This window comes from Helianthus annuus, chromosome 13 (genome assembly GCF_002127325.2).
Source record: "Helianthus annuus cultivar XRQ/B chromosome 13, HanXRQr2.0-SUNRISE, whole genome shotgun sequence".
NCBI classification, from domain to species: Eukaryota; Viridiplantae; Streptophyta; class Magnoliopsida; order Asterales; family Asteraceae; genus Helianthus; species Helianthus annuus.
In genome coordinates, this window is record NC_035445.2 from 125,394,285 (window position 1) to 125,466,373 (window position 72,089).

At 36.4% G+C, this 72,089-nt stretch overlaps 3 protein-coding genes across 18 annotated transcripts; 1 reads left to right on the forward strand and 2 right to left on the reverse strand.

The window, feature by feature from the left end:
- Positions 1-7,087: 7,087 nt before the first annotated feature.
- LOC110899294 lies at positions 7,088-17,898 on the reverse strand. The gene is made up of 10 exons (XM_022146176.1): positions 17,758-17,898; positions 17,586-17,673; positions 11,315-11,786; positions 11,057-11,246; positions 9,448-9,571; positions 9,146-9,370; positions 8,912-9,028; positions 8,679-8,831; positions 8,404-8,595; positions 7,088-7,395 (listed from the first exon to the last, which is right to left on the reverse strand). Exons 3-10 carry the CDS (start codon positions 11,772-11,774, stop codon positions 7,180-7,182), a joined length of 1,677 nt encoding a protein of 558 aa, XP_022001868.1. The 5' UTR covers positions 11,775-11,786; positions 17,586-17,673; positions 17,758-17,898; the 3' UTR covers positions 7,088-7,179.
- A 7,744-nt stretch (positions 17,899-25,642) lies between these two features.
- LOC110899295 (protein BREVIS RADIX) lies at positions 25,643-35,533 on the forward strand. 2 transcript variants are annotated; one of them, XM_035981460.1, is made up of 7 exons: positions 25,643-25,806; positions 26,572-26,692; positions 29,193-29,306; positions 34,007-34,353; positions 34,476-34,605; positions 34,684-35,000; positions 35,126-35,533. In XM_035981460.1, exons 3-7 carry the CDS (start codon positions 29,196-29,198, stop codon positions 35,202-35,204), a joined length of 984 nt encoding a protein of 327 aa, XP_035837353.1. In that variant the 5' UTR covers positions 25,643-25,806; positions 26,572-26,692; positions 29,193-29,195; the 3' UTR covers positions 35,205-35,533. The 2 variants fall into 2 exon arrangements, with proteins under 2 accessions (XP_035837353.1, XP_022001869.1); XM_022146177.2 differs by having other exon boundaries at positions 25,643-25,802.
- Positions 35,534-36,466: 933 nt separating this feature from the next.
- Positions 36,467-45,020, reverse strand: LOC110899296 (cyclin-dependent kinase F-4). 15 transcript variants are annotated; one of them, XM_035981461.1, is made up of 19 exons: positions 44,858-45,020; positions 44,674-44,763; positions 41,764-42,006; positions 41,627-41,678; positions 40,624-41,063; positions 40,467-40,545; positions 39,691-39,759; positions 39,379-39,607; positions 38,723-38,825; positions 38,606-38,658; positions 38,455-38,521; positions 38,106-38,214; positions 37,952-38,017; positions 37,801-37,869; positions 37,623-37,689; positions 37,419-37,544; positions 37,268-37,305; positions 37,096-37,171; positions 36,467-37,002 (listed from the first exon to the last, which is right to left on the reverse strand). In XM_035981461.1, exons 5-19 carry the CDS (start codon positions 40,629-40,631, stop codon positions 36,785-36,787), a joined length of 1,377 nt encoding a protein of 458 aa, XP_035837354.1. In that variant the 5' UTR covers positions 40,632-41,063; positions 41,627-41,678; positions 41,764-42,006; positions 44,674-44,763; positions 44,858-45,020; the 3' UTR covers positions 36,467-36,784. The 15 variants fall into 15 exon arrangements, with proteins under 15 accessions (XP_035837354.1, XP_035837356.1, XP_022001872.1 ...); XM_035981463.1 differs by having other exon boundaries at positions 37,419-37,541; positions 37,952-38,020; positions 44,858-45,017; XM_022146180.2 differs by having other exon boundaries at positions 37,952-38,020; positions 44,858-45,016.
- Positions 45,021-72,089: the final 27,069 nt, after the last annotated feature.

Sequence of the window (72,089 nt, forward strand, 5' to 3'; positions counted from 1 at the left end):
TAAACCCTGGATGACTTCTTTACTCAAACGCAGCTTGAAAATATGTGCATATCGTGCCAGATCCATTAGTTCCCTGAAATACATGTAGTTTGAAAAGTCAACATAAAGTTGAGCGAGTTCATGTGTAAGTGAGTAGGTATAAACCTTTGTAAAAACATCTGTATGTATGAAAATCCCTGGTATGTAGCAATTAAGGAAAAAGAGATCATCATTGGGTTGCAAAGCCAATGATATGTGTGAAGTGCTGTAGGAAGACTCAAACCTAGCAGATTTTTGCGTCGGGCTCAAAGTCACAACATGGTTCATTCAGCGGACTCAGTGGTTGGGCTCGCTACACCCAGATAGATCTACCGTTAATGACCCTCGGTCCTACAATGAGGATTAATGGCCTCTAGTTTCAGCCTATATATCCAGTCACATGATCTAAGTAGTAACCCTCCTTATGCTAACCATACCATGTATAAAAGTATCCGTAAACATTGTAACATGTATTTCACCCCCGGAGTATAAAAACTGAAAACAGTTAAGGGAAAGGGAGGACATGAACTCACTGTATTGCGTCTTCGTACTCGTAACCCAAATCACCACGGCAATCACGACTACCTACAATGGTCTATTGTCTATTAGACGAACAGGTAGTGCCTTGTCTTAGTATTTGTGTTTTTGGGTTACGTTTCTGGTATTATTCCAAGTTATAACTGTTTTTAAGGTTTTGAAATAATAGTTAGACAACTATTTTAGAGTTATACTTCTCAAGTATTGTATATGCGCATTTCCTTCCCAAGGATGGGGGTAATTTATACTTATATACTCGTATTCTTAAAATAATATATGTACCTGTATATCCTGCCAAGTAATGGCGTCGTATTTCGATGTTATTGTTCCAAATAAAAATATGTTAATATATTCCCAAAAATAACATATTTCTGTTTCTATAGTTTCCAAAATAATATTTTACCAAAATATACGTATACGTTATAATTCCGAAAAATATATTTTTAAGTCTCGCTTGAAAATATATTTTAAATCACTTGTCTAAAATGTTCTGATTCCGAAATATACATATTTTTCCCAAAAATATTATATTTTACTTCATACAATTTCCCAAAATAATACTTTGTCAAAATACACCATTAAAAGTATTTTCCGAAAATACGCGCGTTACCTTTTAGAGTTCGCGTTGTAAAAAAAAATAATACCGATGTAACTTAAATATTTATTTGTGAGGGCGTTGGTATTATTTTGGAGTCGTATTTTCATGATACATCAAGTAATATTATTTTTACCCTAAAAATAATATATCTTTAGTTCACAAAATAATCACGTAAGCACACAAGCGTTTTATTAAGAAATATATATTCTCAATATATATTTAACAAGTTTCCTTCACAAAAATCCACCTCCGACATTTGGTTATTTTGTAATAAAAACCATGGCGAAATTTATATTTTGAAAACAAGTTGAAAATATACTTATAAACACTTGTCACCAAAAGTATTTCTAAGTGTTATATTTTTAGAAAAATTTCGCCAGAGTTTCCTCTGTAACTGGAGGTGGCCACGCTTTCAAGCGTATCATTTTCTTTTCAAAATTCAATCAACAATTTATCAACCATCAATATACAATATTTAAACATCAAACATGACAAAATAAGTCTAAATCGCAAACTCATGAACTTGTAAGTTGTGTAAAAATATGTATTAACTTCCTAACATATTTAGCGTATCTTGTCATCTTTAAAAATAAAATTAGTTTCTTGAAAACTTTATTTTTAAAGAATATGTAGTCTTACAACTTCTAGTCAAAATTTACGGAAATATTTCTTTGTTAAATCTTCTTGCTACACAAGTGTTTTACACTCTTGCTTTTTCACTAAAATGCTTGTAGTTTGTGTAAGATCCGGGTTTAAAACAAGACTTGCCTCTTACACTTGGTTCTTCGAAAATACCACTTGTAGATCTTTAGATCTACTAGTTTAAAACCTTATTTTACAAGAAAAATCACTTTTACACAAGTTCATGTTTTGTTAGTGGAAGAGTTCATCATCTTGTAACCTTCACACTTAACAAACTACTAGTTCATGTTTCATGAACATGATCTAGCATGGTTAGATGATGATCTATCCTACTACTAGCATCAAACAACATAAAATAATCACAACTAAACAAGTTTCATAAGATTTACACCACTAGTTACTCTTTAACCAACTTAGTTGTCATTCTTTCAAGACTTTATGTTTTGATCTTGTGTGTTCTTGGATTTAACCGTTAAATCTCTTATTAACCACTTTAAACAAGAACAAGAAGATGTTGGGAAGCACTTACAACTAGCTCGAGGCTAGGGAAGAATCAAGGCGTAAACAAGGTGGATAAAAGCAATGTAGAGAGGTTCTTGAGTTTCCGAAAGCACTGAGCCTCCTTGTATGCCACCTTGCACCTTTGAGTGTATGTGGAATGATTGAGCAAGAAGCAAAAATGGTGGTGGTGGTGTTCCTTGGTTTCGGCCGAACATAGGCAAGAGAGAAAGAGAGGTTGTTTGGTGATTGTGAAATGAAGTGAGAGATTAGTAGTCGTAGGGATATATTTATAATCCAAACTTGTGTTTTGTCCAACGTATAACATGCTTTCTAGATATGGAACATGTGTGATTAAAATAATCAAGAAATTATGGGGAGTATCCCCACTTCACAACCGGTTTTGGGAGGGGGTTTGGGTTTAGTTGGGTTGCAATGTGATAGTTAGTGTATAGTTAAGTTCTAATGACATTAGTTAGAGTATTATGTGTGTGGTATAATACAAAGGGTGTTAGGGTGTTCGGGGTCCCTAACTAGCTCAGAAAAGTATAAACAATGTCTTTGACAATATTTTTATGTTCCGGGTAAAGTCCGGTTGTCCGGTTGGATATTGATCCGTTAAAGTGTTAAATAAGTATTTAAAGTGTCTTTTATAGTGTTTTTAGTGACACAATAAATTCCCGGCACTTTGGAAAGTGTCTAGTATTATTTTCCCATGTTTTTACACCTTACTAGTATTGTTTAATGTTGAATTTTGTTTATTAAGTGCAGAATTCTGCATTTAAGGTGTGTTTTAGGCACTTCCCGGCACTATAACTATCCCCTAGTGACGCAGTTTAATGATTCTCACTTCCCTACACTCCCTACCAGTGTAGTAATCTATTCCCGGCTCATACTGGCCTCAGAGACAATGTCTGTCTAGTGCTGGTAATGTCAGCATGTTTGCTAGGTTATCCGCTCAGTGTGCTAACTGTGCTTTGTGCATCGAGTTTGTCACTAATGTTTGTATATAATAAATGGAGTGACAGTATGAAGGTGATGCATGTGTATGTATGTAACAGAGACCAGTAAGCAGTTAAATCAACAGTTGTAATCAGCACAGTCATTAAGCACAAATTAAATATAAATTAATTGTACGGATACCCGTAATTTTTAGGGTTGTCACATTTTTTAGGGTTGTCACATATCATCCATCTAGGGTGCTTACTCTTGTCTACCAACGGTTCGCCTTTGGAACATTAGCGTTACTTGTGTATAACGAATCAAAGGTCGATACTAGAAAGCATAACATTTTAGAGGGGTCATTTTGCAAACTGCCCAAAATTTTAAGACACAGTAGGGCCAGTCTAGAGACTTCAGTAAACATCCAATCAGTAAATATTCCCACAAGTTTTTATCTGTTCTAATATTCCTATAGTGTTTGGGTAAACTTGTTGGTTGGTACTTTGTATATATAATGTATTTGACAAGAAATTTCCATGCTCATTGATTCTCTAATTGTTTTACAGTGCATGTTCTTTGTGTCTCCATATCCACCTTCTGATAAAATTGTATATACATCCGTACAAATGGCGTCTGAAGAAATTATTGACATGAAGCGGATGAAAATGGATTGGGTTCCATACATTCCATTAGGAAACCGGTAATCATTTTCTTACATGTTGAAAACCATATTTGATAAATTTTAATTAGTGATCATAATTTTATAGTTGGCTAAACTGATATAAATCTAATTTTTGCAGGGATTCTTCAGTTGAAAGTAGGGGTGCAAACGAGCCGAGCCCGAGCTCGACCAGGCTCGAGCTCGAGCTCGTTTAACATATGAAAGCTCGAGGTCGAGCTCCGCTCGATTCGAGCTTTATTTCTAAAGCTAGAGCCCGGATCGAATGTAATTTTTCAAGCTCAAGCTCGGCTCGGGCTCGACTTGTTTAGTATTTATTAATTAATTTTTATTAATTATAATTATTATTATACATATAATTTAGTTTTTTTTATATTTATATAAATTGTAATTATTGTTATATAAATATATGTTTAATATATTAATAAAAATATATAAACAGAAAGCTCGTTTAGGCTCGCGATCCGGCTCGAGCTCGATAAGCGAAGCTCGGGCTCGGGCTCGTTTACTTAACGAGCTTGTTTTTAGGCTCGGGTTCGAGCTCGAGCTCGTTTAAGCTTGGCTCGTTCGAGCTTGTTTCCGAGTCGAGCTCGAGTAGCTCGCGAGTAGCTCTGCTCGTTTGCACCCCTGGTTGAAAGACTTAAAAACCCAAATATTTGTACTTGGTTGTGTCCAAAGAAGGCATCCACCATTCCTATAAAGCTCCATGTTCATGCTTATTTGCATGTTTTCTGAGTGTTGTTTTATTTTCTTTGATTTTTAGTTTATATCGTCACGCGTGGAAAAGCCAGCAGCGTTCAAAAAAAAGAAAGACAACGCATTCTCCATTGCACCAGCAGAAAAAAGGGTAGTTGATCATAAAGATAAAGATCGAAAAAAAGACGTCCCTCATCCACGAATGCAGTTTGATGATGCAACTCATGTAGAGAGCTAAAAAAGGTGCAGTTGTAAAACAAACTGAGGTCAGAAACCGCGTCGAGCTTTTTAGGCATCTCCCTCAATATGAACATAAAACAAAGCTTCCTTATCTTGAAATGAACTTTTACGGCCTCAATTCTGTTCACCCTGCTGTTTACAAGGTACTTTGCTATTTACATTTGCAGTTTTATTTAGGGGTGTGAACAAGCCGAGCCGTCCTACTACCCTAATATCGACACTAGACCTATACGCTACTTATAGCTATATTTAATTCCTATTTATGTTGAAAAAAAATAAAAAAAAATTAAGTGTTGCTATTCTCGCTATCCATCGCTACTACCCTAATAGCGGCACTAGACCTATACGCTACGTAGCGCGCTATAGCGATCGCTACTATCGCTATTGACAACTTTGACTGGAACAAAGAATGTTGTGGCGATTTGATCGATTAGTGAACTAAAAAAAATCAATAAACACATCTAGCTAGCATATGCAGGAAATAATATTCATGATTTTAAGAAATAGAATCATCAAGTCGTTGCTTCTTTGGTTCAGGTTCAAGATTTTTAGTCTTTCACTAAACATATTTTTCTTATTTTCGTTCTGTTTTATCCATTTGGCCGATATTGGATCAAGAAATTGATGGTTATAGCATTTAATTAAATTGACCCGATTTGGTCAACATTATTTGTTCAAGATTTTTAGCCTTTCACTAACATATTTTTCTTATTTTTGTTTTGATGATATATAAGTTACTCCACAATTGCTTGGGCGGTAATGAGAGCACATTACAAAAGTTGTGATATGGTAAAGATGCCAAAGTTATTTGTTTGCATAGGCAGATAATGAGAACCACACCTAATATATTATAATTTTATATTGTTTTAAGGTTTGAATTATATTCCCATCTCGTATTATCACCTCCGCAGCAACGCGCGGGTTTCCCACTATATAGAATAATATATGTGATTTGTGAAGGATGATAAATAATGATTTTAATTTTTTTTAAGTATTTGTTTTATTTTTCAATAATATTTTATTCATCATTTAATTTGATTTTGTCTATATAATTTACCTATGTTAACTTTTTTAAATATACTAACTCTGCAACTATGTTTATTTTTATTTTAACATTCAGATATAAATTTTATTGATATGGACACCACGTCGTTGTCGCACTAAACCAAACCAAAACCAACGATGAAGAGTTTTTATTAACTATAAGTAATTATTTACTTTTTAATAAACTTTTATTCATTCGTTTCATTTGCTTTTTTTCTAATAACTTGTCTTCTATGTTTATTTTTTTTCAACATTGCGATATAATTTTTTTTAAACACGGATAGTGTTACGCTACCGTGCTAAACCGAACCAATACGGACTAAAGAACATATCTATCAGTACCGGTATTAATTTTATTGTTTTTGCTTTTGATAAGTTGACACTGTATTGCTACCATACTACACGAACTACGAAACAACATCGGTGTCGTTATCTGTATTAATTTTTATGGTTTCTGGTTTCGCTAAATTTTCATTTATGTAACTCTGTCTGTGACAAAAAATGAATACCGGTACCGATTACTGTGACGAACTGAACCGATCGATATTGTTTGAACTTCGGTGTCGGTACCAGTGTTTGTTTTTATTGTTTTTGTATAGGTACTTTAACGAACCGAATTAATATCCTTCGAACACTACTAGAAAATCAAGTCTTTTCTCACGGCGTATTTTGTGGTAAATTTGTGGGAAACAAGTAGTAGCAACAAATTTCCCACGAATTCTTTTGGTGTGAAAAAACTTCGTCGGAAATGGCATGAGCGACAATTTTCCTACAAAATTTCTGGCAATGTTCCCACAAACCGAACTTGTCGGAAGATTTGCGTCAACATTCCCACAAAGTTTGTTATAAACTTTTTCTTTCTATTTAACAACAAATTTGTCACAAAACATATATTTTTAATATATTTTAAATATTTTAATTTGGTGACAAAATTCCTACGGTTTTGAGATAAATGTTGTGACAAAGTTCCCACGCTTCTAACAATCATTATTTAAAGTTTGTGACAAAATTCTCACGGTTTTTAAATTTACTCGGTGACAAAATTCCCACGGTTTTAAAAAAATAAAATAAATTCCTTTAAACTTACCGACAAAATTCCCATTATTTTATAAATCAAATTAATATTATTAAAACAAAAAAATTGAAAACCAAATTCTTTTAAATAAATTGCAGAAAATCCTAAAGATTCCAACAAAAAAAAAACATGTTTACAGTCTTAGAATAAAAAACAAAATGCACGTTTTTGTAACAAAACTAACATGATCTTTAACATACATAAAAAAAATTACTTTTTTCCGAATTTATTAAACTTTGCTTCCATGTATTTCTGCCATCGAGCATGTTCGGTCCGCTCTCGTTCACGTTCAACACGTTCTTGTTCCCGCTCTCGTTCACGTTCAACCCTTTCTTGTTCCCGCTCTTGTTCAAATTGTTCAAAACGGGCTTCAATGTTTTGTCGAGCCTCTCGTTCCTTTCCTAGTTCAGCTTGAACTTTTTGGAGCTAAAGTTTATTAAAACGAATATAATTAGCACACATTAACAAGTAACGGGTCAATCTAGGGGTGAGCAAAATCAACTACCCGACCCGACCCGAAGAAGAACCGACCCGATACCCGATAAGCCATTAAATCAATACCCGATATGATACCCTATAATATAAAATCGGTTCCGGTTCTATTGTGAGTCGGGTATATCGGTATTCGGGTAAAGAACCGACCCGACCATTATGTTATGTAATTATATATTTTAGCGGCTAAAATATGAAGTCTGACAACATGTGAACATGATTATTGAAGCAGTTGCAGCAATTCTGATAACATGTTATTGAATGTCACTTCAGTCTTACCCAAGCATATGAAGCGATCAAAGGTAATCAAAATATTCATCAATAGTTTGCTAAACTTTGGTAGGTGTGCATCACAACTTATGATATCATTACTCAGTAAATAATAAAAAAAATGGAAAACAAATTTACTTAGCTGATGTTCACATAATCACATTTATATGAGTTTCTAAGGTAATAGCACTAGTCATACCACAACCTCGTGAAGCAGCTGCAGCAATTATAGCAATTATGAACAATATTGAAGATTTATTGAAGTATGGATTTAGTTCTGATATATCTTATACTGTTTGATATATCACGAATTATGTTAACTCATTTTGATGGGCTTTGGCCCAGATTAGTTGTTTTGTACAGAATCCATATATTTATCTCGGTTCCACAGGTTTGGCTTCGGTTCTTTGTTGTTCCCTACCCGACCCGACCCGATACCCGACATACTTGATTTACAGGAACCAAACAAATACCCTATATCCTATATTAAGGTCGGTTTCGGGTATTTTTCAGTTCGGTTCTCGGTTCTAATCGGGTCGGACCTATTTATGCTCACCCCTAGGTCAATCCAAAAAAATGACCCAAACAAACATACATGTATATATTAGATAGCACACACTAGTCTGATACATTCATACATATATATACACACAATAATAGCAGTAACTTTACCTCATGCGATTGTCGAGTATCTGACACACTAGCTGTGGAAGATGTTGTTCCAGTCAACACAAAATGTGGATCAGAAGATCCTACCCCAAACAACTGACGACCCTGACACTCGGGATGCAGACTCTCCCACAGTTCCATATCATCGCAATCCGTGTTCCCATATTTATTTTCAAGTTTTTTCATGTAGGAGACCTACAGTTTATCAAAACAAATGGCTTGATATTGTACTAAAAGATGATACAATAATTATAAATAAATGATAAAAGATAATTTACATATGAACGTTTTGAACGATCGGTAACAAACTTTAACTTATCATAGTCATTTGCACTGATCTCCCCATCATTTAATCTCTTTTTACACTCTTTGGTGGCGTGGGTATGAAGTAATACTTCCGCGAATCCAACCTTTTTACCCTTTATTTTTTCCTACATAAAAAGATGCAATGTAATTTATAAGTTCTAAGTGTTCATGTAGGTTTCTAAAAGTAATAATATGATTAGCTTACCAAGTTGCGACGGTGTTCGTCAAACCCTTTGGACCCGCCTGTATGACGACATAAGTCATTCTTCCGGTTTTCTCTCCCTGCTTTGGACTTCTTTTCCCAATCTTTAGTGTTCCAAGACTATAATGGTAAAATATATATATATATATATATATATATATATATATATATATATATATATATAATTAATACATAAAAATAATTAAGACAAAAAATGTAAATTATTAAAACCCTTACCATACACATACGTTCCCATTTCCTACGAGGCACTCCATTGGGCGGATATTTGCATTGTATCTTAAAATTGTATCCGACATCGGGGATATCTTCCCTCGCCTTTAAAGCTTTCTTTTTAGAACTTTTCCTCATATCGCTCATTATGCCTCTAAATCGATCCTTGAGCACACAAATAAACGAATGACGTATGCTCTGGTGTGCTTTTGGATCCCACCTATACATAGTCTACAAAAACAAAAATAAAAATGCAATAAATAATACATATAATCATAACATATACAAATAAATAATTGATAAATTACCCGGAAGCGGTCAAACATGCGCTTCTTTACGTTTTGGGGGATCGTTTTAAACGTGACCCAATCTCCATCAAGACATTGTTCAAGTATTTCCTTTACACGTCTATGTACCTTTGAGTCTACAAACCTAAAATATTGAAAAGAAATTTGAGAATCAGTATAGTATACATGCTAAAACATGCAAAACATATCATAGTTTACCCGCATGAATCTAAGTAAATATAGTATACAATATGAGGCTCCCTAGTAGACCTTAAAATTAATGCACAATTTGTCCAAAGCTGGCTGTTTTGTTGCAAAATCTGTCCAAAGCTGACAACTTTGACATTCAGTTTTGCGAACAGTTTTTCGGGGCTCAAATGGTATTGAAAAGTTACGAAACTTTTTGGGTGAATAATCCGCTCAAAGTACTACATTTTAGGCTAAAACCCGCTCAAAAAGGTTTCGAAATGACCAAGATATGGCCTCTTAAAGTCGGTTTTAAATTCTGATCCACATTTGGTTCAAACACCAAAAATCAATCACATATTTAATATCCCATAAGCATCAATAGTCAAATAAAAACACATAGTGATGGCTGCAGAAACATAATATTTCTGTAAAGCACAACCAGCAACACATCTATCATCATTACTATGAAGGGTCACAAGTTCACAACTTTAGACTGATTATATGAAAGTCAGACCAAATTGGATCCCATAGAAAATCTTCCAAAAAACAACTTTTATGATGAAAGGAACGATCTTGGAAACAAAATCAAAAGGCATAATTGAAGTTTCTATGATTTATTCAAACCTTGTATAAATCACTTTGATATTTATAAAGTCAAAACCAAACTTTGCTGCTTATTTACTCTTTGGTGAAGTATTTAAATTAGGGTTCATTGAACAGCTACTTCCAAATCAAAAGAGCAAACACTTTCTAGAAATCTGTTGTATTTCAATTTAAGCAACAATATGGGCAAACAGATTCCAAAGTTTATCGATTTTTTCCATAAAATCAATCAAATAATAAAGTATGAATGATAAATATAATAAATGACAAATTCGGGTTTTAGTATAGATGAAATTACCTTGTGAATCAATAAGGATTCAACGAATTCGAGTCTATCCTCATACTGATTGTGAAGGAAATCTTTAATTGTTGATACAGAGAACAATACTATGACTGTATTGAACAGTGGGCGATGAGGGAAGCGGGAAAACTCATTCTTTTTCTAGACCCGCTTGTTATTCTATCATACCCATCCCGACCCATTAGTTTTTTATTATTTACCCATCCTGACCCACTTACTTTTTCTCTAACTTCTAAATTTACCCATCCTAACCCCCTTGTAAATTATATTAAGCCCAAAACAACCCATGAGTTCCTTTTTTAAACCCAAAATAGCCCAGACTTAACTCAATGGGCCAAGATTGCCAGGTCTAAATTACACCCGAACCGTTTAACCCGGTTCCGAACCGAACCGGTTTTTAAATGATCTGGTTCTTATATTTAGAGTGTAACGGTTCCCGGTTCGGTCCGGTTCGGAACCGTTGCACAACCCTACTACCAATACTAGTTTATAACATCAATAAACAATATAAATTAAAATATTAAACTAGAAACATACTTTTTCCCATTGCTTTGTATGAATTGCCTCCCATCACCGTCACCACCACCCTCGAAGTCGTCACCACCACCCTCAAAGTCGTCACCGTCACCCTCAAAGTTGTCATCGTCCTCACTGACACCATCACCATCGTCACCATTGTAACCATCATCACCAACGTCATCACCGTCGTCACCAGCATCATCATCATCTAAAAAGTTAAAAATAGTAATTAATAAAATGATAACTAATAAAAAATTAGTAATTTATATTGATTACCATTGTCGCCATCATCAAGGAGATCACGTGACAAATCTTGTAACGTTGTACCATCCCTATCATCAAGAATATCTGCTGACAAACTATCTAACGTCCCACCTAAATCAGCCATTGGATCACCCTCACCCATACGATGATAACTGCCCCTTACACCTCTGCGGTATGAAATTGAAGGACCTTTTGGAGGTCGTACCATCAAATATGGCCCTTTAGTCCATATAGTAGGTTTCTCAACAGTTGCCTTCCCATTGGGATGTTTTGGATCCAATTTTTGGGATCTTTGTCTCCCAGAAACAGCATCACCATCACCTCTACTAAGATCAGGCTCCCGAATAACAATGCCACAATCAATGCGTTTCCTTGAAACTTGTTTTGTCTTTCCTCCACGCAGACCACTACCAACACCACTACCACTACTACGACCACCACCACGACTTGTATTATCTTTACCAGCATTCATATTGTATATACCCTACATTTAATTGAACAGATTTGGTTAGATAATATATATAAGATTCACAAACTCTATGACAGGAAAAAAATATACAATGTACATACCATATGATAAATCTCAAATAATAAGTATACAACAACAAACAATTTATGTTCCTAACAATCATGTTCATCTTCATCTAAAGAGTGGTCAGAATAAACGTTTGCATCAACATCGTCACAACCATCATCATCATCATCATGAAATGTAACCCGGTCTAAGGGATCACTCTGAGTTACCGCATTCGGTAACTCGAACCGTTCATCAGTTTGAAGAAAATCGTGTGATGTCGTGTTACCATCATTGGTGACATCAGTTTCAGGTGTAGTGAGATCATAAATGTGACGGGATTTTGTCTTCACAACCGGCCATAGATCTTTTGTATCACGTGTCACGGCAGGGTATGAAGTGTAAAAAACTTGTTCTGCCTGTGATGCCAAGATAAACTTGTCATCACCTGGAAGATGAAACTTGTGTTTAACATCAACAAGCTTATTTTTGTTAACTATTACACCCAGGTTGTTATCAAACCATGTACATTTAAACACTACCACAATTTGAGGTTCCTTGCCATTATACTTAAGTTCTAATATCTCGTCCACTAAGCCGTAGTAGTCAGACTCTTCGGCGTTATACGTTTCCCCTCTCACACATACACCACAGTTTGAGGTCACAAGTCCCTTACCATGCTTCTGGGTGTGAAACTTATAACCATTTACAAAGTACCCATTGTGTGATTGAGCGTACATTGATGGTTGTCTTGCTAAAATTTCCAAATGTCGAGTGCTTCCATCAATTAAGCCATTCATTACCTACAATGAAAAACACACATGGAACATGTTGCTAAACGATGCACTAACATCAATCATAAAGAGTTAATTGGATTTACTTACGTGATTTTCAAACCATTCAGCAAAATGGTTATCTCTAAGAAGGAATTCTGGTTCGTTCGGATACAGTTGTGGTGCCACTTCATCAAATTTGTCGATATAAGGGTAAACTTCTACACAATTTAGAAGAACATATGTGTGCACCTTTTTAAGTTCTTCATTACTCATATGCCTCCGTGTTCCACCCTTTTGATGTAATCGTCTCGATGGAACGACAAATACGCTTAGTTTAGAGCCTCCACTCGAAGAGCTGAGATGTTGCGGTGCGAAATTTCGTGGCTCTCGATTATGGCGTGTCTCAATCGTTGAGTCAAAGTATAGAGAACAATAGGTGGCGATTTCATTCACTAGATGTTCCTTCACCATTGAACCCTCAACCTTTGATTTGTTTCTGATTCTTCTTTTCATTAAGCCAAGCTTCCTACATTTAGAAATTATTGAGAAATGTGTTAAGAATTATGAACAAAATTAAAAAAAAATATATTTAATTCATAAGATGAAAAAATGTTATTACCTTTCGTATTGGTACATCCACCTGTATTGTACCGGACCACCAAGAAGAGCTTCATCAGCTAGATGTATGACTAGGTGCTCCATAGAATCAAAGAAACTGGGAGGGAAAATTTTCTCCAACTTGCATACTGTTATAACAATAGTGCGCTTCATGTTAATCAAGTCATCTACATGCAACGATTTTGAGCATAAGACTCGAAAGAACATGCACAACTCTGTTACAGCCTCATATGTCTCTTTTGAGACAAAACCTCTAATAGCGAGTGGAAGCAACCGTTGCATAAACACATGACAGTCATGGCTTTTAAAACCATGAAAAGTGTTGTCTTTCATGTTTACACAACTCCCTATATTTGATGCATACCCGTCTGGAAATTTTACCTTCTTCAACCAAGCACAAACTTTTTTAACGTCATCTTTTCGCAGAGTGTAATTTCCCCTATTTTTAGTCATCTTTCCGTTGTTATCACATGTGGGGTTTAAATGAAATCGGTCACAAATACGCTCCATGTCTTGCCTTGCCTTCATATTGTCTTTGTCTTTGGATGTGTTGGTGCCCATGATTGTGTGAAACAGATTGTCAAATACATTCTTTTCGATATGCATCACGTCGAGATTATGTCGGATTAACAACTTACTCCAATACGGAAGTTCCCAAAAGATGCTTCTTTTTACCCAATTATGTGTAATCCCAAAACCTGGCGGTTTTTCATATCTTTCAGTACCATAGGGTTTGCCATCATAAACAATGGGAAACTCTTTTATAACCTGCCATATTTCTTCTCCGGTTGGCTGTGGAATATCTCTTACACGCGAAACCATTTTGTTTTTTCGAAAGTTAGTCTTATCTTTTCGAAAACAATGTTTTGCGGGAAGATGTTGTCTATGGCAGTCAAACCAACATGGTTTCCCTCCAAACGGAAGTTGGAATGATCCCGATTCATTCGAGCAATATGGGCAGGCTAACTTACCATGTGTGCTCCATCCGGACAACATCGCATAAGCCGGAAAGTCACTAACGGTCCATAAAAGTACGGCCTTCATTTTGAAATTCTCACATCGATGGGCATCATAAGTTTCAATGCCATGTGTGAACAACTGTTTTAGCTCGTCTACCAAAGGTTGTAGAAAAACGTCAATATTTTGTCGGGGATTATTTGGACCGGGAATGATTAAAGGAATTTGTACATATTGCTCTTTCAAGGCCAACCAAGGAGGTAGGTTGTACACCGTGATAAACACTGGCCAACATGAATACTTTGCCCCGCTTGAATTATTTGGACTAAATCCATCTGTACACAATCCAAGACGAATATTGCGTGTCTCTTTTGCAAAATCAGAAAAAACCGAGTTAAAATGGTGCCAGGCTCGACCTTCACTAGGATGACTCATCTTTTCGGATGGACTACGATCTGCGTGCCAAGTCATATGTTGGGCTGTCTTTTTTGAATAAAACAATCTTTGAAGTCTTGGTCCGATAGGCATGTAAGTCATCACCAACTTAGGCACTTTTTTCCCTCTTTCCTTGTATCTATATTCATTACATACTATACAACGATCCAGATCAGAATGCGGGCCATTGAATAGCATGCAATGGTTTTGACACACATGAATCACTTGTGATGGCAACTCTAGTGGCTTCAACATCTTCTTGGTCTCATAAAAGTTTCTAGGTAGCTTGTTATCATCAGGTAGATTGTCTTTGATTATCGGAAGTAGTTTATCAAATGCCGAGTCCGAAATATTACAGTCTGATTTCCAATTCAATAACCTGGTGGTAATAGAGAGTGTGCTAGCATCTTTGCACCCCTCCCATAAAGGCTCATTAGCTTGCTCTAACATACGGTAGAATGCATGTGCTTCTTGATTTGGATCTTGGTGCATGCATTCCATGACCATTTGATCATATTCGGTATATTCACCAATATCTTCAACAACATCCTGACCCACATGCTGAGACGGTATGGGGTTTGAACATTGGTCCACGCCCATCGGCTCTTCAGATTCACCATGTGCGTACCATAGCTGATAATCTTTCATAAATCCTAGTGAAGTTAGATGACAATCAACAACGTTTCTCGTCTTGTAGTAACGGTTTTTGCATTTACTACATGGGCATCTAATTAGTAACTTCTGGACCCCGCCTATAGTTTCATCTTCAATGTTCGTTGCGTGTTCGTATGCAAAATCCAGAAAATAATCAACACGTTGTTGAAATTGCATATTTAAAGTACCATCTTTATTGAATCTCATCCCGTACATCCATTCTCTATCCGACGACATTTTTATAGATCTATAACTCAAACCCAACAAGTATTAGAGCTTAACACACAAAGAACACATAGACATGCACATATAAATGGGTTCGGGTCAGTTTCAGGTTGAACCCGCGAACCAGTTTAGGTTAACGGGTCGTATTGGCGGGTTAACCCGTTTAACACATTTATCTTATATTATATTTTTTTACAGTTTATTTTATGTTAGAGATTAAACGGGGTGTGTATTTTATGCCATAATTATAACTTAGAAAGAGAAATTAACATAAAATTTTATAATTTAAATATAATTGTGTTATATACATTTGTGTTTTTTAAGTAAATTTTAATTTTAGTATATTAATTTCAAAAAAAATTAAAAAATTCGGGTTGAACGGGTCATGTTTGGGTCAACCCACAAAACTTCTGGTTGTGTTCGGGTTCATATGTATGATATGATTTTCGGGTTCGGGTTGGGTTTAGGTTCGTGTGAAATTTTCGGGTTCTGGGTCGGGTTGGGCCCGCCACCCCATGAACATGACCCGTTTAGCACCCCTAGATTGAACCAAGGGTTTAGACGTTTAGTACGGACTTTGTCGGATCAGAAGAATGGTGGAAAGGAAACACAAGGGCTGTGGGTTCAGTCATGAATCCATGTAACTCAGCAAGTTAAAGCAAGTTGGTAAGAAAGTAGCACTGGATCCCAAAGTAAGACAGCCTCAAAGAAGACACCAAGGAGAAATAGACGAGGCAGAGCAAAAGCCCACAGGAGAAGAGGGAATTGTGTGTCATCCCACAACAGAGGATAAGTATGGCGAAAGAACTACCCTCAATGCTGGTTCTGGTGGTAGAGGAGATAAGGAACCTGAAGTAAAAGGTCATCGTCTCATTTGTTGTGGGCAATGGAAGACGAAAAGATGATCGCCGCAAGCTGTGACAGGAACCAAGAGTCATCAGGTACCTTTGTTTCATACGGCTGCTCAAGGTTCAAGGACCCTATCACATAATTTTGAGTACCTCTTCAGCAAATACGGCATTTACAGGACGTTCTATTGATTATTCGGATCCTCATATATCAAGGCAAGATATATTGCTTGAGTGGTAAAGATATAACCTTCAGTCGTTTTCTTGTGAAATTTTTGAAGGGTACTTCACTTGGACATGGTGGTTATCGAGAATATGTATAAAGAGCATCAAAAGTTGTTCCAGCTTTTAATTTTAATGTGATAAAGAAGATGACGTACATTTATGTTTAAAATAGATCAGGTCGAAGAAGAAAGATTAGATAGGGTTGCTAGAATCATCTCTGGTGCTACATTGTCAATCACCAGTTGTTGCGCATCAGAATCTGTGGAATTATGTATTAATTCAGGGTGAGCGTCAATCACCAAAGATGACAGGTCCATCAACAGATGCAAAAACCGTACGACAAGAGTTGGTGGACGAAAAAGGACCAGAGACACGTTGTTGAAATTGCATATTTAAAGTACTATCTTTATTGAATCTCATCTCGTACATCCATTCTCTATCCGACGACACTTTTATACCTCTATAACTCAAATCCAACAAGTATTAGAGCTTAACACACAAAGAACACATAGACATGCACATATACATACTAACCTTATACATACAAATAAATATGATTTGGAGGCCAAACATGATTACATCAAATAATGTTGATAACTTTTAGATGTGCTTGCACGTTGTACAGATGTTTATGATAATTGCAGGTAAATGTAGATATGAAGATGTGTAAACAATGCTTGGTAATAGTTCGACCGTGTTGTTGTGGGTCTTTAATGAAAGAAGGCAAAGAAAAAGATCATGCTGGTACAACTATTAAAGCTCTGTTGGGGCTATTTATGGGTCACGATAACTGTAATGGTAACAATAAGAATAAATTGTACAACATGTTTCCAAAGATAGACGATTCTAATCAAGTAGCAGTCAGATTATCATCAATAATAACATATACAGATAGCAAAAATATAGTTCTTTGCGTGTTTCGTAATTCATAACAACAAAATCCACAAAAATAAAGACAGATGTCACATTGAAATTAAGCCAATATGATCCTCAAAAGTGAAGATTTAATCAGAGATGGGTTCAATTCGTACCTGTTGTAAAGGAGCACCACCAAAAACCACCAACTCAGAGCCTACCGATGGTGGAAAACCACTAGTAGCAGTCGCACAGTCCTCAGCCCTAGTTAGTGAAGTCGAATCTTAGAGATGATTAATTAAAGTATGGAGATTTATATCTTGGCGAAGGGAATAAATGAGAACTTACCAGTTTTGATCGAACTTTGAATTGTAGCAGCAAATTGTCGCTCTGAAACAAAGAGGGAAACCACCTAAAACCACCACTCCGTCCACCAAGTATAGAACAGCGAAAGAGATGGGAGGGTATAGCGCCAAAACACAATCAGCGGGAAAAAAATATTTAGGGCTTATATAGTTTGGGGATTTTAATTTCCATTTATAAACATAACATTAACTTATATTTATTAAATTGTATTTATATTTCATTATTAATTGTTATATCATATTAATACATATACATATATATGATATAAAGAAGTTATCGTCAATATATATCAAATTGTTATTTAAATAGTATAGTATAACACCAAATAAGCTTATATTTGTTTTATTTTGGGTAAATTACACTTTTCGTCCTTTATGTTTGTAGCGGGTTGCAATAGATGACCTTTAACTTCAATAATTACAGGCACAGTCCTTTTTTATAATGGTAGAGACGATAAGTGGTGGAGAGGAGTTGTCAATAAGAGATCAGGCACAAACAACTTTTTCTGTCTTTTATGAACTTTAATATGCGACGGTGGTGGTTCCGATAACATGTCATGGCGGTCGAGGTCGAATAGGCCTATGGATCCAAATTGAATGCTCAATTCAATTTCGCCTCTATTACCGATTGAAATTCATCCTCTCAATCCCCCATCGGTGGTCAGAGAAAGAAACGGATAACCGTATTCACCCAAAAAAAACTTACCTCCGACGCCACGGTGGTCAAAGAAAGAAACGGAGACGAGGAAACGACATGGTCGCTGCTAGACTTCATCAGAAACAAATAGGATCGAATTGGGGTGGTTTGCTTCGGTCACCGTGAACCACCTCAAATTCAAGATGGAGGAATTCTTTGGTGGTTGTGTGGAAGAAATGTGGAAATTATAACTTTTCGAAAGCTTTTCAAAGCTTAGTGAAGAAGAATGTGCCAAGGAAATTGTGAAATTGCAGGTGTATTTTACATTTCAAAGCTTAGGGTTGACTGCAGAATAGTGAGGTTGGTTGGAGAGAGATGAAATGAGAGATTTTAGTGTTAGTGTTAGTGTTAGGGAAGATGGTGTTTATTAATTTATTAATAAATATTTTAAATAAAAACATGAAATGACCATAATACCTAATACCCTTAAGTGGATAGACATAACTGAAAATTCTAACATGGTTAGTGATAAAGGACGTAACGTGTAATGAGTTTTACAAAAAAAAAGGACTGTGTCTGGAATTATTGAAGTTAAAGGTCATCTAGCGACCCGCTACAAACATAAAGGACGAAAAGTGTAATTTACCCTTTTATTTTATAGTTTCCTTACACGGTGAACATGTGTCAAGGACATATCACAACTTTATTTTTAAGGTTTTCTCCATCAGTTGTTTTAAGAAGTACCAATATCATAACGAATCGAATCGACACTAAACAAGCTCCCGCCGCCTAGCGCAGATTGAACAGATTGAACCTTACTAGACGTAATGTATATTTTTTATGTGTGGATATTGTTTTTGTCATGGCAAGATCTTTTTTTGTTTTTTTTTTCGGTTATACCGAGTTTCGGTACCGTATTAATCCCGTTACAAAACGAAACGAATCGATAACGTTCGAATTCCCCGCCGCGTAGCGTGGGGAATTTCACTAGTTAAAATACATTTATTAAATATATCTAATTATTTATTTCATTTTTATTATCATATATAATTCTTTGTAAGTTATATGAAAAAGTTATGGTAATAGTTTAGTGGGGACTTTTTTTACGTTTCTAGAATAGTAGTTAAACTTCAAATTTAATAATAATGATTATTTCAAATTCCTGATAAGATATGGAGTAGTTATACCTGAATTTTCATATAAAGATATATACACAATGGTGTATTAGTTTTATAAAAGTTAACTAACAAAATTTAACATAGTGAAATCAAATTAATAAAAATAAAGTAAATTACAAAAATCATCCTTTATATTGACACCAGGTTGCAAAGTGTGTCCTTTGTCTTCAAAAAGTATAAAAAACGTACTCGATGTTTGCAAACCCTTGCACGTTATGTTCTTTAGCCCTAACTCAATTGGCTTTCATGGTTAAATCTGACCAAATGAGTCCCACATGAGGGTATTTTGGTCATTTTACCCTAAACACTTAAATAAATAATAAAAAACACCTCTCTCCCCATCTCTCTCAAAACTCACTCTCCTTCCTCTACTCTCTCTCTCTCTCTAGAATTCCGCCATGGCACCACCATTGCCATCACATCACCGCCGCCCAAAGCTCCTTCGCCATCGCACCACCACTGGCGTCGCACCACCGCCATCACATCACCACCGCCCATAGCTCCTCCACCACAGCACCACCACTGCCATTGCACCACCACCGCCACAATACCACCACCATCACATCACCAACTCGTCGTCATTACATAGCTCTTTCGTCGTCGAAACCCTAAAAGTCGTCGTCGTTTAAACCCTTAAATCCGTCGTTCCACTGATCCGCCAGATCTAGATTTGTCGAAACTCCATTTTTTCATTGCTGCTCATTATGGTTGTCGTTCACTACTGTCATATAACCACCGACAAGTTTGTGAAGAAGATGAAGAGTGGGGTTGTTCCAGATCTGATTTCTTCATTTCTCGATTTCGTTTTATTTTGAAATTGTTAGGGTTTTTGAGTGTACGGATTCATCTACATGTTTTTCTTGATCTGAATTGTTTCGATTCAATTTGATGCTCTTGTTTGTGCTAATATGTTGTGTTTTTAGAGGATTTTATAAATTGAGTGGGGGTTGTGGTGGTCATGGTGGGTAGGTGGTGGCTGATGGTGGAGGTTGAAAGAGATGGTATGTATATGTGTAATAGAGAGAGATATTTATTAAGTTTTTTATATGTTAATTTTTATGTTTATTTATTTGAGTAAATAATGTAGAATGACTAAAATATCCTCATGTGGGTTTCAGTTGGTCAAATTTAACCATAAACCTAACTGAGTTCGGGCTAAAGCACATAACGTGCAAGGGATCGCAAACATCGAGTACGCTTTTGTACTTTTTGAAGACAAAGGACACACTTTGCAATCTGGTATCAACATAAAGGACGTTTTTTGTAATATTAAAAGTGTATATTATATATAGTATAAAAATCAAATTAAAGTTTTAAATTATAGAAAGGAAATTGGTAGCACATAGGGTATTAATGTTTGTATAATATAACTTTCACCATCATCAACAACCACCCACCACCACCATCAGCCGCCACCATCACCATCAACAATCACCACCGTCAGCCGCCACCACCACCCCACCATCAACAACCACTACCACCAGCCGCCATGGTGGTGATTGTTGATGGTGGTGGTGGCGGGTGATGGTGGCGGTTGCTAAGGGTGGTGGTGGTGGTGATTGATGGTGGTGGTGGTGGGTGATAGTGGTGGAAGTGGTGGGCCAATGGTGGTGGTGGTGGTGATGAAAGTTAGGATTATTAAAATCCAAATAATGTTTTGTGGAAAAATTGTCGCAAGTTGCGACAACTTTGCCGCGATTTTAGATTTTTTAGTCTGTAAAATTGTTTCTTATATTGTATGAACAAATAACAAGAGTGATCAAATAAAAAGATAATGTTTTGTGGGGAAAATGTGGCAAGTTGCGACAACTTTGCCACATATTTTGATATTTTAGTTTTTAAAAATGATTACTTTTATCGTACTAATAATTAACATTCAAAGAGCCTTTGGCCTAGCTGTATCAAAGTGCTGGACAAGACTTTGTCTTCTCATATATGAAAGAGGGTTCGAATCCCATTGACAAAAAATTATGCCGTTCAAAAAAAATAGTTAACAAAAATTGATAACTAATATAGAAAAAGTGTAACGTACAATAGGGCTTATCGTATGCTCGTACGCGATTGTGAAATCGCATGTTATAAAAAAGCATGTTGGAAATTGCATGTTGGTATTTTTATGAAATCGCATGTTGGTTTTTTTTACCAATTTCGCATGTTAGTAAATATGATGAAATCGATGTTGGTATATAAAGCAATTTCGCATGTTGGTTTTTTCAGCACAATTCGCATGTTCATGAGTGAATTCGCAACAGATCGTACGCCTAGGATGATCGCGTACATTTTGTACGATAAGATCCATTGTACGTTAACCTGCCTCAAATAATATAATTAAATTTCGTGGGAAAATCGTTGGAAGTTGCTACAAATTTGCCACTGTTTTGATTTTTTTTAGTTTTATAAATTGCACTAACTAATAATAAAAGTTAATAAATGGAAAAGAAATAAAGTTTTGTGGGAACCTTGTTGGAAACATAGTTAACTTTGCAACGAAATTGTCACAAATACAGGTTTGGTGACTATCTTGTCGAAAAATTGTGGGAAAATTTATGGTTTTTAATATTTGTCTAAAATTTGTGGGAAATTTTTCAAAAAGTTGCCACAAGTTTGCCACTGTTTTGAATTTTAAACTAATAATAAAAGCTAATAAATAAAAAAACTAAGTTTTGTGGGAACATTGTTGGAAACATAGTTAACTTTGCAACGAAATTGCCACAAATATAGGTTTGGTGACTATCTTGTCGAAAAATTGTGAGAAAATTTATGGTTTTTAATATTTGTCGATAATTTGTGGGAAACTTGTCGCCAAAATTAAGTTGTGGGAAATTTGTCAAAAAATTTTGTAGCAAAAAAACCATTTTTCTAGTAGTGGAATGTCCGCGGTAATATAGCGCCGCAACGAGTGTGCAAAAACCCTAGTTGTTAACATTTTGATGGATGGAAGTTAGTACATTTCACTCTAAATTCTAAACAATTAGTTTTAAACTAGACTGGTATCGTTTTTAGTTTTACATTTTAATATCTCAATGAAAACAAAAAGTAACAAGAAAATCATGTCAAAATCTTATTAGATGGCACGTAAGTAGAAAAGATGAAAATTTGGTAAAGAAAATGAAGTTTGTTATTATCATAGAGAATTTGGTGGTTGATTTCTAGATCTATAGCCTGATTTGTTGAATGTTGTTATTATATATAAAAAGTCTTAAATTACGTAAATTGTTATTTTCACAAATCAAGCATGTTCAAAAACCCCTAATTAAGCCTTGATCCATCTTTTAACACAAGTCTATGAATTATGCATGAGGGCCCTATCACAACCAGATCGTGTTTAAGTCTCACTACTAAGGTGCTGTTTGGCAACTCCTGGATGGTTAAATGTTGAACCAGTAACAGGTCTGAACCATTAAGTGCTGAACCAGTAAGCCGTCTGAACCATTAAGTGCTGAACCAGTAAGACGTCTGAACCATTAAGAGCCAGTATAATACTTAACCATTCAGAGGCAAATGTCTGACCAATTCAGATTAGAGGTCTTAATCATTCAAACTCAGTATAATGCTTAACCATTCAGACATTTGCTCGCGAAACAAACAGTCTGAACCATTAAGTGGTGAACCAGTAAGAGGTCTGAACCATTAAGAGTCTTATTAAGAGGTAAACAAACAACCCCTAAATTCACTTTAGGTAGCATTTTTTATGCGTAGTACCTTTTATATCACCACCAGATCGTGTTTAAGTCTCACTACTAGATTCACTTTAGGTAGCATTTTTTTATGCGTAGTACCTTTTATATCACCACCAGATCGTGTTTAAGTGTCACTACTAGATTCACTTTAGATCGTGTTTAAGCCTCACTACTAGATTCACTTTAGGTAGCCTTTTTTTTATGTGTAGCACCTTTTATATCGCAACTAGATCGTGTTTTATGTCTCACTACTAGATTCACTTTAGGTAGCCTTTTTTTAAACGTAGTACCTTTTATATCACCACCAGATCGTGTTTAAGCCTCATTACTATATTCACTTTAGATCGTGTTTAAGCCTCACAACTAGATTCACTTTAGGTAGCATTATTTTATGCGTAGTACATTTTATATCGCAACTAGATCGTGTTTTATGTCTCGCTACTAGATTCACTTTAGGTAGCATTTTTTTATGCGTAGTACCTTTTATATCACAACTAGATCGTGTTTAAGTCCCACTACTAGATTCACTTTAGGTAGCATTTTTTTATGCGTAGTACCTTTTATATCGCAACCAGATCGTGTTTAAGTCCCACTACTAGATTCACTTTAGATAGCACTTTTTATGCATAGCACCTTTTATAAGTCTTATGACGGCAGTGACAGATCTAGAAGAAGCATTCAAGGATGTCTCCCCACCCCCCACCCCCCCCCCCCAAAAAAAAAGACCTAGAGGCATCCTAATACATGCTCAGATGTATCCTATACATAAAACGAAGAAAAAGAAAAAAAAATACACTCAACAACAAAGTTGAGGAGTAGCCCGGGCTACCCCAGTATTGTTCATAGATTAGGGATGGCAATGGGTCGGGTTCGTGTCGGGTATTGGCAATCCCATACCCATGCCCGGTTGTAAAATCGTGTCCCATACCCGACCCAATACCCGTCAGGTATATGTCGGGTAATTACCCGTCGGGTACCGGGTATACCCACGGGTATCGGGTATACCCATTAGTTTGTTAAAAAATATACATTGAGATTTCCAAATACATTTTTTACTATTATAATTATTATATAATTTTATTTATACAACAACTATTATAAATTAATATAAGTTTTAGCAAAAATTAATAATAACTTTATAATATTTATACACTTATATGTATATACTTCACAACATATAAAATATAAATACTATCATCAAATACATATGCTAAAAGAAAATTTATTTTTTTCACATTATGAACATACTAAAATAAATCACTAATAGATAAGGGTTAATGGAAAATAAAAATATATATTAAAAACTTCGGGTATATGATCGGGTATATAGTTCGGGTAAACGGGTATGTAGTTTCGGGTAATCGGGTCGGGTATCACCTAATCCCATACACGACCCATACCCGCGAAATTTTTTAAAACTAAACCCATACCCGGCCCAATACCCGTCGGGTATCGGGTATACCCGTCCCATTTATGTCGGATTTCGGGTATACCCGTCAGGCTCGGATATTTTTGCCATCCCTATCATAGATTCACACATGCATGAGGGGTTACCACCTTGATTTCAACTAAGAAACAAATGTCGTTTATTACAATTTAGTTAGTCCACCAATACAATTTGACTGAAAGTTTCAAATGATCAAGGTGTTTTACACATGTAGAATTAGTGAGGCCAATAATCTCTAGATTAAGTGGTGGAAGACTTGTATTTTCTATTAGAAAATGCAGGTTCAAATTCCACTTGGTGCAGAGTGAGGTACTGAAAGACAATGATATTAGACTCAGGAAAACTTGAGTTCGATCCTTGAGCCAAACATGTTTTACCGGTAATTTCACCGTCATGCTTACGGGTGGGTGGGTTACTGGGTTTTTTCCGGAATTTGTGGTAGACTCGGGTTACTCTCAGAGTACTCCGTTTGGTCCAATGGGTACCTCAAAAGTGATCGGCATTGATTATGTTGCTCGTTAAAAAAAATATTACCGACACCAATGTCGATCAAATTTAAATATTTCATCATCAACTATTTAAAAAAAAATTACTACAATCAACTTGTATCCACTTTTTTCCCAAGTGTCATTTCTCTTCTTTTTATCGTATCTAATTCACATCATTCAAACCTCAGAATGTTGTTAATCCTTGTTATGGACCCTACAACAAACATCAAAAAGGTAGTTCAAAAATGAATAATTTGTCCTAATCAATATTTAATTCTTTTAAACTTACCCACAAAAGTACCTTCGTAATCATAAAGAAAGAAGCATACACGGCAACTAAACGTTTTCCGTTAACAAACGGAAAAACTTAACGGCGTTAAGCCCTTCCCACAATATAAATACCAGAATGGTTCTGTTTTGTTGTCTCTTCCCCTATTTTTAGCTTCTTTGCAGAACATATTCTTTACGTACATCCTCCACTCACACCTGAGCTTTTCAAATATATCACCGGACCGGAGTTATTGAAGATTCTCCGGTTGTGTATCCGTTACTTCGACCGGAGAATCTTCCAGCATTTTGTGTAACCGTACAACATGTGGTAAGTAAGTTGATCTCATTTATATATTAAAAACTCTCATTCATGGTTTGATCATGTACATTTAAAGCAAATTTAACTACGCGATAAGATTTTGTTCGATTTTTTTTAACAGCACTGACAGACACTGGAGTATTCTTTTTTCGAATTTTAGTTGTCGGTAAAACAAGTGTTTAACGAATAAATTTTAAGAAACCTATTACTTGATGTGATAAGTCAATCTTATATATTGGTTTAATTATCTACATATAAAGCAAATTTGAACGGTGTAACAAAATTTTGTTCAAATTTCACTTTTTTCTAGACGCTAGGAATTAGTTACATATTAACGATAAAAAAATTAAATAAGTGGGTGTTTGGGTTAGCTTATTTTGGAACAACTTATAACTTATTGACTTATAAAAGTTAATAAGTTGTTTTTAAAGTGTTTGTTTTAACTTATATAAGTTATTTTTGTGTGTGAAGAAGTTGTTTTTGAGAAGTTAGAAATTGTAACTTATAACTTATGACTTATATAACTTAATAAGTTGTTTTTGAGAAGGAATCCCAAACACCCCCTAAGAATGACATGTAAACAGGCAACAAGTTACGCCGATCTCATTTATCGAATAATAACTATTATTCATGGTTTTATACTTGCATTCTTTACATTTAAAGCCAATTTAAACTACGTGATAAGATTTGGTATTTGATTATGTATGTACATTTAAAACGAATCTGAACGACGCAGTACATGTTATAAAAGATTTGGTTTCAATTTTTGGTTTGACAGGAGAAGTGTAGCTGCAAAAGTGTAGATACGATCAAAGGAATATTAATATTAATATTTGTGAGGTTTTGGTAGACAAGAAGAACAGAGAGTCTGTGACTGTGAAGGGTTGTCGTTATCGAAGGTAATTATGCATGAATTTGTTTGTTTTTTAAATTGTTGGATGAGTTACAGTGCGTGCGACAATGTTCAACAATTATAAAGCGATTGATCATCTGATTCGCCTTTTGATTATTCTTGAATAATTATCATCGTTCTATTTCCGGTCCCCCTTTATCTCTCTCATCAGTCATCGGCGATCATTTGATGCAAGGTTAGGCCGGGGTTTAATTTATGAGAGCTCGAGTTTTAGCTTGAGCTCGTTTCGACCTCTGTTTCTAAAGTTTGAGTTACACTCGTTTATTATTTATTAATTAACAAATACAAATGAGTAAATTACGTCTTTTTTTCTAACCATTTTGGCCCCTTACACTAACCCCTCCATTTACTTTTAAAGGCCAAAAGGGTTAGAAAAAAAGACGTTGTGGGCTCAAATGTTAAAAGATTTTTTTTGGCTAAAAGGGTAAAAATGATATAACCACAGAGGCCAAAATCGTAATTTACTCAATACAAATTTATAATTACTTTCTATGCATATTTTAGTTGTGATTTTTATAGATATTTTAGTTATAACTTTTATGTTAGATAATTTATTATTTATTAATTTTTATCATGATTTTATATATAGTAAAATAATGATTGTTTTTCATACAAACGTGTATATTAAAAAGTTGACTAAATATAAATAATAAGCTCGCGAGTCAGCCCAAGCTCGATAAGTAAAACGCGGATTAAGAAATGTTTCCAAACAAACTTATTTTTAGGCAGGTGCGCTGTTTGCGAGTCAATCTTGAGTAGCTTATTTACCCCCCCCCCCCTCCCCCCTAATTAAGGTGCGTAGTAAAAATGTCCATCCTCAAGTGGTTGAAGATCCTGGTCCCATAATGAACACTGACGTAGATTTTAAAGTAGGTTTAAAAAGTGTGTGAGTTATCCGTCTAAAAATAAATATAAAAATCTCTACCCTTCCCAAATCAAATCTTGTTTTACATAAAATTTGAATGGGATTAATTATGAGTTCATAAGTTGGAATGTGGTGCAAAATATGTGAAGAATATGTGGAAAGTTAGAGAGAAGTGAAGGTGTCAATCGGTGACTAAAGCTTGTTTTTTTATTAAAAATGGGTAAAGCAAAGCGATTTCTGATCCCGGAGGAGGCCTCTCTTCACTTTCTCTTTATTTCTTCTCCTTTTCCTTTGCCCCAAGAAATTGTTGTCTTGGAATTTTCTTTTCTTTTCTTTTCACATCGTGTAAACAATTGATTTAATCGCATACCTTTTGGTTTTAAATATTTAAATTACAAATTTGCTACAAAGAAATATCTTGTAAAAAATTTATTAGTTTGTGTATAGCTTTTGAAAATATTCTGTCTTTAAAAGACAAGAATCACAAGATGTTTTGAGATTATGATACAAGATAAAAGTTTTTAGTGGTGCTTTTGTTGCTAAGTTTGAACTTGAGTTTTCAACCTCCGCTCGTTTTCAAGTCTTTGTCTAAATCTTGAGCTTGAGTTGTTACTATTTGATAATTATTATTTACGAAATACATTTTTTTATGTTTTTATAATTATTTATACGTAATTTGTATCTTTTAGTTTTTTTTTTATAACCACACACTTAAAAACATTGATTATTATAATATACTATATGCAGGTCTATATATATGTATGTGTGTATTATATGCTATATAAACAATATGTTCATATACGTAATTAAATATTTATAAGCATGTGCGTATAAGCAACTTATATTATTTATATTTTAATTATCATATATATAATAACATTTATAATATTATGTATCATATAAATAATATGTTCGTTTATCTAATTAAGTTTATTTGTCTAATCATGCTCGAAGCATGAAGCTACTCACGTCTCAAACCCGTTTATTAAATGAGTTTTATATCAAAACCCAAGCTAGTTTACTTCCTACTTAGTTCAAGTTTTAACAAGTTGATTTCAAGAAGCTAAGGAGGGCTCTTCTCGTTAAACTCGTGCATGTAATAATATTGCTTAATTTTGAGAATCATGTGGGTCCCATTAATGTAATACAATATAACATTGCACCAAATTATATCATCTCAATATCTAAGAAATCTCATCAACTTTTTAACCAATATTTTCCTTGCATAATATAATATAATATAATATAATATAATATAATATAATATAATATAATATAATATAATATAATATAATATAATATAATATAATATAATATAATATAATATAATATAATATAATATAATATAATATAATATAATATAATATAATATAATATAATATAATATAATATAATATAATATAATATAATATAATATAATATAATATAATATAATATAATATAATATATACAACATTCAATTCATTTTGTTCTTTGAAACCGAAATTAATTAATTAACTTGCAATTAATGATGACAATTAGTAAATTACCAATAATACATTGCTCTGAAAATATGTTATTATATATATACCTCCAAAGGTGCTAAAGTAAGTTTTCTTCTTTATGTTTTTCTTGAGTGCAGAGGATGCTGACGTGTCTAACATGTTCCAAGCAACAAATAGAAGATGAAGGAGAGGAAGTGGGAGCGCGTGGAAATGCAAGCAGTAAAGAAGCCGTCAAAGGCCTCACGGCGCAGGTTAGTTCTCTTCAACACTTGTATCCTGCTGTCTTTCTCTATTGTGCGCATATAATGTGGGGGTATGTTAGAATTTGTCCTCATCTTATGTGTGACTAATGGCCTATGACTAATAGTAGTCTCTTTGCTTTATCTGATTGCTTGCTTGCTAGCCTTCTTGTATGTATCTTTTTTATTTGAAACAAAACAAAATCTTGTTCACATCATGTTTATGAGTTATGACATTTATTGGCACCTACCTAGAAAGATGATTGTTTACACATGATGTACATAATTCATATTTTGAGATTTTGTTTCTTGTTTTGTATGCAAGTTTTGATGATAATTTCATCGCGGGTGAGTCCAAATGTACCCCTTGTATGTTTAACATATCATCTTTATCAGGAATAGATAGAGATATGATGTGATAGATTTAGTTAGGGGGTTACATTCAGTAAAAACTATACGAGATGTTACGTTTAGCACAACCCTTTCGATATTTATGTCAAGGATAAACAATGTTGACTTAGTTTATTATTTGTAAACTGACACGACTTGCATAGTTGCATTGCAAGCAATTGTAATGCTATAATCGTGCGCTAAAGTTGATGTTAATCCCGCGCTAAAATTGATGTTAATCGCGCGCTAAAATTGATGTTTGGTTTATTATTTGAAAGTGATATGGTTTCTTGTTAATAACGCTATGAACCTTATGTGTATAGTTTTGGCTAAAAAGTAGTAATCAATTTTAATTTTTGCAATACATACCCTATGTTAACTTATTTGTTAATATAATAAGTTATTAGGCATCTTAGATAATTTTTCCTATAAGTTGGTCTTGCTTTCATCTGTTTATGTACTCATTCACTTTTTCTACAAACAATAAAAGTCGAGCCGTGTTCACTATTCTCTGTATATCATTGTCAATTCGAATAGGGTCATCTTATTCCCAAACCCCTAAATTTTATTTTTACACTCTTTTTCACTCTATCTCTCTTTATATATTTATATATAGAGAGATAGAGGTGATGGATGTGTGAATATTAACACTCGTTAGAATAGGGTCATCTTTAGTGAATATTGTTAGCTTGATTTTGGATAAGTGGAAACTTATGTTCATGCATAAAACAAAACTCTTTTAAGGTAAAATTAGATATCAAGGACAATGTGTATAAGTTCCTTCAAAAATTCTGACATCAAGGTAAGGTAAATTTAGATATGAAGGACAATGTGCATAAGATCTTAAAAAATTCTGACATCAAGAATGTGTGACTACTGTTTAATCCATGTTACAATTTGGAATTATTCTAGTTCAAATTTAACTAAATAAATTGGTGTTTCTTAGTAAAAAGTTATTGCCATATGCCATATCTAATTTAAAATTAGAAGTAGGCCCACATACTTTTTCCAATATCAATGTTGAAGCTGGTCTAAAATATGGTCAGATTTTTTTATATAAAATGAAATGAAACTCCTACTATAATTTAGGCTTTCCTCATTTAGTTTGAAATGAATTTTTTTATGTGCAATAATTAACCTGAATTCCCAAAATTGACATAGCTAAATAAATGTTTGAACTGCACAAGAAAGTTGGTTAGTTCTTTTCTTTTCTGCTTTTTTTTTCTTGATTCTGGTTTTTTTTTCTTGAAGATGACTATTTTTTTCACCAAAATTAAAAATAAAAATAAAAATTGACATTGTTATTAGCAGTACCGGATCCGGGATTTTTTATCTTTGCTACTTCCTGAAAATGTTCGGTGAATTTGGGTCACGTGTGTCGTATACATCTATAACCAAGGCCGTATCTGAGAATTCGGGTGTCATGTGCCAGTAGACAAAGACGGACCCCTTGAATATAATAAACTTATATATATAAGTGGGTATATAACAATTGTGTTTAGAATGGTTCAAAGCAAAAACGTTAAAATTATTGGGTTATAAAACTTTGTTTAATTGGATTAGTTTTAGTAAAAAAAGTTCATAGGGTTTTAAACTTTATAAATTTTTATTTTAAAATTATTGGGTCCTTGAAAATACTGTCCCTATACGGTCATACCACTAGTACCTCGCCAACGACCCTGTGTATAACATAAAAAATAGAGTAAAAATTGGACTCAAAATGTTTAACGCCCTGAGTCCCTACTGCTCATTTTATAACGCCCTCAGTCTCTAACTGCTCATTTTATAACGCTTTGAGTCCATGTGTTTTAGTTGTTTTAAGTTTTAACCATTTGAGTCCAAAATTAAAACGTTATAAAATGAGTGATTAAGAACTCAGAGCGTTAAACTTTTAAATTTTAAACTCAAATAGTTAAAACTACTAAAACACACGAAAGTTAAAAAGTAATTTACTCTTAAAAATACTTGTATCAGATGATTGGTAACAATGTAAAGTGAAAGAACACACATGCACCATATATAACTTGCTTTTGACACGTGAAACTGACAAATAGATTATTGAACTGTACAACAGTCTAGAAACATATCATATAGGGAAAGATTTAACAAAATCTTGTAACATGATTTGCCATTTGCCTGCTGTTATCCTGTTTTATGGGTTAATTTCATATATCATAATTTTAACTTTCAAAATATCCTATTTTTTTCCAAAGAAAAAAAATAGTTGGCTGTTAAAACATAACATGATTTGGGTAAAGATGAAATTTTACAAGTTTAAAAGGATAGACAAGAAACTGTCGAGTTTAATACATCTAAATCTTTAGTTCTTTTTTAACAACAATCTAATCTACTTCTAATTCTACAATGTTATCCACCACAGAACTACAACCCACGACTTCTTAGAGACAGATACATTTTTACACACTTCGATACCATCATGCCAAATGGGTATCTAAAGCTTTAGTTAGTACTCGTAATTTTACACCATTATCCACCACAAAGTCACAACCCTCGACGTCCTAGAGACTAACACCATTTTACGCACCTACGTACCATTAAGCCAAATGGGTATCTAAATATTTAGTTAGTAGTTACTAGTACAAGTTATGTAGTGTACTATGTTTACAAGAAAAGAATCCCAAATATCAAAAGGTGATATCTGCAATACAGACACGAGTTTCATATAAACTTGACCGAAAGAGGCTCTATAGTTGTTAGGTCTACAGTCATGTGTGTGATAGATAGAGATTGAGATAGAGTGAATGATGGTTAAATTTTATTCCAATCACACATGCAAAAAAAGTAGAGTATATATATCTTAAGGAAAAGACAGGACAATCATGTTGGGAAAAGTGACGCACGATTGTCATATATTAGACCTACCATTGAATGTTTGTCTGTTTCTCACTCATCTAGCTTTTTTTTAACGGCGTACGATTAGGATGACGCTAATCGGGTTAGTAGTTACCAGGGGCGGAACTACAGGGGGGTCAGGAGGGTCCATTGACCCTCCGGCCGCCGGCCGGCGATGCAAGGTTTAATACTTCAACCGATGGGTTTTTTGTATACTGACCCCCCATGTGATGGTTACAGACTTATGAGATTGTTATTGAATTGTAGTTAGTTTGAAAAAGAAGAAAAGGGTAAAAAGTTCTCACCGGTTACTTTTCCGATCAGCGTAATGGTTAAGCTAATGAAACTGGTGTGAAGATGTGGAGAAGATAAGGGTAGATTTGTAATTACACAATTTAATAATAAAGTCAAAATGTAAGAAGAGTCAATGTCACTGTTTTACTGCAGACTTGCTTTAACTTGTTTGTTTTATATGAGGTTACGTATTAAATTTTCAATAATGTAATATACTTAACAATTTAAAGTAACTCTTTTTATTTTACTAGAACTTGTACGTTTTTTTTTTTAATTTTAGCCTATTTTGTTGATTTGATTTACTTTGAACATTAAGATTTATAAATTTTTTTTTCATTCTTTTACCATTTTAATTTTTAACATCAACAAAATAACTATTTATTACAGTAGTAGCGGATGTGTATATTGTATACTCTGACCCCCCGGTTAAAAGTTTCTGGTTCCGCCACTGGTAGTTACCATGTCAGTATCATCAAGTTAGAATTAAAATTCCCCATGACTGGATTTGAACTCAGGACCTCCAAAAGAAGCAAAGTTTCTCACTCATCTAATGGAATTCAAAATTTTCTAAAATGTGAAGTGGCAATGGTATATATACATCCGGCTATAGAGACGGAACCAATTGAGGGTCAAGAGAGCCTCCTGAGCCCTCGATCACTAGATTCTCGTATTTTTTTTTTAAATTAAAGGAAAAACACGAATCGGAACCCTTAGTTACAATCAGTGGAGAAAAGAATCTTATGATACTCTTTTGACTAAAAAGTTTTTGTTTCGTCAATGTCCTGTCCCATTTTTTTAGCATATGAATATATGATATATATAATCTATGTTATTTTTATTATGTATATAGAGAGAAGATAGCCGTAGAGGGAAAGGAGGAGAGCTCCTCATCAAGTAACTGCCCCTCCTATATATAAAGGAGGGGTAGTGAGTCAAGTTAGGCCTAAACAAGCCAAACCTACCCAAGCCTAGGCCCATACGTTGAGCCTGATCCGAAACACACGCCTTCGGTTTAAAAAAAATTATTTTAAAGGATGTCACTAAAAGAGATAGAAAGATGTAACTAGGATTATAAAAATTAATTGCTAACTATAAACATACACCTAGTTAAGAATTAATCTAACTATTTAAGGTTCTCCTAAATTCATTCTCATGACTTGTATTATTGTGTGCAGATCAAAGATGCATTGAAAGTTTCAGGCCCTTCAAAGGGGAAACCTCCAATAGCACCTAGCAGTTTCAAGAAAGGCCAAAGAGGTTACCCGGATTTTGAGACCGCGTCCGGTGGGCCCCACTACCCGTATATGCAACCAGGAAGCTCGAGCTCTACTCCAGCTTGGGACTTTACTAACAATGATCCTCATCAAAGTGGAGGCTATGAGGCCCCTAGACAATCTGGTCATATAGTTTTGGACGATGAAGATGAACCTAAAGAATGGATGGCGCAGGTCGAACCCGGGGTTCAAATCACTTTTGTTTCCTTACCTGATGGCGGAAATGACCTTAAGCGGATTCGATTCAAGTAACAACTTATTTCCAATTCTTTTTTTTTATTCCATTTATATGGACATAAAAAGTCATGACACTTAACTTATTTCTTAAACAATTGTTGATATATTTTTTTAATTATTCGATACATGAAAGCCGAGAAATGTTCAACAAATGGCAAGCTCAGAGGTGGTGGGGTGAAAACTACGACCGAATAATGGAGCTTTACAATGTTCAAAGATTCAACTGTCAAGCGTTGAACACGCCTTCTCAGTCTGAAGACGGGGTAATAATAACTAATAACTAACCATTAGTAATTCTTAATAATTATTTAATAATTACTAATTAATAACAAATCATGCAGAGAGATTCTACCTACTCAAGGTTGTCAACAAGGGAAAGCCCAATGATGAACCCATCAACTAACAAGGATTGGAATAGGAACTATGGGGGCAATCAACATTACAATGCGGGCCCCAGTGGTTACGGGCCGGGTGGGCCCAAGGGTGAGATGTCATCTATGGAGCCATCAAGGACAACAACCGACTCTAGAGATGAACCTTCAATTAGCAACGCAAGTGATATCGAGTCCGAGTGGGTAGAGCAAGACGAACCTGGCGTTTACATTACTATCAGACAGTTAATAGATGGCACTAGAGAGCTCCGCCGTGTTAGATTCAGGTAATATTTATTCAATTAATAAGTAGGCCAAAATTACCATGTTTTATACGTATACAAGATTTATCTTATTTTAGAGTCGTCGAAGAATTATTCATTGTGTAACCTGCTTTCTTGTGTTCATGCAGTCGAGAGAAGTTTGGCGAAGTGAATGCAAAACTCTGGTGGGAACAAAACAGGGAGAGAATACAAACCCAATACCTTTAATTATACATCAAGTATTAACAGTCGTCGTAAGATCGAAGAAAAAGAGCCAACATTGGAAAAGATCTCAACTTGCTCGAGCTTCGACATCATATACAAACCATTGCTCACTAAACATACAGTTATTGGCTTTATTGGGGTTCTAGAGGGCAGGATTTTTTATAGTAAGGCGCGGTTTTGGATCTTGAAAACTTTCTTATTGTTTTTATTTGGATTTTCCGTATTTAAGTAAAATATGAGCGATTTGCTTCCGGCGTATGAAGCGGATTTTATTGAGCTAGGCGTCGTTTGTGAGATGCGACTTGCAGCAATGTATTTGTTCTTTATGAAAAGATTTAGAGTTTGTTGGATGTTAATTATAATGGTATAGACTACACCTAGTAATCATAACTCATTCTTCATGGAAATGATAGCCACAACCACAACCGTCGTCACCAACCACACGGGCATACCCACATGTAAAGAAAGAGCCGCAACCCTGGATAAAATGTTCAAAGTGATATCTTTCGACAAAATCTCGATCACTCCCCGTGAAAGTTTAATTAAGCATCTACTAGGGCATTTGGTACTTACTAGGGCATTTACTAGGTTAGCTACTTACTAGGGCATTTGGTACTTACTAGGGCATTTACTAGGTTAGCTACTTACTAGGGCATTTGGTACCGGTATCCATTTTCCCGTTTTTCAGTACCGGTTGTATTTACCGGTAACGTACCAGTATTTTCAGTACATGTACCGATACCCATTTTCTCCTTGGTACCGGTTTGGTACCAAACCAGTACCATGCTCATCCCTACTACTTACCACCAACATACGAAAACATAGTGGGTGAACCAACTTTAGTGATTCTGATACGAAGCTGCTCTTGAAGCAGGACCAGTTTCAGTCATTCCAAGAAATTAGGAAAAGATCATAATTGTTCCCACCTGAAGTTTAGCTTAAATTATTAGTTCCCTATGTTTTAATTCTTGTCTTGTTATATGTTTATCTGAGTTTTACTTGTAATAATCAGAGAATTGCCAATTCTATCAAATTATTGCTTTCGATTTCGGGTATCTAACAGATTCCTAAAACGACTCGATTCAACACAACCATTTTGGGCAAAACTTGTTTTACGATCAAATTACTCGATTCAACGCACCCATTTTGAGCAAACTTGTTTTACGATCAAATTGTTAACTTTTTTAAAACCCGTTTTGACTTGCAACTTGTTTGACCTTTCACATGACGTGACTTGACCAAATGGTTTTAACTGACTTGGTAGAGAAGAAAAGCAGTGTTAAATCACTGTTATATTTTTTGTTTCACTAGAACACGGTGACATTACACTACTGGCATGTAGCAACGACATCTAAAGAAACAAAATCAAACTTAACGATATAGAAACACGACCAATGAGACAGACGAAACAGGGTTATAATCACAGATACCCTAAAAACATACTTCAGACCCTCGCCCAAGTCAAGGGACAAGACAGACCAGACTCGATCACACTAATACAAGACTTTCACTCATAAGCAGAAACGCAAAATACAGCAATAAGATAAACATATGTTGGCAGAAAGCATAGGATGGTGTAGTTGTCATCCTGCCACCTTACTGCTATAAACTTGAGACCTTCCAGTAAACAAGTCTGATGATCTATTTGCCGCCACTCCCGCTTTCATCGGTGGTGGTGCGGGCGGTAGTAGTGCTGGATTCCTAGGCCCACCACCTCTTCCCGGTCCAATCGTCATATTTCCCAACTTTTCAGCTGCATCCCCGACCCCATTCCCTTTTCCCTTCCCCATATACATTCCTCCTGACACATAAATATACAAACGGTTTTTCATCACAACATTCAAACGGTCGAATCATACATGAGAAGAAAATATATTTATATATATATTCTTACTCGGATTGTTTTTCATGGGCGGTTGGTATTTTGGTTGCCTGGCAGTATTCTTATTTGTCTTTTCATTCACCCCATCCTGAAACCAAGAAACTAAATGTTAGAAACAAATATCGTCATACCGACATAAAATATGCACAGCATATTCTGCTAAAAAGAATTAATTCACACTTACCGGTCGACTCATTTCCAGTCTACGTTGCACACCTGTAACTAAATTTAAGCAGATCATCAGTAAAACAAAAACCAACTATATATCAAAATCCAGATTAAAACGACTACTGAAGACGGGCACCAAACAATAATCAAATATAGAAATGGATTACCAGTACTTAGAGATACATGCGCTTTCGCAGATGAAGTAATATTATCCACTGACTTGGAGTTAAGCAAAGACCCTGGATATTTCTTGGCACATTTTTGCTCCACAACTCTCTTCCCGCTTACTCCTGCTGCAAAACCGCATGCGGTTACAACTCCTTTCAACGGAATAATAAAAAAAGAGCTGCCAATAGAATCAATCAACAAACCAGATGGAGGTGTTCTCGCAATAGTAGTTGATTTAGGGCGAAGAGAAGGTGGAATGTAGTAACAACTCTGCATATTTCGAAAACAATGGTTTAGTGATCTTCAACTACATTTCTAAAATATCTAACCATAACTAATAACATTATAACGACTTGTAAGTTGTAACTCGGGTGTTTTTACCTGAAAGAAAGGATGCTGAAGAGCTTCTGCGGCAGTGGGTCTCTTACACGGATCCCAAGAACAAAGTAACTATGGAGCAAAACGATGAAACAAATGTAATTATTAGTTAGTGAATTTTATGTGGTGAAAAGGCAGAGAAACTAGCACTTACTGCGATCAGATTGACTGCATCCTTGCTTGCAGATGGTATCAATGAAGAAAGATTTACGCCACCAAGCTGCTAAAGCACAACGAAAGAATTTACTTAATTATTTGATTTTTATTTACGCAGGAATTAGTATTGTTAAACGAAAAGAGAAACTAACCTCTGGAAACAGATAATTGATAGTACTCGCAAGCTCAAGTCCCTCGGCCCATGAGCTTTTTGTTGGGCTGCCTATCACACTGCAAATTTTGTAAATTTCATCTGCTTCACTGCCGACACAATAAAAAAAGAACAAAAAAAGTCAACTGCAAGATATTTGAGTCGAAACAGTCAACTACTCCAGTTCCCCAACACATGAATATAATATAATAACATTAAAGAACCATAATCATGTTTGAAGCTTTATCACATTAGCATAAAATGCAAAGAACACACTTGACCAGGTTAATTAAAAATTATATTTGCATTATATATGGTGCAGATCTATTACAGAAAAACCGACCACGCACCTTGAACCTGGAAAAAGTGGTCGCAGAGTGAACAATTCAGCCATGATTGCTCCCATAGCCCACATATCTGTTAATTGTAAAAACACAATAACGAAATTAAGTTCCATGTGCATCTGAAGAAATTATCATCATAAATGATTCATCCACTCACCAACTGGAGGACCGTATGTTGACGCCTGGAGAAGAACCTCAGGGGCACGGTACCTACCAAAATCATACTTTAGAAACAAGCAGGAAGCTGACAGCAGAAGAAAAATAGACCGCTTACCAGCGTGTTGAAACATAATCTGTGTATGGTGGCTGGGAAACAATTTCGCGTGCAAGACCAAAATCAGCTATTTTTATTACATCCTTGGAAACAAGAAAGTTCTCTGCAGTGTGATATAGAATATGCAAGCATTTAGCCAAAAAAAAAAAGGAAAGAAGTAAAATGCCAGTTTCGTGTTTCTGAGGTTTGGCCAGTTGTGCGACTTTCGTCCAAAGATTTGTTTTTCTGCATCTGGATCTAAAATGTTTGAAATCTGCCATTTTCATTCGGCTTGTTAACTCCATCCATTTTTTTCTCCCTTAAGTCAGGGGTATTTTTGTCTTTTTTGTTAAGTTAAGGGTATTTTCATCTTTTTTGAATACTTGTACATTATGCTAAATGCTTGTGCATAAAACGAAAATACCCATTGCCCTTTAAGTTAACAAAAAAGACAAAAACACCCCTGCCTTAACGAAAAATGCATGGAGTTAACGAGGCGGATGAAAATGGCAAGATTTCAAACCTTTTGAATACAGATGCCGGAAAACAAACTTTTGGACAAAAATCGCAAAACTGGCCAAACCTCCGAGACGAAAATGGCATTTTACTCTAGACAAAAATATACTGCATAACATTAAAAAATTATTCACTTTTAAGTTAGAATGTATGATAATCACCTGGCTTAAGGTCGCGATGGAAGTAACCACGCTGATGCATATATGCAAGACCTTGAAACACTTGAAAGCACCAGTTTTTAATTTTAGATTCCAAGAAAGACTTCAGTCTATCTTTCATGAGTTGGTAGAGACTGCATTCCATGTACTCAAACACAAAGTATAAGATATCATTTTCTCTGACAACTTCCTTGAGCTTCACTATGTTAGGATGATTCATCTTACGCAGTGACTGCCAACAAAACAAGCTTAATTTAGTAATTTACAGGAAAGACGGTGTTCACAAATTAAAAGCACGATTAAAAAAGTTGTTACCTTGACTTCTCTTAAATTTATGCACTCTTCCCATGAGTAATACTTCCTTTTCATTTTCTTAATCGCAACCTGTAATATAATAAATCAACTTCAATATAATTATAATTTAATTTAAATAAGGTTGGGCCGACCACCTTTCTGATTTGACAAAAAACACTCCAACTTTTCAAATTGACAAAATTCACCACTCAAATTTCTTATTTGGCAAAAACCAACTTTCTAACTTACAAAAAATGACCCTCCTACTTTAAAACTTGACAAAATAAACGCCCATACTTTCTAACTTCTCTTTAACCCTCAAACTTTTGACATGTAACCCATTCTACCCCAAAACTTTGCTATAATGTAAAAGGTAACCCTCTAACTTTGTAAATGTCACTTTGACCCCCTCAAGTTTCTAAAGTTTCAAACTTATCCTCAAACTAATTTCTTACGTTTTTATTTTCATGGACGTGTCGGTATAAGTTCGAGTACGTCTACGCTTTAACGTAATTTTTGTTTGAAAACGAGTCGGGTCAGTTGTAAAATTATTTTTATGTACGTTTTGACGTAAATTTTGTATGAAAACAAATTGGGTCAAATGTAATACGTTTTGATTCGACAATATAAATTTGAGTTATCATACGTTTTGACGTAAATTTAGTTCGGAAACAAGTTTGGTCGATTGTAGCCTATACGTTATCACTTCGCGTACGGCGCCGCCACAACGCATGGCAGGTAAAAAAACAAGTAGAATCTTATGTTCAAAGGTTTGTTTCAAAAGGATAGAAACTTACCACTTCACCATTCTGCTTATTTAACGCTCGCCAAACAACCCCAAAGCTTCCATTGCCAACTTCTTTGATTATCTTGTACCTGCAAAAAGGCCGCACGTCTAACATCTTAACTATCACTTCATGATATTTATAGCCTAAATCACAAAGATATACTCACCTTTCCATTTTTTTGTATGCAACTTTGTATCACCTTATTTACGACCAAGAGACGCAAACATAGAAGAAGAAATAACAGACTTAATCTTTAGACACCTATAGAACTAAATAATATAAACTATCCACCCTCAACTTTCTTGATGCGTGTATAGAACAGCAGTATGCTTCTGATGGACGGGCTTCATGGCCTTATTCATAACGAACACCAGATCAATGACACCCGGACATTGAATAGGCATATAAAGAAAAGAGAACTGGGAACTGTAGAGCATCTTGATTCGTATCCAAACGAAATTTTGTAGCCAAAAAGAAAGCCTCCAGAAACTAAAGATTATATTGCGAAAGATTCGGCCAAAAGTTGTTTTGTAAATCTAACTGGTAAATTCTCGTCTAGCAATTAACGGTGTACAAATATTCATCATTTACATGCAAAGTTCAGTCCTGCATTTAGAGAGCATAGATAAGTGTTAGAACCACCACAAAGGGATAGAAGGATAACTGGAAACCTATGCAGTAAATAGGGTGATGTATCACAGATATATCGGCATCACCGGTTATCGGTCTCCATGTAAAATATCGGTCAGAATATACCGATACTATCGGCGCTATTCACCGGTATATCACTGATTTTCCCGATATCATTATCTTTTTTCTTAGTTCTACCATTCGTTTTCTTCTTATCGCTGCTATTAGTGTTTTAAGTCTTAATTGTCAACTGTTAGTGTAAAACGTTAATGTTTTAAGTCTTAATCAGTTCCTGCTTGCTACAATTGTTGGTGTTTAACAAGTTGCAAAAGGTTAATTTGTTAATGACTTAATGGTAGGAGAATATACTGAATTGTTAGTGTTAAATTGCTATATCTATTATTCTGCATGATATTAAAATTACCGATATCCCACCGCGATAACCTATATCTCAAATATCGGTCCTTGACCGATATCCGATTTTTTTACCGCATTAACTGCATAGCTGGAAAGATATAGTGAAATAATAGAGCGCTCACCTCAGCAGATGGTCTTGGAAAATTTTGAAGTGACTATTGTATCAGCAGTGCCCTGGACATCAGTACAGATAAGATGAAACCTTTTGTATGCAAGTTAATGCCGGTAAAGATCTTGCTTAATAAGTGTGAAAGCTTACTTGTCAATTTTCACTAATAGATCCAACACCTATCTGATAAAAAAGTTGCATTACGCCTGCTAAACTACTTTTGTGTACAAGATGCTCACTAGGTGCAGTTAACAAAAGAAAAAAGAGGAAAACGTCTGGGAATGAGAGAACGCCAATCAAGAACCTTCTGGAATGAGATAACCTGATTCTGGAAATAATCTGACAAGGGGTGTGCTTGCTCCATGTTTCACAGGGAATTAAAACCTTTACAAACTGATAAAATATATTAATTTCGTTAAAATAAATGATGGCAAAGACTCAGAGAGACAGCTATGATTAGAAGGCATATGACTACCAAATCACACAAATTCAAGTTCTATTATAATAAATAAAGCATTCAGTTTCACAAGAATAGTAAGTTTATATTAAATAATTATGTTGTTTTCACTTTCCTCCATGTATACAGAGCGGTTTACAAATGAAAATATCCATGAAAACTAATAGCACAAAAACAAGAAAGGTGTGCAGTGAACAAATGTCATATTCCATTACCATTCTTTTATTTTCGAACTATGTCTATGGCATCGAGTAAAAAACTAGGATAAAAATAAGCATAAGGATGACTGTTGACTCATTAAAATGTTACATCATTCTCTTTGATATTTATGAAACCGTCTAATAATGAGGTAGCTTAAAAGTCTTCTTTTACCTTAATATATTTGTTGACATTATTAGGCTGCAGGTTCATAGATACGTAACTAACATAAACCCATAACCAAGGTTTAAAAAGGCGGAAATGGGTATCGAGGCGTTTTCTCTTAGCCTCATGAGGCGTAAGCCTCGAGGCAGGTCGAGGCGTAAGCCTCGAAACATTATTAAAAATGTTAAAAAAATATATATATCTCTCTCATAAAAATCACAAAGTAACACAAAACAAACATGATAAATAGAAAATAGTTCAACAAACAAGGTTTAACATAAAACAAACATCATAAAATAGTTCGAACAACTTAAATTAGTAATGTTATGACATCTAAATATCATAGAACTCGTTTTCCTCCGCATCATCATCCTCAAAGTTTTCATCTGGCGTATTTAGATCATCATCTTCATCAACCAAATTAATAACTCTTTTCCTTTTCATCCTAGATGATGAACTCTCACCTTCTTCCTCATTTGACCCGCCAACTCCACCAATGCCATCTTCATCCCCACTCGGGTTGGCTATCCACTCATCATCCGATTAGGTTTTTTTAACCTAATAGATGTTTTTAAGTGAACTATTGGGTTGGCCCACCAATTAAGCCCAATAAACACTAAATGGGTCTAACATAAAGTTCGAAAAACCTAAAATTTTTCAATTTTCACAAGGTCTAGTCACTCTAGTGAGGCTTAAGCCTCACTGCCTCGCCTCACCGCCTCGAAAAGCCTCGGATGACTGAGGCTTAGGTTTCAGTTGACCCCTATGAGGCTAAGCCTTTAAGGCGTTTTTTCATAGCCTCAGCCGAGGCGTAAGCCTCGAGGCGGGCCTCGGAAAGCCTTTTCAAACCATGCCCATAACGGTCACCTGCGTTAGTAATAAATACGGACATGATACATGCAAAAATTACCATATTATTTCCATGTTATTCATGATGAACCATGCTCAAAGACATGATTAAAACGTAGAGACATGTGTGACTGCATAGTTTAACGAGAATCATTTTTCTATGCTGAGACTATTTACTTCACTTCCACTATTTTGTTAAATAATTTCGATTAGCATGTTGCCAACTACATGCACCACTGTATCCTTGTGAAATCGTGATCTAAGATGTAATACAAGGTTTCAGGCCTAACATTCATGACCAATTACAAAGTAACGTACAAAAAATGTAGTGCCAATGTGCCATACTGACATATGAGGTCTTAAAGAGTGGGCAACAAGATAAGAATAGTAAAAAAAAAAGAATTAAAAAAACCTACACTTGCAAAGGGTAATTAAGCTCACAAACATGATCAAACCACAAATCTCCATATATAGCTATAAAGACCGAGTAGATCAATTTTCAGAAAACCAGTATTATAGGCATCTAAACCTAATAATAGCTACAAAGCAATCCAGTACACATTTCAAATAACAAAATTTATCTTGCAGATTCTAAACACCAAAACTTCCATAACTAAACAATATAACATACACAACAAAATGTAGAGAGATAATCAAGCTCCAAATCATAATCATATTTCTATAAAGACCGAGTAGATCAATTTGCAGAAGACAACTACTATAGGCATCTAAACCTAATATAGTTACAAAGCAATAACAAAACATATCTTTCAGATTATAAACACCAAAATTTCCATACCCAAACAATATAGCATATACGACAGAAGGAAAAGAGGTAAATGCAACTTCCTAATTAGGTGCACATATCAAACAAAATCAACCTCCAAATCCCAATCATACCTCTACAAAGCTCATCAATTCACATAACACCTCAAAACATACTACAAATATATATATATACCTAATTCCAAACATCTCTCCACCTACGCCTAAACCAGATCTAATTACGATTCCAACCGTTACTAACAAATCAAGCTGTAAACGACACTCCAAAAACCCTAAAAGCCATTATCGTTCGCATCTAAACCTAATGATAGCTACAGAAAATCCAGTATACATCACAAATAACAAAACATATCTTTCAGATTCTAAACACCAAAACTTCCATAACTATACAACACAACATCCATAACAAAAGGTAAAGAGGTAAATGCAACTTCTTAATTAGGCACAAATCATGATCATATCTCTATGAGATTCATCAATCCACATAACACCTCAAAACAATCTGAAAATCTATACCTAATTCCAAACTAAACAATATAAACAAAATCAGCCTCCAAATCATAATTATATCTCTAATTAGGTACAAATATTCAACAAATCTATACCTAATTCCAGATCGAATTCAGATTTCAATCGTAGCTAACGAATCCAGCTGTAAATCACATTTCAGAAACCCTAGAAACCAGATCTATAACCTACTCAACGAAAAGGAAATGGAGATCTGAGGTAACGTATCAAAGAAGAAAGAATGATGAAATTGAAAATGAAAAAGGAGGAGAATGAAGGTACCTGTAGGGTTAACGGCATAACCTAAAGGTAGCCAGAGGAGGGAACCAGAGCGTGTGAAACAATCAGAGAGAGATGAGAAGATACCCCCCACCCACCGATGATGATGATGATGATGTGAAATTTGGGGAAACCTAATTATAGTCGTCAGATATTCACCAAGCGTAAATGTTTATATAGGGATAACATATATATACACGTGGGTGGGTTGTGTGTGTATCATGTGGGGATGATTCGATGGGGGCACGATTGTATAGTGCCGTGCTATCAGCGTTGCGAAGCAGGAGACGTAAAACTGTGCTAAGTAGCAACTAAACAACGGCTAAAATTGGGAAAAGTGTAAAACAAAATTACGGATTTCTAACTCTGAATGACTCACGTGACGTAAAACATAGACGAATCGAATGTACACCGACATGTATTAAAAATTCGTGGGGGTAAAAAAACCCGAGGGCCCAAATGTGACAACTACACACCGTGCTAAGTAGTAAGTAATCTACGATTGAGTTCAAGAAAAAAGGTAATTTGTCTTGAAATTGTTCATTAAAGTTTATTATGAAAAAAACCATTAAAGACAAAACCAAAAAAAAAAACAAAATTACTATTACTCGATGTGTCCATAATTGTTCATAAACATTTATTGAACGAGAAATGTACTTGTTAAGGTTTGTTTGTTAGATGACTAGAGTTTATGGTTCCACTAAATCCACTCATTGTATCATATAAATTTTATCGATATTTTGTTCATGATAATTCCTAAAAAAACCAGACATATGTGCGTGTTTGAGTTATTTTATCATGGATATTTTGGATAATTTAAAAGCAATTGTGATTTTTTATTAATTTGAAGTTGCTAATGTGGGTTGTAATTAGGTACTGTGGGGTTATGGATTTGATGGTTTTGGTTGATGATGTTTCACCCATGATTAGGTATTTCATCACTCAATTATTTTTGTTTTATTTTATTGACTTTAGCTTATTATGTGTATAAAGGTGAAATCCTCAATGTATTTAAATATATGAATTAAAGTAGACTTAGTTTAAGTATTTGATTATTAAGTTTCACTTTCAATAGTTTGGTGCAATTTTAACTGGTTGCTTTAAATTAATTGTTTAAATTAGTAAATTAATAAAATTCTTAAAAAGTGCCCATATCATCATAAAACCTTTTAAATAGATTTATTAAGTAATGTTATGATTGTAATGATAATCTAATCTAATTCAACTTATAATAAAAGATTCTATTTAGAATGAGGTTAGTTTTCTCAGTTAACTAGACATGAAATTTCAAAACTACCCTTCTCATTAAAACAAATTCTAATAGGCTCCACCATCCCACCCCACCCCCACCGCCACCCCAACCTCATCACTGTCTATGATTCACTGGCGACTCTTTCCGATTGAAGAACCCCGGCCACCTTCACCAGCAACTGTCGCCAACACAATCCCACCACCAAAACACCCCACCCCTGTTACGTTTATAAGTGAGTTTCAATCAACGAAAATTAGGCAGTTCACTTCACACCACTAGTATATACACATATGTTGCAAAAATTTCTTGCGACACTTATCTTCAATAATTATAGTCACAATCTTTTATTTGAAAAACTTAGTACACTTTCGTCCTTTAGCACTAACCAAGTTAAAAATTTAAGTTAAGTCAGATCATGTGATTATCTATATCTTTTTACACTCAAATAAATAAACCTAAAAATAAACAACTAAAACCAAAAAACCAACAATAAAAAATAAACAACTAAAACCAAAAACCAAAAAACAAAAAAAATATACATATAGTTATACAGACCTAAATACATCTCTATCTCTCTCTATAATTCCTGATGCCCCTCTCTACCATAGCACCACCGCCGCCATAGCATCACCGTCGTCGTCACTCTCCATCTATCTATTTCACCTTTGCCTCTCTCTCAGCCTGCGACAAAAACCCCTTTTAGAAAAACCCGAACCATAGATGCATGTCTGGATAAATGAACCAAATTATCTTTACATAAAACAAGGTCTCCGGCGAGGTCAACGGCAACGTCTGCGTCACGTGATGAATCTACAGATCTAACGGTAAATCGGATCGTTGTGAAGACGGATAAAGAAGTCAGGGTTATTAATCGGTGCTCCGGTTGCCGGAAAAGAGTTGGTTTGACCGATGAAGAACGAAGATGGCGGTGTTCTGATGGGTGTGTCAGATATGTGGGATATTAATTTTGGTGTTAAAGGGTTTACGATTTTGAGATAAGATTGCTTGAATTCATGGGTGAAAGAGGAAAGAGAGAGATGGGTTTTTGTCACATGATTTTGTTCTTTAGGTGGAAAATGTGATTTAAGGGTGATTTCTCGAACGGACCTGATTAAGTATATGCTGACCCGTGTTGAAGGGGAGAAGTGGATCCTAGGGCAATCTGAGTTCACTTTTCGGTACGTTCCTATGAAGGCGGTCAAAGGACAGGTATTTGCAGACTTCTTGGCAGATCATACCATGAATTTTTTCGAGCTCGATGAAGAAGTCCTCGCCTTTGCAGAGGTGGTTCCATGGACTCTCTACTTCGATGGATCTAGCACTTTGGGGCTGCAGGGGCTGGAGTGGTATTAATATCACCTTCAGGCCCCGCAAGCTGTTAAAAGATTGAATTTTCAAACCAGGCGGTATCACCGTTTAGGAAAAACTGCTTTCGTGCGGTCTCTTTCGGATGAAGGTGAGTGGCAAAGTTTGGTTCAACTAAGGAGTGCAGGTAAATTGTGTTATTGATTTTGTAGCTTTTGTGGCTGAGTTGTATACATGAAGTATTTAGAGTGTGTGAGTGGGAGAGAACTGAGATATAGAGGGGGAGAACTGAGATAGAGAGGTGGTATAGAGAGAACTGATATTGAGAATAAAATTAAGGGTAAAATTATCAGATCTGCAATGGTGAATCGGAAAAATGACTAGTGGCGGTGGCAGGTTTCAGGTGACTGGTGGCGACCGACAATCACTCTCAAATCACTACCACCGCCGGCCAGTGGCAGGAGGTGACGGTGGCTTATTGTTGGTGGCGGCTACAGATCTAGTCATGGTGGTTGTTGGTGAGTGGTGGTTGCTGCTTGTTTAGAGAGAGAGAGTTCAACGTGAGAGAGAGAGTGAAAGAGAAAAAAATATTTATTTGTATTTTATTTATACTATAAATAATTAAGTAAAAAGACTAAACTGCCCTAAGTGAATAAATTTAACTGAAAATTTTAACTTTGTTAGTGTTAAAGAACGAAAAATGTATTGGGTTTTGCAAATAAAGGATTGTGACTGTAATTACTGAAGTTAAAGGCTATCCATTGCAATAAAAAAAGGACGAAAAGTGTAATTTATCCTTAATAATATTTGAACTTTGAATACAAATATGAATTAATTGACCACTTACAGGACCTGTTATTTGACTCAAAAGTAATAATTAACTAATATCATCCTTATCCTACCAAGACTCAAAAAACTAAACGACTTGTGAACCGACTCAATTTGAAATTTAGAAAACTAATTCTAATAAGAATAATATCTTCTTGGGCAAGTGTTTCTATCAATTAACTTTCACAACCCCATCACTGCCTACATTTCATTCGATTTTAGTTGCTGATTGACGAGGTATGGTACTGGACCCGACCCGGGCGGTCGGACTTTCCTGCTATTTATCACTTTTATGTTAAATATTATTATTATTACGTACTAACCTGCGAAGCCCAGCGCATTGTAGTTTACATACTACACTAGGCTGTGGGCTTGTAGAGACAACCCCTAACTGGGCCTGGCCCATTGAGGTTAGGGTTTCCCATATCTCCTATATAAGGAGGTCTCCACCTCCTTATTAGGGCATCGAATATGGGGTAAACACTTTTGTAGCTGGAAATAGGGGATTCTTTCCCTACCGGCCGTCTCTACAACCCCGTTTTTCTATCTACTTCTTATTTGCAGGTCTAGAATTCGGGCGAGGAAGATGAGATGTGGCCAGGTTCGTATCCATCACTGTAGAAGTACCGACCCGCTCAGGTTCATGCTTCTTCATTGGCGCCATCCGTGGGACCGACACGAACCACATCTGGTTTCTTCTCCTCCCTATTTTTTAGATCTGTTTTGTTGAAGTTTTGAATATCAGAATTTCGTGGGTCTTTGTTTCACTTCTGGATAAAAAAAAAAGAGAGAGATCTGGGTTATCTTTTAAAGTTTTATGTGGTTTTTTCTTGTTTGAACTTTGGGATATGTTCTCACCATACTTTACAAAAAAGTGCTATTTACGTGGAAGGTACATTCCATATTACACACTTTACAATCCTTAATGCATGTAATTCTTTTGTGGAGCACATACTCTAACATTGACAGGAAAAAGCATATTGAGTGGCCCTTGCTTCTCATCTTTATATCCATGGCTGTCGACGTGCCCGGAAACTCGGATGACCGCGGCTCACACAACGGCGTGATATCAGTTCTAGGCCCCAATAACTTTCACAACATCTGCCTTCACACCATCGGCGGCTTCCGCCCCGTGTCCAAAATCAGGTGCGCAAGGATAGTTTGTGTTCCACATAGGTACAATGCCAGGTAACTCTCGCATTTAGAATTTTCTTACCAACCTGTGCTCTTTGTTTATTCCTATGGACTAAGTAAAGCTCAACAATATAAAAGAACACCTCGCGAATTGTCGGAGTACCGCGCGTTCGGGCAGAGACGTCACTCGCATCGTTCCCGGAACGTCACGCGCTTGGGCGGAGCTTTTACACGCTTGGGCGGATCTGTCACACGTGTTTTCACCCCTGTTGTTTTCAAATGAGCACACTTCGCCACCGCGTGTAAATCGGGTCACGCAGATACACTCCGCCGCCGCGCGAGCAATCTCTGCCTGCGGGACACACTCCGCCACCGCGCGAGCAATCTCTGCCTGCCGGACACACTCCGCCACCGCACGAGTAATCTTCGCCTGTGAGACACACTCTGCCACCGTACGAGTAATCTTCGCCTGTGAGACACACTCTGCCACCGCACGAGTAATCTCCGCCCGTCGGACACACTCCGCCGTCGCGCGAGTACACCCGCCGCTGCGCACACTACCTTTCCAGACAAGCCTCCGTGCGCGAGCATATTCTTCACTTGACAGAGATGTTCCGCCGCGCGGCTAAACCTCTCGCCTCGCCACACAAGTTTTGCAGCTCGGACAGGCCTGGCCTGCCATAAGGCACAATGCTGATCTCGTAAGTATTCATGATAATATGAAAAATAAAAGCAACCAAAGGAGCCCTATAATGCCTTAGTCGAACTTGCTTTTAAAAGAAGGTAGAATGCTTTCCAATTTTATTTTTAATTTAGTGGACAAATAAAGGTGCACGTGCCTAAACTTATATCAATTGGTCTACATATCCACTTTTCAAACTTGTTCCACATTTGGCAACATTTTACAATAATGGTCTCTGCAATATCATAAGGTCACTTTATGGCTTCATTCTTGCATACTACAACAGTTGGTATACAACTTAAACAAATGAGGGCATTTATTCATTTTAACTAATATATGGGCATGCATTTATATTTACTAGCATTTTAGATCGTCCATATCAGTACAGGGAGTACTTGAAGTTTGATGGCGGAGCTTGAAATTTCTGACCCAAGGAGCGGAAGTCACTAGACCTCTAAATCTCTACAAAATAAAGGGGTCGAAAACATATATGCCCAAAATTTCTATACGAAAACTACATGCTCTCCACTACTGAGCGAAGTGATTCATGCCACCGGCTTTCGACCCTTCCCGCCCTTTAAAAACATCTACATCCGCGCAACTGGTCTTCGCGCCAATCACCTCCACACCAAGCCTCCTTTATGCCACCGGCTTTCGACCACTGGTCCTCAACCACGCGATGAGTTTCTCCACTTAACGACCATGTCTGTTTTCTTTCGGCTTTACACATGTTCTAGCTAGGGAATTAGCGACCTGTTGAACTTATGTACACGTACTCATGCACAAGGTACATCGTATCAATGCACAAGGTTGCAACACTCTTTGTTTCATTGGATAATACAAAACGTGTTTACATGATACATTCACATGATACATTCACATGTCATGACTGTTGTTTTTGCAATAACCCATCCTCGACGGAAACCTTCTCTCTCACGTCCTGTGCTTCCAGGAAACTATTTTTTCCCACTCCCGAAGAGCAACTTTCTTGGTCACGCCATCTCTAGCGGACGATTTTCGTTAGCGTGCCAAACTCAGGCGGAATCTTTTATCCACGCTACGACAATCAGCAACAGGCATTTTTCATGATAATGCCAGCTCCGGAGATAACTTCCTGTGCCGCACCATTCCCGACGCGCACTCCTTTGGCCATTTTTGGCTTGATAATCCTCTTTCAAGCATTGGTTTGAAACTCGAAACGCCTTATTTTATGGCATTTTCCGGCGTAACTTGATGTCTAATCAGCACACTTTTAGACGCCTTACCGGTTGAGTTGTGTGGTCATTCCTGCCCGCGTTGCTAACGGCAGAAGCTCTTGTTCACTCCAGAGCATTTCAAACGAACGTTTTATCCACCTACTGTTGGTGCAGTCATCTGTCGTCTTCGTCTTATGTCGAGTCTCGGTGCGTTGCGGATATGATCATACATTATGTCATCATCTTTGATGATGACATCATATGATGACATCATGATATATGATTAATTGAAATTGGCCGTTTGAAATAGGTAGCCGCTTGAGGCTTTCCGTTTGAATGTTGTCCGTTTGAAGCATGTTCAAACGGTAGAGTGTCCATTATAAATAGCTGTCATATCGATTGTCATTTGTAACGGTCAGGTCAGTTGATACCGAAGTGCTGCCGGTATTTCCTCTCGCTGTAAACATTGTCAATTGAATATAAAAGAGGATTAAAGTGATTTTACAGCTGTTTTCAAGTTCGTTTCTTAGTTTCCACCTCTGAAACGTACGAGAGCTCTTCCGAACGACTCATTCAGGTCGAAACCGATCCTACAAGTGGTATCAGAGCTCAGGAGGAAGAGTTCTATACAATTCAGCTGCATTTTCTGTTTCTACATCTTTCTTTTTCGAAAATTACAAGTTTTCACGGTTGAAATCGGCTGAAACTCTCACAATATGTGCGTAGTGGTGTTTTAACAAAGCCTTGAGAATTTCAGGTTAAAACTCGAAGTAAAAGTGACAAAAAATGGCTTAAAAAAAGGTTCCATTTGAACGAATCTCAATCTGACCGTTTGAAAAGGCTTCCTATCGTTTGAAAATACTTCCTGTCGTTTGAAAATTAAATCTGTCGTTTGAACCTATCGTTTGAAGCATGTTTATCGTTTGAAATTGTTCCTAACCATTTGGAATATGCACATGTCCGTTTGAAATTGAGTCTGACTGTTTGAAAAACTGAACTGACCGTTTGAAGCAAGCACCTATCCGTTTGAGAGTTCACGTTTGAAAAATTTATCCGTTTGAAAGTGCATTGAATTGTGTAATAATATTTTACAAGGTGTCAGTAATTGGATTGTCAGATTGTTTGTGATATTGCATGTGAATATATTTACTGTTGGTAGCAAACATTGTTTCGGTCTAATAATCAAAGGATTCATGACATAGGTCAAATTATCATGGAATATTAAAAGTTGCATGTGTGTTTACTGAAAAAGGGCTTTGTCGGTCAAATTATATGTGATGAAATAGTAGATTTATTAGCCCAAGAATTGTGGTATTTGGTCAAATTGTCGGCTAGTGTTGTTAAAAAATGGAGGTCCAATCACAGTTTAGTGTCAAGCCCACTACATTCATTGGCCCAATCAGTAGAGTATAGTTAGCATATGTGTAGTTGGTGAAATTAATTGGCCCTATCACTAATCAGTTGCTAAAAGTTGTTGTCGGCTGCATGCGATAAACATTTAAGGCCCATGTGATCACCAATCAGTTTTTTTTTACTTGAATTGTTGAGTTAGTGGACTGTTTGGTCCTATCATAAACGTTTCATATGTTAAATCATTTAAAGATTCGGTCCAATCATTGTAAGATATCAAAGATTATTAAAAAGTTCAAATGGAGTTTGAGGAATTGTTGGCATATGTGTATCATGAATCTCAACAGTATTTTCCGATAAAGCAAGAAGGAGAAACAGTCTCAGCAAAAGAAGTTGTTGAAAAAGTTCCGATTTTTGATCATTCGTCTGATGAAGAAAGTGACAATTATGAAGAGAAAATCCGGAAGCTTGAATATCTTAAACAACAACTTCCATCTGATCAATGTAGTGGAAAGTTATTTTATGCCGATAAAATTGAAAAATTGAAAGAAAAACAAGATGCAAAAAGAAAGATTCAAAAGGCAGTCATTGTTAAAGAAAAGATCAGAGCTGAGAAGATTGAACAAGTTCCATCGGTCAAGATTGAGAAAGTAGAATCTGAAAAACCTGTATCTGTGAATCCTGAATCAGAGTTAAAGAAAGAGATTGCAGAAAATGCATCTATCTTTGATCATTCATCGGAAGAAGGAGCTTTAAAGGCTGAAGAATCTGTGAAGAATGAAACAGGTTGCTCAAAATGTGACAACTTCAAGACTGAGAATGACAAACTCTTGAAAGATGCGGAAAGTTTGACATCTGAAGTCAGGAAGTTGAACAATCAGAAACAAATTGATGAAAAACAGATTCTGAATTTACAAGGAAATTGTGAGAAGTTGAAATCTGAGAATGTTAAACTGTTAAATGACTTAAACAGTTTAATATCAGAAAACAAGGTTTTGAAAGAAAAAGAAAAAGACTTTGAAAGCAAAAAAGAAATCTTCAGAAAATGAATATTTCTGGATAAAGCTTGAGAACAAAAACTTGAAAGCAAATGAAACGAAATTTCAAGAACAGATAAAAGTTTTGGAACATGAAAAGTCTGTTCTTGAAAACATGAAGAATGAAAATGAAAAATCAATCAAGTCTCATCTTGTAAGAATATCTCAGCTTGAAAATGAAGCTGAGAATTCAAGAAACAAGATTGATGAACTTGAGAAGAAATTGAGAGGTTTTGTGACTTCCTCAGACAGTTTGAATTTTCCCTGTCCAAAACCTATCAATTCAGTTCCAATAAGTGACGATGTCACAAACTTTGACAATGTCAAAGTTGAAGATTGTGATGAGAAATTTGATGATGAAAATGAAAAAATTGAAAAACAAAAATTGTTTTTGAAATTAAAGGAAAAGTTTCAGAAAACTGTTCTGCAATCAACTGAAAAAGGTGAATGCTCTAAGCAAAAACCTTTGAAGAAGAAAGTGGAACAGAAACAAAAAATTAAAAATGAGAAAAATGTTCAAAAAGATAATAAAAGTTCATCAGATCGATCATCCAATCGCAATGAAAAATTACAAAAAGTAAAAAATGAAAACTCAAAATTTGTTGGCAATAAGTGGTGCAGGTCGGACCACAGTGCTCAAAAGTCAAATCCAGCAATCAAGAGAAGAAAAGAGTATCACCAAGCCAAACAGTGCTTTGATCTGAGCATTTGGGCTGAAAATGGTGATTGGTACGATAACAGAGTGTGTTACCGATGCGGTTATCAAGGACACATTGCTGTTAACTGCCAGAGTTGGAGATATGAGACGAGAAGATGCTATAATTGTCAAATCAAAGGTCACATTGCCAGGGATTGCCCAAGGAGATCAAATGAAAGATTGAGGGTTAATTCTCAGAATTTGGCAAAGATTCCAGTCAATGTCAAGCCCAAAGAACAGAAGGTTCAAGAACCTAAAGTTCAAGAAAAGAAAGTGAAGCTTTCACAAGGGCAGAAAGACAAACTGAGGAAGAAGAGGAAGAAAGCACGAGAGTATCTTGAAAGGATTTTGTCCTCGGGTTCACCCGACAGATCGAATAAGAGTTCTGATGAATCAACTCCCTCAACTGAAAAGTCAAGCAAGTCGAATTCATCAGATACAAATCTGAGGACGAAAAAGGACAAGAAGAAGGTAACATTTTCTGGCGATGAATCTGTTTCTTCGGAAACAAAGGAGCCACATGTCGGCGATGAATCTGACGTGTCAAAGTCAGACAAGCCATGTGCAGGCAATGATTCTGGTTCGTCAAAGCTAGAAGAGCCTGGAGTTGAGGTACAAAAGGAGAATTCAGGTTTAACAATGGATGATGCAAATTTTCCACCATTGTTGAACAAGAATTCGAAATCACCCAAGGACCGTCAGGCTTGGGTGAATCTGTTTAAATAGAAAAAACCTGACTTGCCGGAGCTCCCAGGTTGGTAAGCGTGGAGCATGAATCGGCATCTTTCTTGAGTTTTATTCGGTAACGTCAATCATGCAAACGGTAAAAGGTTTGTTTGCTTGTGATATGTGTTGGTCATAATTACAAGTGGTTAGGAGTGTTGATTGTGATTTGATTGCATATGGTAAATCAAGGACATTAATTTGTACTTGCATTTTCCTACATCTGGTTGGAAGACAAGATGATGAACCACATCCCCGAACTTGTTGTTGATAAATCTACAAGTGATAAAATCAATCAAACTTATTTTCCGGAAAAACCATTTTGATTAAAACAAACTTAAGTGTTTTGAAATCTAAATGGGAAAATAGTTTGTTGATAGGGGGAGTTCTGATTGTTTATGCCAAGTGAATGGCGAATTGAGGTGATTTGATATCGATTGTCATGTTTCTGTACAGTTTGTTTTCATATTTTCGTTAATGTGTTTGCATTTTAGGGGGAGTAGAAAATTTCAGAAAATCCAAAAACATTAGAAAATTTGAAAAAGCCAAAAAACATGATAAAATCAAAAATGAGTTTTGTTGTGAAAAAGAGGAAATGATAGTACATCAGTGGACTATCACAACATGCTAAAGAATTGGAAAGTTTAAAAGTGATAAACAATCTTACTGCGGATGTGTCAGTAGGTTTTTTGCACATTTAGTAAATTGAAACGAGATATAAACCTAATTCAAACTTGCTTGATTCGTGGGTAACTATTCTTGAATATATGGGTAACCCCCGAAATCTTGTTTGAAAGGTCCCGTATTCTGAGATACTAGGTCTTTATACTCAGTGATATCTGGGGTATTATCCCGGGACTTCTGCTGTATGGAAGTACTGACCTAGTCCCCGGATAATGCTTTCTGCAAAATGCTTGAAACATAGCATCGCCCTCAGCAAGCTGATGAAACAATAAAATTGATAGTCGCTGCTGTTGTAATCAAAAGATCCTCTAAAGGGGACCCACCAAAAGTCGAAGCCGTCATCTCTCTGCGTATACGGAAGTATCGACCTGAGCTCTCACGGCCCTCGCACATAACCCCTTTACAGATATCATCTGTGGTATACTCACCTGTAACACTGAACATTGGGATCTGGATACAGGAGTATATTCGAGTGAGTGATACACAATTAAGTTTAAGTTTCTAAAACACTAATATCATATCTCGAATCGATTGAAATTTGTGTGAAAATTTAAAGAGGACTGAGTATGTTTAAAGCTTAATGGTGTTAGTGATTTGTCACAAAACTGAGTATGTTTAAAGCTTAATGGTGTTAGTGATTTGTCACAAAACTGATATGATCCTCTTACACAAACTCACAAAAATATTGTTTGTAAATATTTTGTTTTCTCTGCATTTCATTTCTGTCACGGCCCCTCGACCCACCCTGGACGGAGTCGGGGGACCGCGAGGCGGTTCCCGTGGTATTTAATTTATGCGGCAGCGGAAGTCTTTTTATAACAGGGTCTTTTATCCGTAAAATATGCTCGTTTATTATACAAAGTCTAAGGGATAAATCCCATATTGTACAATAGTTGATTTCACACAGAAATCTTTATTTTTCAAAACACGTTTTATTGGTTTATTTACACTGAGCCACTTCTCTGAGCTTGATAGTGCTTTACTGCACTTTTCCTGGATCACACAGATCACCTGAAACATGTTTGAAAAAGGTTTTGTCAGCGGGGAAATACTGAGTGAATCATTCTGTTTTCTAAAACGACCCGTTAGTTATAATTTACAGTATTAAGAGCGATTACAATGTTTCTATCAACCAATTATCAAGAATGGGTATTTGTCACTCGATTCATTTCTGTGACTGTGGTCATACCACTATTTGGTCCCGTTGCCCAAATAGTGACGGTGTACTCACACAGAGTAATAATAACTCACATAGAGTAATGTTCACTCACATAGAGTGATAAAAATAGTAATGTGCACAATACCCCACATACCAGCTGTAATTTGGTGATTTACAAAGACTTAATCCCTGTAATTATAACCTTGAAAATAATTTGAGGTATTGTAATACTTACTCACAAACGGTGAGAAAAAAATTTAAAAAGAAGAATGACTCACTTTGCAGATTAACGAGCAATAGATATAAGCCTACTGATTAGCCTTGCTTAAACCTAATTTAACACAATGCACACACACAGGTTAGTAACTAATACAGCAGTTACGTCAATTCACGAGATTAAACTTTCACAACGATTAATCAGTGCAATACTCGATAATTCAATCGGATTCACAACGAATAACAGAGCATAGTCCGAATTCGAACAGCACTCTAATATTCAAGTCGAAATCACGACGAATAATCAAAGTACAAGCTCAATTGAGCAGCACCCGGACTATCGTTGGATAGTTATAATCGATCGGACGTTGAATCGTAATAGCGATCGAGTTATTACCCTGATTGTGGCAGCACCTCGTGATTAGTGTGTGTGTTTGATAGTGATTTATGTCTAACTCAGTGCGTATTATGAGTTTTAACGTCGAATGAACACCGAACTTCAAGTCCCAACCCCATCTATTTATACTGAAAATTGGACTCCCCCGCGTGTCGCGGAAGATGTCGTGACCTCTGTCGCGACTCGCCTGGGATACCTATATAGCCTAGGGTAGCCTTGCTGTGGGTATAGCTTTGCTGAATCAATTTCGACAGAAACTTAGCTTCCACGTAAATTTTATTAAGATATTACCAATTAGGGTTTTACCCCCTTGAGTTTTAGGGGCCCTAATCCTGATTTCGTTTGTTATGAAAATTTTAGGGTTTATGCGGAATCTCTTGGGTTTCTTAATTAGGGTTTCCTTTTTACTTAATTACTGTCCTAATTATGGATTTTCGTGACAGTTGTTACATCCTCCCCACCTTTAAGAAAAATCTCGTCCTCGAGATTTACTGGAATAGATGAGGGTACTTTTGCTTCATTTCCGATTCCAGTTCCCAAGTGTATTCTGGTCCTCTCCTTGAATTCCATTTGATTTTGACCAGTACTAGTCGTTTGTGCTTGAGAAACTTGACTTTTCTGTCCTCGATCTGTAGTGGCTTCTCTATAAACTTTAACTTTTCGTTCACCTCTACATCTTGAAGAGGTACTACCAGGGATTCATCTGCTAAACATTTCTTGAGATTGGATACATGAAATACATCATGTACTCCAGCCAATTCTTCTGGTAGTTGCAAACGATAAGCAACTGGTCCTATTCGTTGAATCACGGGGAATGGTCCAACGTACCTTGGACTTAGCTTTCCTTTCTTTCCGAATCGTACTACTCCTTTCCAAGGAGAAACTTTTAAAAGTACCTTATCTTCTATTTGGAATTCGAGTGGCTTGCGACGATTGTCTGCATAGCTCTTCTGACGATCTCGAGCCGTTTTTAATCTTTCCTTGATCTGAGTTATTTTGTCAGTAGTTTCTTGTACAATTTCAGGACCTGATAATTGACTTTCTCCAATTTCTGCCCAACATACTGGGGTTCTGCACTTACGTCCGTACAATGCTTCGAATGGTGCAGCTTCGATGCTTGAATGATAACTATTGTTATAGGAGAATTCAATTAATGGCAAATGGCTATCCCAATTACCACCAAAGTCAATTACACATGCTCGGAGCATATCCTCTAATGTTTGTATTGTCCTTTCACTCTGTCCGTCTGTTTGTGGATGATAAGCAGTACTTAGATTTAGTCGAGTTCCCATTGCTTTCTGAAAACTTTTCCAGAAATGAGATGTAAAACGACTATCTCTATCCGATACAATGGAGAGTGGGACTCCATGTAGGGATACTACTTCGTCCACGTAGAGTTGTGCTAACCTTTCCATACTAAAGGTTTCTTTTATTGGTAAGAAATGAGCTGACTTGGTTAATCGGTCTACGATTACCCAAATTGCATTACTACCTCTTTTGGTTTTGGGTAACTTTGTAACAAAGTCCATTGTTATAAGTTCCCATTTCCATACCGGCATTTCTAACTGTTGTAGTAGTCCTGAAGGTTTCTGGTGTTCAGCTTTAACTTGTGAACAAGTTAAACACTTGGATACGTATTCGGCTATATCCTTTTTCATTCCTATCCACCAGAAATTATTCCTTAAATCTTGGTACATTTTATTATTTCCTGGGTGTATGGTATACCTAGATTTATGAGCTTCTTCTAAAATCTTATTTCTTAATTCTCCTTGCTTAGGTACCCAAATTCGTTTCTTATGGAATTTCCAAATTCCATCATTTCCTTGTTCTATTTCTTTTAGGTAACCTTTCATTCCTTCAGCATCATCTTGGATTGCGGTTTTCTGAACTTCTTTGATTTGTGCCATTAAATCTACTTGTAGATTTAATCTCAAAGCATGGACTCGTTTCTGTTTTTCATGATACTTACGACTTAAGGCATCTGCAACTACATTTGCCTTTCCTTCGTGATATTGAATATCACAGTCGTAATCGCTTAACATCTCCATCCATCTTCTTTGCCTCATGTTTAACTCTTTCTGTCCAAATATATATTTTAGACTCTTATGATCTGTATAAACAGTAAATTTACTTCCATACAGATAATGTCTCCATATCTTAAGGGCAAAAATTATGGCTCCTAATTCTAGATCATGAGTCGTATAATTTTCTTCGTGCTTTTTCAATTGCCTAGAAGCATATGCAATTACCTTCTTGCGTTGCATTAACACACATCCGTATCCTAATTTTGAAGCATCACAATATACTTCAAAGTCTTCTGTTCCTTCGGGTAAAGCTAAGATTGGTGCATTCGTCAATCTATGCTTTAAAATCTTAAAAGCTTCTTCTTGTCCAGGTCCCCATTCAAACTTAGCAGCTTTACAGGTTAACTTAGTTAATGGTACGGCTATCTTAGAAAAATCTTTGATAAAGCGTCTATAGTATCCAGCTAAGCCTAGAAAACTTCTTATCTCCATAGCTGTTTGTGGAACTTTCCACTTCGTAATTGCTTCTATCTTAGCAGGATCTACATGGATACCTTCGTGATTTACCACATGACCTAAGAATTGTACTTCTTGCAGCCAAAATTCACATTTCGAGAATTTGGCATAAAGCCTTTCGTTTCTTAACAAAGTTAAGAGAACATGTAAATGCTCACAATGTTCTTTTTGGCTTTTGGAGTAAATAAGTATATCGTCGATGAAAACGATCACAAATTTATCCAAGTATGGTTTACAGATTCGATTCATCATGTCCATGAATGCTGCTGGGGCATTCGTTAATCCGAAGGGCATGACTGTAAACTCATAATGACCATACCTAGTTCTGAAAGCAGTTTTAGGTATGTCTTCTTCTTGTACCTTCAACTGATGATATCCAGATCTTAAATCTATCTTTGAGAAATACCTAGCTCCTTGCAATTGGTCAAAAAGATCGTCAATCCTAGGTAGTGGGTATCGATTCTTAATTGTAACCTTATTCAATTCTCTATAATCGATACACATTCTCATCGATCCATCTTTCTTTTTCACAAACAGTACTGGTGCACCCCAAGGGGATGAACTTGGTTGTATGAATCCTTTGCCTAGTAATTCATCTAATTGCTTTTTCAATTCTAGCATTTCGGTAGGTGCTAATCTATATGGTGCTTTAGCTATTGATGCAGTACCTGGAATTAAATGAATTCTAAACTCTACTTCTCTATCAGGTGGTAATCCAGGTAATTCTTCTGGAAAAACGTCTGGGTATTCTGACACTACCGGGATATCCTGAAGTTCTTTATCTTTAGTGTTAATGATTATTGAAATCATATACACCATTTCCTGTTTTCTTAAATAACTAGCCAATTTCATTACTGAGATAAATTTCAGTGGCTTTCGAGTTTTATCTCCAGTAATTAAAATTATTTCTCCTGAAGGGGTTTGAATTTCTACTGCATTTTTGTCACATAGGATTCGAGCATGGTTGGCTATTAACCAATCCATTCCTAATACTACATCGAATCCTGCTAAATTCATTGGTAACAAATTTGCAGAAAACTTATGGCCTAATAATTCTATTTTTCCTTCTTGCCAGATTTTATCTATTTTCACAGAATTTCCTTCTGCGGTTTCTACTGTGAAGATTTGCCTAAGAGTGGTTAATGGTAACTTAAGATCTTGGCAAAATAAAGTATTTATAAAACTTTGGTTCGCACCAGAGTCAAATAATACTTTTGCAAAGACATTGTGAACTAAGAACGTACCAGCTATCACATCTGGAATGAGTTCGGCCTCTTGAGTGGTCAGCTGGAATGCTCGCGCATTTCTCTTGGTTGTTCCTTCAGCTGGTTTGGCTTGGTTAACTACAGGTTTAGCTAACTTAGGACATTCAGATTGAAAGTGTCCCCTCTCTCTGCAATTATAACAAACTTTTGTTTTCTTCCAGCAGTCTTCTTCTCGATGTCCTTTTATTTTGCAAAAATTGCAAACCATGTTGCATTGTCCATAATGCTTCTTTTTGCAAATTTTGCAGAAAGGAGATGATGAGGATTGTCCGGTTCCTTTCTTCTTGGCATTACCCACACGAAATCCTTGGGTAATCTTGTGAGCTAATTCCTTCTTGCGATCTTCCTCTCTTGTGCGTACCAATTCATCAGTTAGGGTATTAGCTAATTCTACAGCATCGTCAATAGTACGAGGTCTCGCAGCTTTAACGATGTTTCGGATTTCACTAATTAACCCCCAGATGTAACGAGATATAAGTACCGGTTCTGGCGAAGCCAGTGATGGCACTACCCTTGCGTATTCAAAGAATGTCGAAGTATATCCCCGACAATCTACTCCTAGCATACGATGACTTAGGAACTTGTTTGCCATTTGTTCCTTCTCGTATTCGGGACAGAATTTTCTTTCTACAAGACTCTTAAATTCTTCCCAGCTCATTGCATAGGCTATCCTTCTTCCTTTTGCCTGGAGGACCGTGTTCCACCATTCGAGTGCTCCTTCTTTGAATAGATTTGATGCATACATCACTTGATCCTCTGTGGCACATTTGCTTATTGCAATTACTGCTTCGGTTTTCTCTAACCAACGCAGTGTTGCAGTTGCCCCTTCGTTACCTGCAAATTCAGCGGGTTTGCAAGCAAGAAATTCCTTGTAAGTGCAACCAAGCGTTGCAGCTTTCATTCTTTTAGGGAGTGGGGCCTGCTGCGGATCATGATCGTCATGATTACCGCCTCCATTTATGCTGTTACTGCCGTTATCTTCTGAAATACGTTTACTAGGAATTAATTGTGGTTCCGCAGGTTTTCGAACAGCAGCTACAATTTCTGGAATAGCATGAGCTATCCCTTGGGCGATAAAATGCTCGATATCTTGTCGAGTTATATATTGATCTTCTTGTTCTTGCTCAGATTGATTTACTTCATTAATTGGTTCATTGTTAGCGTTTTCCATCTGTTAATTGGTAAAATTATTAGTGTCTAACTTATCAATGACAAAATTCACATAGATACACATAGATTATCACAACACACGAATATAACCAAAATTGTCGATTTCTCGACTTTTACTTTGTTAGTATATTGTATATGCATCCATACACACCGTATTTTACAGAGTTTTATTGTCTATTTTACAGAATTTTAAGTTACTTATTATACAATACGGCTTTCTGTGGTTTAACTGACGGTTTTAGTAACGATGCTCCCTCTCATCGTACTTCCAAGTTAGATGCTCCCCCATTTCCCTGATCCTATTACCTGTACCTATCAGTTCTTCACCGAACTGACGGAGTTCAGCTAGGTTTTCATTACTCATGGGAGGATTTGGGAGTGGTTCTGGGTCAAATTGTGGAAGGAAACTATAAGGACTGTTAACTATATTTTGGAATTGCCAGTCATTGGTCCACCATTCCTCCATTTGGCCTAATGGTCTGGTATGAACTAGTGGTTCTGGCATAGCTGGTCCTAGGTTTAATGGGAATTGAACTGTAGCCGGGTAAGAAAAGAGATTATCGTTGATAGGCTCTAAAACATCACAGTTCTCCAGTAGGCGATCTATTTCGTCCTGGAACGTGATTTCCTCAGATTGTTTAGAGCTTTCGCCAATCTCTATTCCCTTTTGCTTCAGATCTATTCCTATTTCTTTTTCAGGTGATTTCGAACCTTCTCCAGTTTCTATTTCCTTTCCCTTGCTCATACTCACAGGATTTTCTATTTTAGGGAGTTTCCTAGTGGCAGGTTTCCTACGACGTACTTTCCTCCACCCTACATATCTTCTCTTCTTTTTAGGTTTGGCTTTTTCCAGCGGTGGAGCTTGGAATTCCACAGGTTCTTCTATGTCAGCAATGTAACCAGTAAAGTCGTGAGAGACTTCGATAGGCACTGGATATAAGTTGAGATTCTGGAATGTTTCCGACATCTCATTCATGCTGCATAGCATATATGTAAAATGCAATGTTAAAACTTTGGAACAAAGTTTAACAAACAAAATACTGAAGTTTTATTGCATACTAATTTATACAAAGAATAACAGAAATAAACACACTTAGGACTTTATTTATTTACGGGATTGTGATTTCTCTTACTAGACCCAACTTATCGGATATTTAAAGATTAGCATTTTCTGCTACAGTAGCTAGCATATAGAGATTTGCCCATTTCCCGTCTATTTTATCTTCCCAAGGTGTATTATTACCCAACTCTTGAACTTCTGGGTTAAACCTAACTCTCTTGGTTCGGGGTTTCTTTGTCTCCTGACTCTTTTTAAGTATCGAATCCCTTTTCTCTGGGGAAAGTGGATTCTCATAGTTTGCCTTGCGGACAAAGATTCCTTCTTCTAGGTTTACTGGGTTTCTAGAAGAAGATGCCTCATCTAGTTTGTGGTAGATAGCAGACAGCTTTTGTTTACCCATACTGTAACTAAGAATAGCTAGTTAATAAAACATATAATCACCGAATAACAATTAGTAAAATTAAGCACTGTAGTCAAAATGCTTAATTTAGGCTTAATCAGTGGCTCGATCAGTGGCTCGATTTAATTATTAGCTCTGATACCACCTTCGCTGTCACGGCCCCTCGACCCACCCTGGACGGAGTCGGGGGACCGCGAGGCGGTTCCCGTGGTATTTAATTTATGCGGCAGCGGAAGTCTTTTTATAACAGGATCTTTTATCCGTAAAATATGCTCGTTTATTATACAAAGTCTAAGGGATAAATCCCATATTGTACAATAGTTGATTTCACACAGAAATCTTTATTTTTCAAAACACGTTTTATTGGTTTATTTACACTGAGCCACTTCTCTGAGCTTGATAGTGCTTTACTGCACTTTTCCTGGATCACACAGATCACCTGAAACATGTTTGAAAAAGGTTTTGTCAGCGGGGAAATACTGAGTGAATCATTCTGTTTTCTAAAACGACCCGTTAGTTATAATTTACAGTATTAAGAGCGATTACAATGTTTCTATCAACCAATTATCAAGAATGGGTATTTGTCACTCGATTCATTTCTGTGACTGTGGTCATACCACTATTTGGTCTCGTTGCCCAAATAGTGACGGTGTACTCACACAGAGTAATAATAACTCACATAGAGTAATGTTCACTCACATAGAGTGATAAAAATAGTAATGTGCACAATACCCCACATACCAGCTGTAATTTGGTGATTTACAAAGACTTAATCCCTGTAATTATAACCTTGAAAATAATTTGAGGTATTGTAATACTTACTCACAAACGGTGAGAAAACAATTTAAAAAGAAGAATGACTCACTTTGCAGATTAACGAGCAATAGATATAAGCCTACTGATTAGCCTTGCTTAAACCTAATTTAACACAATGCACACACACAGGTTAGTAACTAATACAGCAGTTACGTCAATTCACGAGATTAAACTTTCACAACGATTAATCAGTGCAATACTCGATAATTCAATCGGATTCACAACGAATAACAGAGCATAGTCCGAATTCGAACAGCACTCTAATATTCAAGTCGAAATCACGACGAATAATCAAAGTACAAGCTCAATTGAGCAGCACCCGGACTATCGTTGGATAGTTATAATCGATCGGACGTTGAATCGTAATAGCGATCGAGTTATTACCCTGGTTGTGGCAGCACCTCGTGATTAGTGTGTGTGTTTGATAGTGATTTATGTCTAACTCAGTGCGTATTATGAGTTTTAACGTCGAATGAACACCGAACTTCAAGTCCCAACCCCATCTATTTATACTGAAAATTGGACTCCCCCGCGTGTCGCGGAAGATGTCGTGACCTCTGTCGCGACTCGCCTGGGATACCTATATAGCCTAGGGTAGCCTTGCTGTGGGTATAGCTTTGCTGAATCAGTTTCGACAGAAACTTAGCTTCCACGTAAATTTTATTAAGATATTACCAATTAGGGTTTTACCCCCTTGAGTTTTAGGGGCCCTAATCCTGATTTCGTTTGTTATGAAAATTTTAGGGTTTATGCGGAATCTCTTGGGTTTCTTAATTAGGGTTTCCTTTTTACTTAATTACTGTCCTAATTATGGATTTTCGTGACAGTTGTTACAATTTCTATACATTCAAAAATCCAAAAAGATTTTTAGTCTGTTTCAGCATAAATTTTGAAAAAAAATCAAAAAGATTTTTGACAACTGGTGTTGGAGAGCTAATTTTCAAAATTCCGAGTGCTAAACATGATGAACAGATGGTTTGGGTGAATATGTTGTTTTGAAAAATTAAAATATATTTTCAAGTGGTTTATCAAAGATTAACATTGTAAAATCATTCTTTGATTGTATTATTCCTGCAAGTGGTTCATTAGCTGGTGAGATTGTTTTTACAAGTTATCATCAGAAAATTTATTTTTGGGTAGAGAATGTGCAGGTTATCAGAAGATAGAGTGCTAGGTTTCGATACCTGAAGACTTTGTGATTTCAACATGCCAGACTGCGATCCCAGCATATCGAAAGGGGGAGTCTGAAGACATCCAAGTAAAGATTGTTCATGGGGAGTCTGTAGATGATGATGAAAAGAGAAGAGAAAGATTTGAGGATGCTTACACTGTGAGATATTTCAGAGAGTGTTCAGACTGATAAAGACTGAAGTCGTTGAAGACTCGACACTTAAGACTCGTCAACATCTGAGGGGGAGTCTGTTGGTGCAGTCATCTGTCGTCTTCGTCTTATGTCGAGTCTCGGTGCGTTGCGGATATGATCATACATTATGTCATCATCTTTGATGATGACATCATATGATGACATCATGATATATGATTAATTGAAATTGGCCGTTTGAAATAGGTAGCCGTTTGAGGCTTTCCGTTTGAATGTTGTCCGTTTGAAGCATGTTCAAACGGTAGAGTGTCCATTATAAATAGCTGTCATATCGATTGTCATTTGTAACGGTCAGGTCAGTTGATACTGAAGTGCTGCCGGTATTTCCTCTCGCTGTAAACATTGTCAATTGAATATAAAAGAGGATTAAAGTGATTTTACAGCTGTTTTCAAGTTCGTTTCTTAGTTTCCGCCTCTGAAACGTACGAGAGCTCTTCCGAACGACTCATTCAGGTCGAAACCGATCCTACACCTACACCGCTTCCGGCCAATTACTTAATAATTCCATCACCTATGGCGGATGCTTCGGTCTACCACGTTGCACCCGGCAACACTTTTTATTCAATCCGCCACTACCGGTGGAAGCTTTTATCCAACCTAACCCGATACCTCCGGCGAAAGCTATTATTCAATCCGCCACCTCCAGCAGAAGCTCTTGTTTAGCACGTCTCTCCTTCGGACGCATATTTTTCCACCAGCGTCGCCGCCCTGGGAACGCTCGTTTCCCGTGGCACTTCCACGAATGCTCTTATGCACCCTCCGCTTCTGGCGAACGATTTTACCCATAGGTCGCTTCCAAAAAAGGCCTTAGGTCACCCCACCACTACAACCGTAGCTCCCATCATACTCTCCCACACCGCGCCGTCAAACGCATCCCGTTACCCGCGCCTAGCAGGAAGGATCAGCCACTTACGCGTCTGATACAATCGGGCGGGAGACTCATGTGCTTGCTTACGGATGAATGTAACTGCGGCGAAAAGCCATCTCGCCGACACGACCTTTGAAACCTACCCAAGCGGAGGACTTCCGCACTCACATACGTCCTGAGGTAGTGACATCGGCTGAAATCCGCCCCACATCCATATCATCCTACCGACCTAAACTAGCGCCTTATTTTTTATTTTAATTACGTCGTGTGTGGATCACATTTATCTCTTTAAACCACACCACATCTTACACCATTTTACATGGGTGGCCCTTACAAATATTATAAACAGACACTTTCATGTCCTTTAAATCTTTAACATTAATGGACATATTTTGTTACAGACCAGGTAAGGGGCATGTTGTACCATACAAATAAAGTATATATATACATAAATGAGAAATCTTCAGTAGCTTTAAAAACCCTACCATCCTTGGGATGGCATGTACAAGTCAGCAGTTACAGGGCTTTATTTGTCTACAAATAATCCCTACTTGTTGGCTTCAAAATAAAGTGTAAACGTAAGATCTCATTTCTGATCATGCTTACATATCTCATTTGTGATAACATCATATACATGTTATATACTATATGCTTCGCACCATCGTCACATGTGGCACTTATTTGAGTTTCGATGCTACTAACATTTATTTCTCAGCAATGAATTGGGAACTAACATGATGTAACCCCGCTACAACCTAGACTGGTTGCCTATTTGCGATGAATGCTCAAAGTGTTTAGCAATTTGTCTCTTGTCATCACATTACTAAAATGAGTTAGCGACAATAGGCTGGAGCCTAGATTGTTACCAAGAACTCGTTTGACGTGAATTCAGTGGAAACTTATAGGCAACATAGCAAGGAATCAGGACTCGCAAGCTATGGCATCATTATCACTGGGTTTTATCGAATGTTTTGAAACGTTCTGATGGTACCAAACAATTATTATTTGAGGATGGTGGTTCGGTACACCCCTTATTCATCAAGTATATTTTCATGATAAGTAATTTGATAATAACTCTTACTTGATTGCATCATTAATTTAATAGATGGTCATCATTGCCTTTGATAAACCATTGGATAAACGTGTCGTATTGACTTATATATGCCATATTTCTATATGTACTTTGATTAGCTTTTAAATTTAATGCTACTAATATATCTAGCATCATTAAGCTGAAAGACGACACATACGGGTGTTACCGGACCATATTGGTAGACATGGATGAAACTTCAGACGTTTCGAATTACACACTTAATAGTCCTTACTTGATAACGAGGGTTCACATACTGAACCAGAGGACTTACATGGTGTGTCATCGCTACAATTATCTGGACATTCCAGTTTACGCACCACGCAATTCTTGAGTAAGGACACAATCTTGGGACAACTCTTACATTCGTTGCATTACTTGCTTGATGATTAATTCCAGTTAGGTTGTGTGCCACCAAACAACTTTATAGCACACTAAATAATTTGAGAATCATTTCATTGACTCAGTGACTACCGAGAAGCAAATAAAAGAATTCACTGCTATCTCACGTAAAACTGTCTACAACTTGATATATATGTCATATTTGGCGATATGTGATATCTTTTCATACGTACTTGCATTATTTTACTTTTTGAGTACTTAAGTTCAATACTACTAACACAATTTAGCAGCAATGAACTGGGGGACTAGCAGGGTATAGTGCCACTACACCTCAAAAGTGATCATCGTCTCTCAGGCTGCCCATTAAGGTGATATCCACTACATATTATCCTGCATCGGGTCTCATATAATGTGGATATTTCAATACGTCAAATGATATTTATACTTCTCACATCATTTGGCCTAAGACTGTACCACTTGACACAACATATGCAATTTGGTAGTCAAGATAAACGCACGACAAAACTAGTATACTTGATAATTCGAATAAGTATTCCACACGCTATGCGACAGGAAAAATACTAATTTGGATATGTATCCTACACACCAGTTTGCGACATGGATAAAAGAAAACCCTCACGCCACAGTTGGCGAGGTAAACAGACATGCCACCTACTATAAGCATTCCACACGCCAGTGCGTGTCCAGGAAAAGCACGTAGTAGCTTACATAAAGTGCTCCTTCACGCCTAATGCGTATAAAGCATTTTATTATCTTAATGAGTGTTCACTCATGCCAAGCGCGTAGAAAGCACTTTGTTGTTCAAGTGTTCATTAACGCCGCGCGTGTTATAAAGCACTTTCTGATATCTACAAGTGCTCGTATAAACATTTGTAAACACAACATACCACCGCATTTAAACTGCATATTACGGTACAAAATATAACCACCGCATTTGAACTGCACATCACGGTAAAAAACAACCCTGACACGAAATATTTTTCATAATAAAGTCAGATGATCAAATTATACAGCGCTAAGAGTGGGCATCTTGGTAATAGATGTATTCAACCACTATTATTCCAGTGGGTATCTTGGTAATAGATGCACAACCACTGATGAAAAACCAAGTACTTGTCCCACAATTATAAAAACATTGTGGGGAACATAAATAACGCTCTAAGCACCTTTCCGAGGTCACTGAGCATAGCAAGCACTTCTGCAGGGGTGCCTTGTATATCCTTCTTTCCGACTGCAACGATAATTGCTATAACCGGATCGTCAATAACAATGACTAGTACAACCGCCAGCGTTTTCACATTCGCCTAAGGTGGCATAACATCCGCGTATGCGTCTATGACCACCAATTGTTGTACATTGCGACAACGGGGATCCCGGTGACACGGACGCGTGGCAGGGATCCTCATCACATCAACATCGACTCTTTCAATGGGTTGAACGCCGTTAGCGTACCATATGCTAACCGACAAAAGTCACGTCAAAGGTGAATATTTTGCAATGGCCCCCATGACTATGGTCGCACCGCTAAAGAAGGGTTACACCTGAAAAAATCATCCAAAAGCGAGGTACTTAACTACCAAAACTTAGCCTGTTCCAAGACTCATGCATGAGACCTAACCACGTACGTTCAACCTGGACAAGCTCATGGCAATGCGCCAATACAAATGGCAACTGCCTACAACCGATCAGCGTGTGCCATGTTTGCCCAACCAATTTCCACGATGAACAATCATAGGATATTCATTGCTCCATTATCTCCACTCACAGCTAAACACAACCAACGTGGCCGACGACTTTCTTACACCCAGACAACATGTAAGCCTAAAATTAGTGATCTTCACTCCCGAGCTCCTAATAAGTCTAAGTGCTCCTCCCACGCTTACACGCGGGAGCAACACTAGACTGGGGGACATGACGAGGTATGGTACTGGACCCGACCCGGGCGGTCGGACTTTCCTGCTATTTATCACTTTTATGTTAAATATTATTATTATTATTATTATTATTATTATTATTATTATTACGTACTAACCTGCGAAGCCCAGCGCATTGTAGTTTACATACTACACTAGGCTGTGGGCTTGTAGAGACAACCCCTAACTGGGCCTAGCCCATTGAGGTTAGGGTTTCCCATATCTCCTATATAAGGAGGTCTCCACCTCCTTATTAGCGCATCGAATATGGGGTAAACACTTTTGTAGCTGGAAATAAGGGATTCTTTCCCTACCGGCCGTCTCTACAGCCCCGTTTTTCTATCTTCTTCTTATTTGCAGGTCTAGAATTCGGGCGAGGAAGATGAGATGTGGCCAGGTTCGTATCCATCACTGTAGAAGTACCGACCCGCTCAGGTTCATGCTTCTTCACTGATGTAGGGTCAAAATTTGCACAATCAAATTGGGGACTAGAATGTCTAGCACCAACCGATCGATTGCCATGTTGCACTATCAAATTGGGACTAGAATGTCCAGCATTAACCAAATTACAAGTGTTTGGGTGGCCATAGCGATAACGTTTCTAGCAAAAATCCAAAAACCTTCTGTTCCAAAAGTCCTTTACATAAGCGCTCGTATTTTCAGATCCAAATTCGGACTTCGATGGCGGTGCCCTGTTAGGAAAACAGTGAAGAATGAGAGGGGTTGTAGGTTAGGCCAGAGGCTATAGAAGATGGTGACTGTTATGGTGGAGGGTTCATAGTGGTCCCTGGTCACAGTTGAAGAAAATGAAAAATGGGGTGGGGGTTCGGTGCTGGTGCGATGGTGGAAGTGGGTGGTGGTGGTGGCGGCAGGTGGGGGTTTGCCTTAGAGAAAGAGAGAGAGATAGTAGAGAGTAGAGTGTGTGTGTATGGCGGAAAATCAACTGCCTTTTCCGATTAATGTTTGCCGGAATCCAAGCCGTCTCCAATTAATGTTCACCGGAATACAAGTACAATACCCAAGCAACTAACGATACACACATGGGTTTAAAAAATCAACTGCCTTTTCCGATTAATGTTCGCCAGAATCCAAGCCGTCTTCGATTAATGTTCGTCGGGATACCAGTACAATACCCAATCAACTAACGACGACGATATAATTGCCGGCGAGAATAGTGTAGCTTCCAACGAAATATGAAAGTGATGAACTGGGTTTATGAAGTTTACGTTCTATTCAATGATAAAAGTTGAATTTGAATTCTGGTCAATCTCTTGAAATATGGTGATTTGTTAAAAGGTTAAGATGATAATCTTCTAAAAATATAAAATATACTAACGGTTTTGAATTAATAATTGTATTAGGTGACTGATATAAATTATTAATATAATTATTTAAATTTTATTATTTATATGATTACAATCGTAACCTTAACAACTATAAAGGAAATCAAGGGTCCAGATCAGTTCATACAATTCACTATGAAGATGTTGTTCACAAGTATAGAAAAGAAACACACACACACATATATATACATGTTTCTTTTCTATATTTTTACTTAAACAAAAGGATATGAAGAACTAAAACAAGTCAAAAAGAAAAAAAAAGCAAAATTTTTATGTTAAAACAACTAAGCTTTAAGGATATCAGATAGAAAATCATTAAATATCAATAGTACACAATTTTGATGAAATAAATGATCATTTCTGATA

Bases quoted from the DNA above. Each gene is read 5' to 3' on its own strand.
- LOC110899295 (XM_035981460.1), top strand. From the start codon at position 29,196: ATGCTGACGTGTCTAACATGTTCCAAGCAACAAATAGAAGATGAAGGA. The intron at 29,307-34,006 runs GTTAGTTCTCTT...TATTGTGTGCAG, and splicing joins TCAAAGGCCTCACGGCGCAG to ATCAAAGATGCATTGAAAGT. The intron at 34,354-34,475 runs GTAACAACTTAT...GATACATGAAAG, and splicing joins CTTAAGCGGATTCGATTCAA to CCGAGAAATGTTCAACAAAT.
- LOC110899296 (XM_022146178.2), bottom strand. The intron at 37,870-37,951 runs GTAAGTGCTAGT...TTTGCTCCATAG, and splicing joins ATGCAGTCAATCTGATCGCA to TTACTTTGTTCTTGGGATCC. The intron at 37,545-37,622 runs GTTTGTTGATTG...GCGGTTTTGCAG, and splicing joins TGCGAGAACACCTCCATCTG to CAGGAGTAAGCGGGAAGAGA.
- LOC110899294 (XM_022146176.1), bottom strand. From the start codon at position 11,774: ATGAATGCTGGTAAAGATAATACAAGTCGTGGTGGTGGTCGTAGTAGT. The intron at 9,572-11,056 runs GTATGTTTCTAG...TCAATATTTTAG, and splicing joins ATACAAAGCAATGGGAAAAA to GTTTGTAGACTCAAAGGTAC. The intron at 8,832-8,911 runs GTAAGCTAATCA...CTTTTTATGTAG, and splicing joins ACGAACACCGTCGCAACTTG to GAAAAAATAAAGGGTAAAAA.